The sequence below is a fragment of the Aegilops tauschii genome, chromosome 5, assembly GCF_002575655.3.
Source record: "Aegilops tauschii subsp. strangulata cultivar AL8/78 chromosome 5, Aet v6.0, whole genome shotgun sequence".
Lineage (NCBI taxonomy): Eukaryota > Viridiplantae > Streptophyta > Magnoliopsida > Poales > Poaceae > Aegilops > Aegilops tauschii.
The window spans coordinates 432171941-432243707 of record NC_053039.3 but is presented as its reverse complement, the minus strand read 5'-3'; the positions used below and the strand labels follow the sequence as shown (position 1 = coordinate 432243707).

General features: G+C 46.4%; 3 protein-coding genes and 1 long non-coding RNA gene across 9 annotated transcripts; 2 read left to right on the top strand and 2 right to left on the bottom strand.

Moving 5' to 3' along the window:
• Positions 1–17313: 17313 nt before the first annotated feature.
• LOC109778126 (uncharacterized) lies at positions 17314–24808 on the bottom strand. Of its 6 annotated transcripts, none has more exons than XR_006664468.2 (8): positions 24409–24808; positions 23900–23994; positions 23041–23773; positions 22787–22902; positions 21957–22665; positions 20675–20878; positions 17725–18946; positions 17314–17650 (listed from the first exon to the last, which is right to left on the bottom strand). It is a non-coding gene; the product is annotated as an uncharacterized lncRNA (long non-coding RNA). The 6 variants fall into 6 exon arrangements; XR_006664467.2 differs by having other exon boundaries at positions 20675–22386; positions 22518–22665; XR_005757781.3 differs by having other exon boundaries at positions 20675–22038; positions 22518–22665.
• Positions 24809–27242: 2434 nt separating this feature from the next.
• On the top strand, positions 27243–29730 carry LOC109778125 (PTI1-like tyrosine-protein kinase At3g15890). Its single transcript, XM_045228176.2, has 3 exons — positions 27243–28058; positions 28175–28346; positions 28461–29730. The coding sequence occupies exons 1-3, from the start codon at positions 27982–27984 to the stop codon at positions 29370–29372; spliced, it is 1161 nt and encodes a 386-aa protein (XP_045084111.1). The 5' UTR covers positions 27243–27981; the 3' UTR covers positions 29373–29730.
• Positions 29731–33760: 4030 nt separating this feature from the next.
• LOC109778115 (uncharacterized) lies at positions 33761–34168 on the top strand. Its single transcript, XM_020336668.1, has one exon. The coding sequence runs from the start codon at positions 33761–33763 to the stop codon at positions 34166–34168; it is 408 nt and encodes a 135-aa protein (XP_020192257.1).
• Positions 34169–46584: 12416 nt separating this feature from the next.
• Positions 46585–47980, bottom strand: LOC109739692 (xylanase inhibitor protein 1). Its single transcript, XM_020298759.3, has one exon. The coding sequence runs from the start codon at positions 47677–47679 to the stop codon at positions 46780–46782; it is 900 nt and encodes a 299-aa protein (XP_020154348.1). The 5' UTR covers positions 47680–47980; the 3' UTR covers positions 46585–46779.
• Between the last annotated feature and the right edge of the window lie 23787 nt (positions 47981–71767).

Below are 71767 nucleotides of genomic sequence, written 5' to 3'. Positions count from 1 at the left end.
TACGAGTACTGGTAAGGTACACATCAATTACATGTATATCACATATACCTTTGGTGTTGCCGGCCTTCTTCTTGTCCGCTAAGTATTTGGGGCAGTTCCGCTTCAAGTGACCAATTCCCTTGCAATAAAAGCACTCAGTCTTGGGCTTGGGTCCATTCTTTGACTTCTTCCCAGTAACTAGTTTACCGGGCGCGGCAACTCCCTTGCCGTCCTTCTTGAAGTTCTTCTTACCCTTGCCCTTCTTGAACTTAGTGGTTTTATTCACCATCAACACTTGATGCTCTTTTCTGATTTCCACCTCCGCTGATTTCAGCATCGAATATACCTCAGGAATGGTCTTTTCCATCCCCTGCATATTGTAGTTCATCACAAAGCTCTTGTAGCTTGGTGGCAGCGACTGGAGGATTCTGTCAATGACCGCGTCATCCGGGAGATTAACTCCCAGCTGGGATAAGCGGTTGTGTAACCCAGACATTCTGAGTATGTGCTCACTAACAGAACTATTCTCCTCCATTTTACAGCTGAAGAACTTGTCGGAGACATCATATCTCTTGACCCGGGCATGAGCTTGGAAAACCAATTTCAGCTCCTCGAACATCTCATATGCTCCATGTTTCTCAAAACGCTTTTGGAGACCCGGTTCTAAGCTGTAAAGCATGCCGCACTGAACGAGGGAGTAATCATCAGCACGCTGCTGCCAAGCGTTCATAACGTCTTGGTTCTGTGGGATTGGTGCATCACCTAGCGGTGCTTCTAAGACATAATCTTTCTTGGCTACTATGAGGATGAGCCTCAAGTTCCGGACCCAGTCCGTATAGTTGCTGCCATCATCTTTCAGCTTGGTTTTCTCTAGGAACGCGTTGAAATTGAGGACAACGTTGGCCATTTGATCTACAATACATAGTGTAAAGATTTTATACTAAGTTCATGATAATTAAGTTCATCTAATCAAATTATTTAATGAACTCCCACTCAGATAGACATCCCTCTAGTCATCTAAGTGAAACATGATCCAATTTTAACTAGGCCGTATCCGATCATCACGTGAGACGGACTAGTCAAGATCGGTGAACATCTCCATGTTGATCGTATCTTCTATACGACTCATGCTCGACCTTTCGGTCCTTCGTGTTCCGAGGCCATGTCTGTACATGCTAGGCTCGTCAAGTCAACCTAAGTGTATTGCGTGTGTTCCGAGGCCATGTCTGTACATGCTAGGCTCGTCAACACCCGTTGTATTCGAACGTTAGAATCTATCACACCCGATCATCACGTGGTGCTTCGAAACAACGAACCTTCGCAACGGTGCACAGTTAGGGTGAACACTTTCTTGAAATTATTATAAGGGATCATCTTACTTACTACCGTCGTTCTAAGCAAATAAGATGCAAAAACATGATAAACATCACATGCAATCAAATAGTGACATGATATGGCCAATATCATTATGCTCCTTTGATCTCCATCTTCGGGGCACCATGATCATCTTCGTCACCGGCATGACACCACGATCTCCATCATCATGATCTCCATCATTGTGTCTTCATGAAGTCGTCACGCCAACGATTACTTCTACTTCTATGGCTAACGCGTTTAGCAACAAAGTAAAGTAAATTACATGGCGTTATTCAATGACACGCAGGTCATACAAAATAATAAAGACAACTCCTATGGCTCCTGCCGGTTGTCATACTCATCGACATGCAAGTCGTGATTCCTATTACAAGAATATGATCAATCTCATACATCACATATATCATTCATCACATCTTCTGGCCATATCACATCACATAGCACTTGCTGCAAAAACAAGTTAGACGTCCTCTAATTGTTGTTGCAAGTTTTTACGTGGTTTGTAGGTTTCTAGCAAGAACGTTTTCTTACCTACGTATGACCACAACGTGATTTGCCAATTTCTATTTACCCTTCATAAGGACCCTTTTCATCGAATCCGTTCCGACTAAAGTAGGAGAGACAGACACCCGCTAGCCACCTTATGCAACTAGTGCATGTCAGTCGGTGGAACCTGTCTCACGTAAGCGTATGTGTAAGGTCGGTCCGGGCCGCTTCATCCTACTGGCGGCGGAGGGGATCAGGATGGCTGCAGAGAGGGCGGCTCTCGACGCCCAGACTCAGCTGATTCAGGCACAGTCCTTCCGGCTCACGATGGATCAAAACGCATCCAATGAGGTCATGAGAAGGAGGCATCAAAAGGCCCAATCTCGACTCCCTCCGGTTTACGATCCTCGAAACCTCTTCAACACGCCAGGTGCAGGGTCTAGTAACCCGCCGGAGATCATAGTGCCCGGGGCTGGGACACCAATTCAGCCCCAAGTGATGGGACCGCCTCGGGTGAACCCTGCCCCGCCTCAGTACGTGCCAATACCACCGGGTCATTATGCCAACCCATTGGAAAACATGGTCGCCGCGGCGCCACGACTGGCGGCTCTCCCAATTGATGGCGACTCTCCAACGGCGGTTGAAACCCACCGGGTTAGAGAACTCCTTCAGGCAGCTCTGGCGCAGCAAGAGGTGTACTCTTATAGCCGGGACAGGATCCATTCAACCCCTCGTCCAGGCCGGAGCCCGAGTTATAGCAGACACATGGTCTCAGCGACCGGCTCAAGTAATGTCCGACGCCATGACTTGCCACCTGGCCACGGCCCGGTTCATAACGGGCCTTTCACGCAGCAGACCAAGACAGAGCACGGCAAGAGGCGGAGCAGGTGCCTCAGTTGACGGCTTACCAGACACCCTCGGCTTATCCGACGGCTTCCGTCGACGTGGGTATCCCTACGAGGACTGGAGGTGTCCCCTATTTAGTGCCGGCTCTTCGCAATGAACGTCTACCCAAGGACTTCAAAGGGCCTAGGAAGGTGCCTAATTACACGGCTGACTTACAACGCCTATCATCTATGGAAAGATTGCGCAATCATGAAGGCCTTTAAGAATTCCAACGCCTTTAATGGCAATAATGGCCCGGGCGGCGGCTCAGGCGCCGGCGGCTTTCATGGCCCGGGCGGCGGCTCAAATTCCAATCCTCAGAATGTTCAAGGGGGCTTTAATCAGCAGTCCGGCCAGGGGCATCAACAGCAACAGGGGGATACCAGACCAATCCAAAGCAGCTCAATGGTGGACAGTATCATGTGTTTACCACCAGTCTGTGTAAGCGAGATCATAAGCTTCATAAGAGGGCTGTGAATGCTGTTGAGCCGGCGGTTCCACGCTATTTAAGATGGTCTGAGCAGCCCATTGTGTGGAGTAGGGAGGATCACCCTCCCCGGGTTGACAATCCGGGTGACCTAGCTCTGGTGGTGGCTCCTCAGGTGGGAGGATATAAGTTCACTAAGGTGCTCATGGATGGAGGCAGCAACATCAACATCCTCTATTATGAAACCTTCCGTCGCATGGGGTTGATTGATAAGAACCTCAGCCAGTCCAATACTGTTTTCCATGGTGTGGTGCCTGGTAAGTCGGCTTATCCAGTTGGTAAGATCGAACTGGAAGTGACCTTTGGAGATGAATACAACTACAGGGTGGAAAAATTGACCTTTGAGGTGGTCAAGATAAGAAGTCCGTACCATGCCATATTTGGGCGGCCGGTTTATGCCAAGTTCATGGCACGGCCGTGTTACATATACTTACAGCTCAAGATGCCGGGTCACAATGGGACCATTACGGTTCATGGCAGCCGAAAGATAGCCTTGGAGTATGAGGAAGGCGACGCGGCTTATGCAAAGTCTGTTTGTGCAACAGAGGAGTTGAAGTTTTACAAAGACAATGTTGACCCAACGGATATGACATCTCTGAAAAAGCCGACCACGGAGCATGAGCCGGCAATGAAATTTAAGTCAGCTAATGAGACTAAACTTGTTGATTTCGCTCCAAGTGACTCATCTCAACAGTTTAGCATCAGCGCCAATCTGGATCCAAAATAGGAAAGCGCGCTCATCGAGTTCATCCGTGAGAATAGGGATATTTTTGCATGGAAACCTTCTGACATGCCAGGTGTACCTAGAGAACTCGCTGAGCACACTCTCAATATTGATCCGAAATTTAAGCCGGTCAGGCAATTCCTTCGGCGGTTTAATGAGGAGAGGCGGAAAGCCATTGTTGAGGAGGTGGCCCGGCTCTTGGCGGCCGGGTTTATTGTCGAAGTCTTCCATCCGGAATGGTTAGCTAACCCGGTGCTCGTGCTCAAGAAGAATGGCACCTGGCGGATGTGTGTGGACTACACGGACTTAAACAACGCGTGTCCGGCTGATCCTTTTGCTCTCCCCCGTATTGATCAAATCATTGATGCCACGGCAGGTTGTGAGCGTTTAAGTTTCTTGGATGCATATTCTGGATACCATCAGATTAAAATGGCAGTTAAGGACCAGGAGAACACGACGTTCATCACTCCCTTTGGAGCATTCTATTATGTGTCTATGCCTTTTGGACACAAGAGTGCACAGGCGACTTACCAGCGTTGTGTGCAGAATTGTCTTCATAACCAGATTGGGCGCAATGTTCACGCCTATGTGGATGATATCGTGGTGAAGTCCAGGGAGAAGGAGACCCTGGTAGATGACCTTAGAGAAACCTTTGATAATCTCCGGGTTTACAAGATGATGCTTAACCCGGCCAAGTGTGTTTTTGGTGTTCCTGCAGGCAAGCTCTTCGGTTTCCTGGTTTCTAACAGAGGCATTGAAGCTAACCCGGAAAAAATCAAGGCAATCACCTCTCTGGCTAAGCCGGCGTGTATAAACGACGTCCAGCGCCTAGCAGGCCGCATTGCTGCTTTGAGCCGGTTTATAAGACGCTTGGGTGAAAAGGCCATGCCACTGTACCAGTTGATGAAGAAAACTGATGACTTTATCTGGAATGATGCTGCTGATGCTGCTTTTGAGGATTTAAAGAGGCAGCTGGCTGAGCCCCCAGTCCTTGCTGCTCCGGTTGACAAGGAGCCCTTATTACTGTATGTAGCTGTTAACACACGAGCCGTCAGTGTGGCTGTGGTGGTGGAGCGCAAGGAAGAGGGTAAGGAGTACCCGGTTCAGCGGCCGGTTTACTACGTCAGTGAAGTGCTCATTGAGACCAAACAGCGGTATCCACACTGGCAGAAGCTTGTTTATGGTGTGTTCATGGCAAGCCGGAAGCTTAAGCATTATTTCCAGGGTCACCCTATCACTGTGGTTAGTTCTGCTCCCCTTGGAGATATCATCCAAAACAGAGAAGCCACAGGAAGAGTGGCTAAGTGGGCTATAGAGCTCGGGCCTCATGGTCTGAAATACGTACCGCGCACTGCTGTTAAATCTCAAGCTTTGGTGGATTTCATCAACGATTGGACAGAGCTACAAGTGCCTGAAGAAAAGCCGGATAATACATATTGGACTATTCACTTCGATGGGTCTAGGCAATTGGAGGGCTCGGGGGCTGGAGTCGTGTTGACTTCCCCTAAAGGTGAAAAATTCCGTTATGTGCTACGGTTGATGTTTCCATGCACTAACAATGCGGCTGAGTACGAGGCTTTTCTCCATGGTCTTCGGGTGGCTAAGGAGATGAGCTTGAGCAGAGTAAGATGTTTGGGCGACTCAGATCTAGTGGCTCAACAAGTATCAGGCAAGTGGGATTCCAAGGACCCTCTCATGGCGGCTTATCGCCGTGAAGTTGATGCCGTTGCTGGACACTTTCAGGGTTACCAGGTAGAGCACATCGATCGCAGGAAGAACGAGGCGGCTGATGCATTAAGTCGGCTGGGCTCTCAGCGAAAACCGGTGCCGCCTAATACTTTCTTGGACATCTTGCATAACCCTTCTGTTAAGTTACCTACAGAGGAAGACTTGGCTATCCCAGACCCGGAAGCACAGTTGGTGGCGGCTCTCCACATCACCCCAGACTGGACGGTACCATACTTGGCTTACATGACCCGGGGAGATTTGCCTGAGGATGAAACTTTGGCCAGACAAATAACTCGGCGGTCTAAGTCAATGGTCATCATCAATGGCGAGCTGCATCGTCGCAGTGTTACTGGAACTTTCCAGCGTTGTGTTTCCCCTGAGGAAGGCCAAGATATTCTGCGTGAGATTCACGAGGGGGATTGTGTCCATCATGCCGGCTCAAAATCTCTTGTGGCCAAGGCTTTCCGTCATGGTTTTTATTGGCTGACGGCTCACGCTGATGCGGAGGACTTGGTCAGTAAATGTGACGGTTGTCAGAGGTTCTCGCGACGGGCTCATGTGCCGGCTCAAGAGTTGAGGATGATACCAATCACTTGGCCATTTGCGGTCTGGGAGCTTGACATGGTTGGGCCTTTTAAAAGGTCCAAGGATAAGAAGACCCACCTCTTGGTGGCAGTTGACAAATTCACAAAGTGGGTTGAAGCAGAGCCAGTTAGTAAGTGTGACGCAGCCATGGCAGTTCAGTTCATGAAAAGGGTGATATTTCGCTTTGGCTTTCCACACAGCATTATAACTGACAATGGTACCAATCTATCTAAGGGCGCTATGGAGGAGTTTTGTCAACGAGAGCATATTCGACTTGATGTTTCATCAGTGGCTCATCCTCAATCCAATGGTCAAGCTGAGAGAGCTAATCAGGAGATCTTGAAGGGCATTAAGCCCCGGCTTTTGGTCCCTTTGCAACGGACGCCGGGTTGTTGGGTGGAGGAGTTACCCTCCGTGTTATGGAGCATCAATACTACTCCTAACAGGTCTACGGGTTACACGCCCTTCTTCATGGTTTATGGAGCGGAAGCAGTCCTCCCAGTGACATCCGTCATGACTCGCCTCGAGTGGCGGCTTATGTTGAGGCGGATAATGAACAGGCGCGCCAAGATGCTCTTGACTTGTTGGAAGAAAAGCGTGACGTGGCAGCAGCTCGCTCAGCGATTTACCAACAGACCTGCGCCGTTATCACAGTCGCCGGGTTAAGTCCCGGGTCTTCCAGGAAGGTGATCTGGTGCTCCGGCTCATCCAAGATCAAACAGATTCACACAAGCTATCCCCGCCTTGGGAAGGGCCCTTTGTGGTCAGCAAGAACTTGCACAACGGTTCATACTACCTTATTGACGTTCGGGAGCATAAAGATTCACGCAAGTCGGAGGAAGAAGCCCGTCGGCCGTGGAACATAGCTCAGCTTCGGCCTTATTACACTTGAGCCACCAGCTCTCATAATGTACATATTTCTATAGCCATGTATATATTAGGTTAAATAATAAAGCAGGACCTCTGTCCTTTTCTCCTCCAAAGGTAAACGTGTTATTTCCATTACAACATCACATGGTCACTTGGAGGTGGATCCAGCTTATGATCGTATTCGAATCTAACCGTAAGCAATATAATCACCTGGGGGCTTCCTGTTCAAACATAGGTCCTATTCGAACCAAAGAGAACATAGCTGTCGATACCCACTTGATTGGCAAAGTGCCGAGCTCATTGGGGAGTTTTCTTTGATCATATTTGAATCATAGCTCAACCCCCTTTGGGAACCGACGTGGATCGTATTCGAATCAGCGTCGTTAAACAACTCTTAAGGTCATTTGGGGGCTTCCTGTTCAAACATGGGTCGTATTCGAACCAAAGAGAACATAGCTGTCGGTACCCTCTTGATTGGCATCGCCAAAGCCACTGGGGGCTATATGATCGCATTCGAATCTTAGCTTAACCCCTTTGGGACGGTTCTCTAGTCGTATTCGAACCGGAAGCCCCTACGTTTTTTATCTTCTGACTTATAACAAGTTCTGTTGGTCATATCAACAGTGTGCAAGGGCGGCTTTTACTTTGCCGACTTAATTTTGATTCACAACGTTGATAAATACATAGTAAGTATTCTTGATGCTGGTACACCAGAATTGAGATCTTCATCTCATTATTTCGGGTTACATAAACCGGAAGCATACTTGAAGGCTTGTAAGTATGCAATCATGGTTACATCCAGGACATAATTGAGGGCCAGTCTTTAGTGACTTTGGGTCATATTCCAGGTTATATATATAAGGTCTATGATTCTCAGTGTGGTAAGCCGCCTAGAGACTTGTGACTTGTTTTCTATGCAGGATGGTTAAAGACAGCTATTCGCGCTTAAGGAAAATAACTGATCAGTTATAACCCGGAGGAATAAGAAGAAGCAGCTTCAATGGAGTTAAGCATTCAACACGTGCACGATGGCATGACAAAATTAAGTGTTTATCCTACTCTATTACAAGACTCCCCGAGTCCAAAAGGTGAGCCATTGCTCTAAGGTGCAAACATGAGCCGTCTAAAGATCAAGGTGCTTGTGGAGTCGAAGCTTCCGGCTCATCCCTCTCGGCTCCTCCGGCTGATTCCATGACCTGGAAGGTTGATGATTTCCAGTCAATGCCGCTCAAAGCCTCGAATTGAGCTTCGTCATCAATTAACCCGGCCGGGTCAACTTCTGGGGCAAAGGTGTGCTTATGAGTCGGCGGGATCAAGCTGATGGCTTCATAACGCGGAGTGGGGATCCTCTGATTTTCTGCGTCGTAGCCCGGCTGGTACTTGGTAAGGTCGGTATCATTCCCAATCAGGGTGGCCACCGGGCGCACGATCTTCACACAGGTAGCAAAGTCTTTTTGGTCGAAGGGGGTGCCGTCTTCCTTCAGGCTGGGGTATCCAAGTGCGATGTCAGCCGGGTCTAGCTCCGGAAGAAAAGCCTTGGCCCGGCTCAGAGCAGCTATGGCTCCGGCTCTTGCAGAGGCCCGTCGCAGCTCTTGGAAACGCTGAGGAAGAACGGCAAGCCGTCGAAGTACGTCCGCCAGGTGAGTCGGAACCTCATTGGACAGGGCCACAATGGCCAAGGCGCGTTGTGACCCGGTGTAGAGTTGCTCCACCAGAGTGTACACGGCCTTCAGCTTGGTCAGCACATTTTGATTGAGGTTGGCGCTTCTGGGACCTGTTTTACAACGTCAGGTAAGCCGCTAGCAATGATGGGACTTATGAGACATCAAGAAGGTACACTTGTTGAAAGCTCGCAGAATGACTTACCGAAGATTGCGGCGACCATCTATGACTCATGGCGTTTTAAGCCGGAGAGTTCGGCGGTTCTCTCCGTCAGAGCAGCCTCCGCCTGTTCGGCCCGGCTGACTAAAGCAGTTTTCTCCTCGGTCCAAGTCTTCCTTTCGGTTTCAAACTTCTTCTTCAGCTTCTCTTGTGCAGCAACACTGAACTCGCATTTGGTGTTGGCCTTCCGGGTCTCAGTTTCCTGAGTCTTCAGGCGGTTCTTCAGCTCAGAGATTTCAGCTTCAAATTTTTTGCAAGTAGCCTGTACAAATTCCGGGTTATAGCATGAGTGATTGTTATGCAACATTAAAGTCCCAAGCACTTTCCAAGCAAAGACACTTGGCACTTGGGGGCTAATGCATATTGAAAGATTCTATTTACAAATTGTCGGTTCATGAAAGTAAGCCGGAAGTTAAGTCTACAACATATTCTATCATAAGTAATAGACTTGGGGGCTAGCATAGTAAGACTGACTATGGAGTAAGCAAGAGATTTGTACCTCAGATTTTTGTTGGATCTGCTTCACCATATCAATCTCCAGATCCCGGCTGTTGTGCACTTGACCAGTGTAACCAGAGAAAATGTCTCCAATGCTCAAGTTAGCATAATCAGTAATTTCCAATCTAGCCCGGCGGCGCTCTAGCAGCTCTTCCTTGGCAGAGCATCTGGCCAGCATGGTGGGTCTTCCCGGCTCAACGTATTCAGTCCGGGTAATCACCACATCCAGGTCATCGGCCGGTTGAGCTGAGCTAGGGATCTCCGGGTTAGCAGAAGTCTCTATGATTGGCTCGTCGGTTGGAGCAGTGGCTTTAGGAGCAGAGGCAGCTGGCGGCTCTTGAGCTGAAACCTCCGGTTCAGTCAAGACCGGCTCTTCGACCAGTTTATTCTTCTTCGCTCTCTTGCTGAGCTTTGCTTGAGCACTGAAAGGACAAAAGGTTAGTACAAAAGCATGAGTAAAGATAAGCACAACACAAGATGATCATCGTTACCCGGGTGCGGTCTTGAAAGCCGGCAGGTTAGATTGCATAGAATCACCAGAGGAAGGTGAAGTTTCCTGATAATTTGAATCAGAAGAATTGAGCGGTTGACGAGTAACGCCCGCCAAAGGATGAAAAGGATATAAGTTGGAGATAACCTCGGTTCGGCGCTTCCTTGATGCTTCAGGTAAGCCGGAGGAGAGGTCTGCATCCTTGTTGGTCCGGGTGTGCCGCCGGCTCTCATGAATCTGTTGCTTCAAAAGAAATTGAGGATCTTGATAAGCTAAAGGATGTGAAAATCTTACTTTCCGGGTTACTCTTCGGACTTTCAGCCTTGGCAAGGGCTCCGAGTCGGAGGAATGTGTCGTTACCTCTTCAGTCACCGGGTTACTTGCTCCGGTGTCATCCTGCTGATGATCAGTATCGATAAGGTGGATAGGAATAAACAAGAAACAAAACAAGAGCCTACAGATTCAGGGGTTACCTCTGACTCGGAGCTGTCGCTTAGCTGAAGCAGCTCCGAGGCAGTAGGCCTGCTTCCCTTCTTGCGGGGAGTGGCTCTCCTGGCGGCTTTCTTAGCCTTCCTGGCTTTTTTGGCCGCCTCATGGTCATATTTGACCTTCCAGAACTTGTCATTAGCCTGAAACATACAACAAAGATTTCTTAAGGTTCAGATGAAAGCTATTAAAAGGAAAACCAAGGTGTTCAGGTCAGTGTCTTACCGCCGGAGCCGGGTTAGCTCGGCAGAAGGGGTTCAAGCCGGTTTTCCCACAGTCGGCTAAGCTCTCATTCAGGAGAGACTTGGTCATGTCGTCCACGACGTCCTCAGGGAGATCGTTGGGGCTGTGCCGCAGAGGGTCATCTTTCCGGCCTGTGTAACCGCACATTAAGCCGGGGCGGCGGCTCAAGGGGATCACCCGCCAAGAGATCCAGACCCGGACCAGATCAATGCCGTTGAGGCCGTTTCCCAGGAGAGCCTTGATCTTATTGATGGTGGGGATCAGAGGTTGACGCTCCGCTTGAGATAGTTTGTCTGGCAGAGGGTGATTTGGCTCCAGACACAGGGCACGAAAGTCGGGCAGAGGGCTCTCGTCAGCCGGAGAGGTGTCCTGGCAGTAGAACCACGTCTGGTTCCAGTCCTTTGGATGGCTTGGCGGTTCAGCGTAAGGAAAAAGGCAGTCTCTCCGTCGTTGAATGGAGATTCCACCAAGTTCCAAGCTTGGCCCGTTGGCGCACTCGTTCTGGCGGTTCAGATAAAACAACTCCCTAAAAAACAGTAGGTTGGGCTCTTCTCCAAGATAGACTTCACAGAATACTTGGAAGTTGCAAATATTTGACACGGAATTGGGTCCTATGTCTTGCGGCCGCAGATCAAAGAAGTTCAGAACCTCTCTAAAGAATTTTGAGCCGGGCGGTGCGAAGCCCCGGCTCATGTGATCAGCAAATATCACCACCTCACCATCTCTTGGTTGAGGTCTTTCCTCCGACGGGTTAGGGGCACGATAAGACATGATCTCCTTCTGGGGCAAGTAACCCATCTTTACGAAATCAGCTAAAGTGTCGTCGGTGACATTGGATCTCATCCAGTTGCACGTGATGGGTGCCTTGGGAGCTTTGGGTGGCATTGTGAAAGATGAAGCCTGTGACAAAAGGAAAATGTCCGGTTCAATTATAAGCCGGCAGACGTCTACAGTTTAATACTCAAATGGCGGCTTATGAAGGGGCCTAATGACATATGGTTAAGTGCATCGGGTTATCTAAGCCGCTGAAGGTATCGTGAGTAATTCAAATTGTCTACAGCTTTATCATAAATGAGCCGGAAATTTTACAGCACGTGGCTTCTTTTAAGCCGGAAATGTGAGCCGCCATAGCTAAACAGATGCAATTTTTGACTAAGTGTGGCGAAAACAAGTTCCACAGACCGCAGTAATTATTTTGGATCAAACGGTCGGTTAAAAAGAAAAATTTCTAGACCTAGAACTGACGCAGAAGAAGTTCATGGATTCAGAATGGGATCTTATTTCAAACAAAGGGGATCTACTAGTGTAAAAATGGATGTGCAACAACTACCGCAGGAGCTCTGTACTACTCTTGGATCAAACATGACTATAGTGGAAGAACTACAGGAAACTCGAGAAGAACAGCGAAGAACAGAGGAAGAACAGTGGAACCCTAATGTGGATCTATGGTGGAGAGGTGCAGGGACTTACAGATGCGGAGTTACTGCGGAGGTTCGTCGCGTTTCTCTGGTCACGTCAGGTTGATGCAGCGGCCTGAGTTGGTGAAGACGAGGAAACCCGCGGCGGCGGCGGCGGAGCTCGGGCGGCAGCACAGTGGCGAGAGGAGGAAGAAGATGGAGGCGACGAGTAACTGGAGGCTCATGGGCCGGGCTATTTATAAGGTGAGGCTCATAAGTGGGCGCGAGAAACTAGGAGGCCACAGCGTGATTATCTCGCCACGAAAGCGCCTCGATTTTCGGGATAGCCATTAAAGATAAGATCCGTTGGAGTATAACAGAATAAAAAATAGACTTAATGGAAGATGACGTCATGGCGGGTTACCAGGAATCCGGAAGATGACGTCACGGCGGGTTATAACCTTCGCCCGACCATAAGCCGGAAGATTTTTTCTCTCAAAGGAATTGAAGATTGACATGAACCGGTTCAAATCAATCTGGGGCCTAATGTTGAGGATATAACCATTAGTGTCACCCACCCAGCAGGGGCCGGGTTACGTCGTAATGGTCATCACGCGAAGCCCAGTACCAAGCTTGAAGACGGCGGGTTAGATAATGGGCTTAAGACCCGGAGGAGGCTTAAGGCCCGTAGTGATAAACCGCCGTATGGCAAGACTTGTAGTGTAAGGCAAGAATAGTTGAGAGTCCGAGCCGGACACTCTTATGAGCCGGCCGGGACTCTGAGAACCGCTGGGCGTCAACCTCTCTATATAAAGGGACGACCCGGCGGCGGCTTAGGAACAAGTAAGATCTCGTCGAGAACCAGGCATAGCAATTAAGCTCCCTGGTCATCGAAACCATAATCAATACCACCTCAACTGGACGTAGGCTTTTACCTTCACCGTAAGGGGCCGAACCAGTATAACCCCCGTGTTCCTTGTCCCGTTTAACCCCTTTAAACTTCCTAGCTGCGATGGCTCCACGACTAAGTCCTAACTCGAGGACATCTGTCGTGACAATTCCACGACACAGTTAAAACCCTAAAATTCGTCCTCTCCGCGGCCGGACGTGTCCGCCGCCGCGCCCAGCCACTCCCGTGCTGCCACGTGGCAACCCGGTCGGCGTCCGCGCCTCGCCCCACCGCCTCGCCCTGCCGCCTCGCCGTCGCGCCCCGCCGCCTCCTCTCCTTCCTCCGGCCTCGCCGTCCGCAGCTCCGGCGAGGGCCACGGCGATCCCCGAGCCCGTCCGGTCGATCTAGATCCAGTCAACGCAGGTTGACCCTCCCCTCTCCCGATTTCTTCCAAGTCCCTATATTTTTATGAAATATGCCCGAGTTAATTGCATCGTAACTCTCTGTATGTAGCTCCGTTTCGCGCGTGTAATATATCGAAATGTCCGTCTCGTGATGCTCTACATTTTGTTCAATTGCACCATGTTTATTAGAGGCCATCTTGATGCCCAAATCTCTGGTGCAAGAGTACTACTTGCTGTTATCTGCTGTTACTTAGCAGAACTTGAGGATTTGTTATTTTTGTATCATTTATTCTGTGCATCTTATGAGCATGAGCTCTACATGTGTTTTGTTGTACGCCATGCCATCTTTCCAGTGGTGTATGCCTTGTATTTTTGTGATCTCTGCGGTGACTAGCACAAGCATGCAAACTAGTCTCCGTAATGTTTCTGATTTCAGGGACAGTAATTTCTCCATGTAAACTTGATGCTACAGAGAGATCCATGCATATTTTGGAGATGTTCATTAAGGATGTTTTGTAGATATTGTTGTAATTGATCCATTCCTGCCCTTGTTTGCAATTATGGAGTGCCATAGCATGACTTAATCTTGCTCTACTTTTGCTATAAAATATTTCTGGCAGATTCTTAACATGATATGCAATTTTGCCAAGCTTGTTCTAGTTGTCTCATACATGCTATGTATTTGCTCTTGCCATGGATAGCTTCATAAACATGCCATATTGATGTAGGTATGCTTGTTTTATAATGCATTGCTTTGTGGTGAGTGCATCAAGCTCACCAAGATGCCTTCATATTATTGTTTCTGCCATGCTCTGTTTTCTGCTGTCTGAAACCTGTTAACGAAACTTGCTATGTTTACAAGGTTGCCATCATATCTTCTGGTCCTTTTTGGCTTATGGTCAGTAAGGGACTTTTGTCATATGCATTTAGTAGAATACTGCCATGCCTTGTTTGGCCATGTTAAGTTCATGTAGCATGTTGGTTTCGTGCTCTGAACATTGCTACCTGATGCTGTTTTCTGCCATGTCCAGTAATTTCACCAAGTCTGTGATCCTATTATCTTTTGCACTTTTGCCATGCTTGTTTGAGCTTGTTATGTTGTGATCTAGCTGTAGCTCAGTGTTCATCTTTTGTCAAGCATCTCCTGTAGATTACTGTCATATGCTTTGTCGCTATGTTGGAGTGCTGTAGCATTGTTACTTGTTGCATTTTAAGTGCTATTGTGCTGTTAATCGCAGATTCGTGTCATTCTTGTTTTGCTTGCCATTTGCAAACCGTGCATCCGTTTCCGGCGATCTTTATATCGATTTCAACCGAAATCATCTCATCTTTCTAGTGGCATGCTTGGTTTGCAAATTTACTGCCTTATTCATCTTTTTCCTTCCGGAGCACGCATATGCATCGCATATCATATCTTGCATATCATTCATGTTTTGCATCATGTTGCTTGTGCATTTCTCGTGGTTGATTGTGGTTCCGTTTGTTTGTGTTCTTGTTTGGGTAGAGCTGGGAGACGAGTTCGTGAACGAGGAACCTGTTGAGTACGCTTACGAGGATCAAGCTTTCGACAACTCTGAGAACCTTGCAGGCAAGATGACCACCCCTCGAAATCACTTCTATCTTTGCTTTGCTAGTTGTTCGCTCTATTGCCATGCTGCGCTACCTACCACTTGCTATATCATGTCTCCCATATTGCCATGTCAGCCTCTAACCATCCTTTCCTAGCAAACCGTTGTTTGGCTAAGTTACCGCTTTTGCTCAGCCCTTCTTATAGCGTTGCTAGTTGCAGGTGAAGTTGAAGTTTGTTCCATGTTGGAACGTGGATATGTTGGGATATCACAATATCTCTTAATTAATGCATCTATATATTGGGGTAAAGAGTGGAAGGCTCGGCCTTATGCCTGGTGTTTTGTTCCACTCTTGCCGCCCTAGTTTCTATCATACCGGTATTATGTTCCTTGAATTTGCGTTCCTTACGCGGTTGGGTGATTTATGGGACCCCCTTGACAGTTCGCCTTGAATAAAACTCCTCCAGCAAGGCCCAACTTTGGTTTTACCATTTGCCACCTAGCCTTTTCCCCTGGATTTTCGCGAGCCCGAGGGTCATCTTTATTTAAACCCCCGGGCCAGTGCTCCTCTGAGTATTGGTCCAACCTGTCAGTCGCCGGTGGCCACCAGGGGCAACTCTGGGCTCGCCTATCGGAAGCTTGGACAATCCGGTGTGCCCTGAGAACGAGATATGTGCAGCTCCTATCGGGATTTGTCGGCACATTCGGGCGGCTTTGCTGGTCTTGTTTTACCATTGTCGAAATGTCTTGTAAACCGGGATTCCGAGATTGATCGGGTCTTTCCGGGAGAAGGTTTATCCTTCGTTGACCGTGAGAGCTTATGATGGGCTAAGTTGGGACACCCCTGCAGGGTATTATCTTTCGAAAGCCGTGCCCGCGGTTATGAGGCAGATGGGAATTTGTTAATGCCCGGTTGTAGTGAACTTGTCACTTGACCCAATTAAAATACACCAATTGCGTGTGTAGCCGTGATGGTCTCTTCTCGGCGGAGTCCGGGAAGTGAACACAGTTTGAGTTATGAATGACGTAAGTAGGAGTTCAGGATCACTTCTTGGTCATTGCTAGTTTACGACCGTTCCGTTGCTTCTCTTCTCGCTCTCTTTTGCGTATGTTAGCCACCATATATGCTTAGTGCCTGCTGCAGCTCCACCTCATTACACCATCCTTTCCTATAAGCTTAAATAGTCTTGATCTCGCGGGTGTGAGATTGTTGAGTCCTCGTGACTCACAGATTCTACCAAAACAATTGCAGGTGCCGACGATGCCAGTGCAGATGATGGGATCGACCTCAAGTGGGAGTTCGATGAGGAACGTGGTCGTTACTATGTGTCTTTTCCTGATGATCAGTAGTGGAGCCCAGTTGGGACGATCGGGGATCTAGCATTTGGGGTTATCTTATTTTCATTTGGATCTTGACCGTAGTCGGTCTATGTGTGTATTTTGGATGTTGTATGAATTATATTTATGTATTGTGTGAAGTGGCGATTGTAAGCCAACTCTTTATCCCATTCTTGTTCATTACATGGGATTGTGTGAAGATGACCCTTCTTGCGACAAAACCACAATGCGGTTATGCCTCTAAGTCGTGCCTCGACACGTGGGAGATATAGCCGCATCGTGGGCGTTAGAGCGTCGCACAGAACGGATCTGGGAGGAGGGTAGGGGCGCCACGGCGCGCGCCAGGGCCGAGACTGCCCCGCCGCTACCATCCCCGGGCGGCGCGGCTTCGCCGGCGGCCCTCTGGTGGCGACGATGCGGTGGGAGGCGGCGGAGTGGGGACCTCTGGGCGGCAGCTAGGGTTTCCCCCGAGTCGCCCGTCGCGGGCGACGCGGGGGCGAGGGGCGGCTAGGTTAAGGGAGCAAAGACAAAAAATCTTGCTTCGCGCTTATGCCAATTCCTCAAAACAAGTTTTTGCCCTGCTTTATATAAAAAGCAAATCACCGCATCCATACATCAAGTCCAAGTGTTGGAAAGAAAACATTAAATCCGTTAGGACAACAACAGGAACATGCGCAAAAGAAGATAAAAAGAAGAGGAAGAAAAAGGCGTACTAGGCTAGCCAATGGGTCAACGGCTAAGAGGCGAAGCACACCTATTGTTCCCCTTATTTCTTACTAGCGGTTGGGGCGCGCCCATGGCGCGCCGCTTGAGCGGAAACTGGGCGGTGCAAGGTAGGACGCGCCCCTTCCACTTTCCTGGCTGTACTTCGTGGTGTTATTCAAGTAGCTAACTGTAAGTGTGGAACACTAAGACAGAGCTGCGCCACAGCTACAAATTCAGAGAATGGATCCATTTTTCTATCTGGATAGCACATGCCAATGGATAGCAATATAATAACACACACAATATCATGTTGCCGCTTCTTGAAAAAGGACACATAACACAAAAGCAGCAGTTTTGCAGTCTAGAGGAGTGATTACAAACAATATCGGTGGTTCAAAAGTGACAGAATGAATGATACTTGTTAATATATACCACCAACTGATTCAAAAAATACAATAGAACAAAGGATGTGTCAAGAACAAATCAACAAGAGCAGCGCGTGGAACAACCGCGTCGACTGGTCCACCAAGTGTGCAACATCCTAATACATGAGAGCCGTCTCTCCTCCCATGCGTCCTGATGCTAGATCAGCCCATGAAGAGGCCCCCACTGGGAAATGGAGTTAAACGACATCTGGCGAGAACAGAAAATATGACTATAGAAAGAGGCAGAAGCGAGGAGAGGGACCAAATGACGACGTCGCATACCTTTTATCCGTTGGCCACCGTATCAGTCATCATCTTCGCCTCCTGCCGCCTTGCCGACCACCGTCGATCAGCACCATCTTGCATATCACTATCATATTTCATACCGGTACTCTAAGAAAAATGACTATGAGAGCAGAAGAAGTTATCCTTTAGAAGAACCCAATACTAAAAATAGAAGTATATTGGTGTCACACGCATGCAGAAAATCGCAGCGTGACTGATTATGCTAGAATAAGTGAATTACCACAATTCATTTTCGTATTCCCAGCGTGTAATGAAATCTTGTAGCTATTACTATGACAGATGGTTTCAGTTCAGCTGTCAAAAAGTCCAAAAGTTCTTCCAAAATAACTACTGATATAATACATGTCATTAACAAAGAAAAAAACATGTATTGTTGCAGCTCCTAAGAACTCCAACGTCATCTCAATCAGCCATGGAAAATCTTGGATATATTTACAGGTGAACATACAAAAAATGTATTAATAGATTTGTGAGCTTGTATACCACAGATTGTAAACATTGAATCAATTGCATGTAACATAAACTAATTAACTGATGAAGCGATGTGAATCACAGGGAATTATGTAGTGATCCCACTATGTAGATGGTTGGAGCCACAAGTTGAGGTGATCACACTTCACAACACGATTTGTGAAACAGAGAAAGTAAGAACATACAACAGTCAAACCATATAATTGTGCTCTGCGATCTCCCGCCAAAATTGAGAGCCAATTGAATTGGACAAACCATCAGTGCATTTGTGAAGAACGTGAAAACAATGTTGAAACTCAGCAGCCATTGATCAACAGTAGCACATGCGCAAACCCAAAGCAATCTAGGGAAGACACACATCAATACATTTGTACACAAGCAGGCTTCAAATTTAAATTTAGAGTTCACCCTTCGAATCCCTCAATGAATTTATCTCACCACGGAGTTGTTGTATAAGCAGCTCGGAAGAGTGATTTTGTTCAGTGAGGCTCCCGATTTCCATCTTCAGCTCACGAATAGCGCTCTCTTGGTGCATCTTGCTCTGCATGAGCGCATCCCATTTTTCATTTGCCATGTTGATCTCTACAGTCAACCTTTGAACTTCTTGAAATTTGACGGCTCCTTTCCCATCGAAAAAAAATATTTTGGTACATCTCTGCTCTCCTTCCAAAAGAATCAACATCTTCATTGATAAGTTTGATTATGGCTTTAACCTTCATGTCCATATCTGTTGCACAAAATGAGATTATTTTACTTCATGAAGCATAGTGTATAAATAAAAACATGGGCGCTGCAATAAAATGTTCTCATACAATTAACAATTATTCAAAGGGTATACAGATATAGAGCAACAATGACTTTGCTAAATGACTACCAAATATAACTTTAGGTATGAAACTATAAATTTCAGTTTTACTCACACCCAGAAACAGTAAAATGGGAGTTGGGATAGTTAAGAAGAACAATGACTATGAGAGCACAAATTTTGACCAAAACCATTCCAGATTACTTTAAAACATTTCAACTAGCTAAGATGAGAAGGAGCTTAAACTTCTCCAGAACATGTTTCGCATAGATCACGCAGTAGTCTTTTAGAAGAAAAAGAAGAAAAATTCATATTAAAGGAGCAGAACTTATGGTGTATATGCAACAATAGTTCAAAACCTAGCACCAGTTTAGGAAAATAAGGAGATGACAGTCACACACTCATAGAAGATCATATTAGGTTCATGAATCAAAACTTACGAGAAAATTAGAATGCTGGAAGAGACATCATGTGCCTCATGGAAGCTAGAAATCTAGATTGTATATTTTACAAAATAATAAAATAACTACTTGATGATTTTATTTTAAATACTCAAATCAACTGAAGGACTAAGGTGCCTTGTATACACACTGCACACCACGAGTGTTGAAAATGTAACGTGTAACTGTAAGAACCTAGTAACATCGTGTTGCTAATTTGATCAGCAAATATCCAAAGAATACCGATGATAGCTTCATTTGGTAGTTAAACAAAGCAAAAAAGACTCGCCACTTAGATTTTCTAGAGCCATTTGGAGTTCTTGGGGCATATGGCTAACCCATAGCCATGAATACTGCCTTGAGTCATGACCAGACACGCGTCATTGATGCCGGGAAACAAGATGAACCACTCCAACCAATAAGTAATACCTCACTTTCTCAGTACAATGCAACATATCACTTCAGAAACATGAAAATGCATCGGTTTCCCCAGTATTCTGGATGGAACAACAAAGACATTATCTAATGCATATGGAAAGGATTCAGGAACTTCTGGTCGAATGTGTAGCCGTTTTTACATGGAAAATTGGAGAGGAATGACACATCTAAGATAAACTAAGCATGCTGCATACAGAAAAGAGAACGTTTGTATGCTTTATGCAAATTTTTTTATGTACTGAATATTTTCTCATTTCCATATTTTGACAATGACATTCCTCAAAAATAATTATAAAACAAAAATAAGTTGTGTTAGTTTACACATCCTCATTACAAACAAAGAGGGAGCAAATGAGAAGAAATAACATCTACCGCTTGGCTCAAGTCATCCTAGTAAATGAATGCAGCATCATCGCTGAGAAGAACAGGAGACGAAGTAGTCCGACAGTGAGTTTCTGTCAAGGGGTGGAGATGGGGTGAGGCAGAGCTGTGGCGGCGACGGCAGAGAGCATAGGGAAGAGAGGAGAGGAGAGAAGGTTGTGTGGACTGGAGAAAGAGCAAAAAGGAATCTGTGAGTGCCTTTTTTTCCTTTACACATGGCCCACTCAACACGAGCAGGAAGAGGCCCTCTTGCCCGTCGTGTCGAACCCACGCACTCGTCTCGATTCAACATGGGACCCCTCAGTGTTCTCCCTTTCTTGCGCTCTTATTGGGTTTTACAAAAGCATACTAAATGGGAGCATGGAGATGAATGGATACACATGGTGCTCACCAGAAGGAACAGAGTATCTAAGGCCTCACGTTGGTATGCAGTGTCGGTGGAGTGAAATGTGTCAATGCCATGATAAACATCCACATGTCCACCGGCATGCCTCACTGACTCGTCCTGCCAACCACGCACCTCTGCCATGGTGTGTCCTCACCTTCCCAACTGCACCTTCTGAAGTACTCCCAAGAAAACAACGGCAATAACAGACTGCCAACATTATAAACTTAATATTAGTATTATTCGATAGACGTTTAACTTGCACATGAACTACGTAAAATGCAAAATTACTAATGTCAGCTTAATAAAATGACTCGTACATGGCAAACCAGAGATCATGCTTGGTACTACCTCTTTGCAGGTTAGCAACTAATAAGCTAAAAGAAGAAGGGAGAATTAATAAAGGTGATGAAACACATATAATTCACTTTGGTACTATCTCTATGCAGGTAGACAATGTGTTCTCTATGCTACCCCAGATAATGGATCAATCTACTCTTCCTAAATGAAACGATAGTGAAATTCCAGTGGCCTAAAGGCCTGATTTGCACGTATATGATATAAGATCATATGATCAAGAACAGTAGCCATTTTCAGTATAACAAACCTAGAACCTGTACCATATAGCAAGTTAACCATTGTAGCTTCATCTAGTAATCATAGAACAGTATGAGATCATACATACGATCAAGAACAATAACCATTTTCAGTATAACAAACCTAGAACATGCACTATATAGCAGGTTAACCACTGTAGCTTCATCTAGTAATCATAGAACAGTCAGATCTTATGATCAATAACAGTAGCCCTGTTCGATGGAGGCAATATATTCAGGTGAAGAAGATAGGGAGAAATAGCAATAGGGATGCTAGCCGGTACAAGGCACTACTTTTTGATATAGCAACCTGTGTGCAATCTGATTGTAACGAACATGATTTATTCAACGAACAAAGGAATTTTCCCCTAAAAATTAAAAAATTAGAACCATCCAAATTATTGATTTACAAACTGCCAGTTGCATCCACTCATGTATTTTTAAGAGAATAGGCAAATAGTAAGAAACCAAAGCAGACCCCCGCCTCCTAAAAATGAGCTTCAATAAACTTAAATTGCCATCCTATCAACTAATCTATGCAGATGAGAACCTTCCGAAATGTCTCAGCACCTATGAGCACATATATATCTCAGAAACAAAAGGAAAAGGAAGTAACTTCATGACTTGTGACCTATGAGCAAGTATATATCTCAATAGCAGATGAAAAGAAGTCAATATCTGAAGATTCTTACCATATGTATCCCGGCTAGACGCTTTTGCTTTGAGCAAATCTTTCAGTCCTTTCATCGCCATCACAAATTGTGTAGCTTTTCACTGTAAAACTAAAACCTATGTGGAGCAGGCTAGACAAGAAAGGAAACAAACGAGCAAACTAACAATTTTCTGTTCCTGATTCAATGACGGGAGTTTATGCATATCAAATTCTTCCATTTGCATCCCTTCTTCGGCTAGTTAATACATATGAACACCAAACTAAAATACTTTTGGGAAGGTCTAGAGAGATCTCACGAGAAATTCAATGACATTAGCAAAAAATTATACCTAGAGGAAGCACCTGTTTGTCTTCCTATCTAGTGGATAGTGGACGAGACCAAAATGGAGAGAGAGGAATGGTGGGGGTCGAGGGTGTTGAGAGTCGCAAGCCCGTCATCAATGTTGTATCTTCGCACATTTTACTTTCTATTTTTTGGCAAGAATAAATAAAACTAATAGAGCGTCAGCATGCTGCATCTTACTCATGCGAACAAAAGATGAGAATGCTTCCTGACAAAAAAGAGCAAGAGGATGGTAACCTGAAAACAGCGAGCAGAACTGGTCACTGACCAACTTGACAAACGCTTCCATGCAACCACATCTAAAGCCTCCCATACTCCATCATATGGCTTGTCGGTGTGAATCACCAATGTCACTTTAATTTGTGGTATCCATATTTCAATATCCCTAATAAAGAATAGCATAATTAATAATTAGTAACAGTGCAGAAATGTTTCTTAACCAATGGTGAGGTGCCTAAACTTGTAAATAATCAAGGAGAATCCCATGGTAAATTTAGGTACCTTACCATTAGGCACGACACAAGAACAGTGATGGTAAAGCAACAACCTCTGCAGGCAGATCTCGTCCCCAGCTGCCTTCTTGCATTTCATCAAACACCTTATAGACTATATACAAAAGAATCTGCACAAACCAAGATAACAGAGATTAAATCAAAAGGGAAGGAGACACAGAGCACAGGCAGGGATTGGAGGAGGTGGAGCTCCCGGCCGGAGATGGAGAGCGCACGAGGGCGGGAAGGGCAGCAGCAGCGGCACTAACCCTAGCTGTGGGAGGAGAAAACAAAAGAGGGCATTGGCGAGGGGAAGAGTCGCTGGATTTGTTTCTCCCTTCGTCGCTACAGTAAAACCCGGCATAGTAAAAAATGGAGAGGTGGACACAACGAGCGCTCGCCCTTGTAGCGACCCTTATTGTGTTTAATAGGCTAGTCAACTTAGTGATCATGTCTTTAATTCCTGTGCCGGGTATGTTGCGTCAGGGGATGAACACAGAGTAAATAAAATTGGGCCAAGAATTCTCTTCAATTCCTTAGCTAGAGCCATTATCCAATGAACACTTGCTGCTGCAAGTATCACTCCACTATTTTGGAAAGCTGAATTTCTCATCGTCCCTATAGAAACATCCTGAATATTCTCCAATGTAATACGGGAACAACATAATGTTTGACCTAGTGCCACAACTTCCATTAACAATAGTTTCATGTTGGGTGCTGGATATATATTATTAACAGGAGCTGAATCCCTACCACCATGGATCTCGAGAGCAAACTTCAAGCAAACATTGCAGAATCCTTGACCAATCCATGTTTGCTATCACATACAACAAGAAAATCTCAATTAATCTTAGACCATTCTTCAACTTCAGGGAGTGTTTCACAGAGGCTCCGGAATACTTTGCTATCAACCATAAACAATATGGACAAACCGACTTAAATGCCAACCATGGAAGCTCCTAGTACTCCAGAGGAATTTTCACTAAACAAAGCACCTACAATCTGCAAACACATGGGCAGGTTCAGACATACATAATGTCGAGCATCAGTGAAAATGAGAAGCGGGTTGCACTAAGCAAACATCCTCCAAAGTCCTGTTTTCCTCTAGAAGCAAGTCATAGAACTTACAAAGTACATATGCTGCACATCTCCTAACATATGGCGCTGGATCCCTGACATGTTTCTTGATAGCCACTTACACTATTGGAGCGACCACATGTAATCTGATACCAGCAAATGAGTTTGTGTGAGAAAAATCCTTGTGGAATCTGTTAATAGGAATGAGAGCTTCATTGTATGGCCTAAATCAACAACAATATTTCATTTACAATTACTTCCAACAGCAAATGACAATCGATCGCCGAAACAAATAACATTCATATTCAAAATCAAACAGTTAACCAAGATTCAACTTATGCAGTGGCATGATATTTGACAACCACATCTAAAGAAAATCTTCTTTGCATATCAAATATGCAATGACAGTAAATTATTGGACCAATTCAATCATGCACAAACTTGCAACTCCAGATCGTATTGATTCTGCTGTTGAACAACCTAACCTGAATTCACACCGTATTCTACTTAGGATCTGGCTCGAAGCAGTCACAGGCACGGAGGAATGCAGATTAACTTACTTCTCGGCGTAGTGGAGGGGATCGAGTTACGCGACTGAGCCGCCACGTTCTTTGACCACCTGCCGCCCAACGCACGCACGCAAACCCATGCCGCGCCACTGTGGCGCATCTCCAGACCCACCACGCATAAAACGACCACAGAATCTCCTCTGCAACTCGCCGCCCCGAGGCAGGGCCTCCGTCCGCACCTTGATGCCATCCCCTTTCTCCCCCTCCTCTGCAACCATGATGGATGGTTTGGGGAGAGGTGGATCTGAGGCGGGCGCTTTCTCTGGTGGCGGTCGACGAAGGAGTTTCTCTGGTGGCGGTCGACGAAAGGAGTTTCTCTGGTGGCGGGCGACGGAGGAGCTGCGAGGCACTGATGGGGCGGGGGCGGGGACGGGGGCGGCGGCAACCTAGGGAAGGGAGGAAGAGAGGTAACGCGAGGTTGCTTCGTGAGGAAGGGAAGCTGGGAAGACATCGACGCCCTGCGTTTTTTACACCTCTGTTTTTTTCTCTCGCTAGCACAGTAAAAGTGATGAGGTGGAACGCGCGAGGAGACGCAATTTGCGCGACCCTTATAGTGTTTAATTATTGCCTTGGCTTAAACAGAAGAGGCTTGGTTGTCTTCATTCATTTCAGTAGTTTTTCTTGAATCAACACGAACATTCCCGTTAATATACTGTTATATAGAGATGTTGTTATTGGTCTTGGGACACGGGAATTTTCGAAGCTTCTTGCCGGAACTGAACGTTTTCATGTGAACTTTTGGGTTGTGAACAAATTCTAATTTAGCTATGATAGAACATATATGCAAATATGCAATGACCCGTCTCTTTTTATAATATAAAATCATATCATCTGGCGCGTGGAGCTTGGTTGCGGCTGGTCCTTCTGATGTCGGCGGTCCGGTGCGTCAATGGGTGTACCTATGTTTGCTTTTCGCTGTGACAGAGAAATCGGAGATGCGCGTGGCGGGGCCCCTGCGGCAACGATGACTCCATGAGGGCGGATTTAGTGGACGGTGCTCTCCGGAGGTTGCGATGGACTAGGTCGGTGCGAGGCTTGCAAATTTCTCCCGTGAAGCGCATCAACAAAATCGGAGCTGCCGGTCTTCGACGTCTCGGCCGATTGTTTGGCTTTGGCCGATGAGGTCCTCGGGTGTCGTTCGTTCGGAGGGGTCTTGACAGGTCGTCAGCGGCGAAGTCGGAGTTGCATGCTCGGGGAGAGGTGATGACAATGACATTGCAGGAAACCTCAATGGTGTCCTCTCCTCGACGGTGTGTGTGGTCTTGTGGGTGCTAGGTCGGCCGGTGTGCCCTTTCGATGGGCTTGTTGTGAAGGTTTTCGCCCGGGTTTCCGTTAATTAACCAGACAACTCTCTTCTGCTTAATCAATGAAAATGGCAAATCTTTTACGTCGTTTCAAAAAAAAACCAGCTTACAACTCATGTCCATCTCTCACCCAACGAACCTTGTTTACCTTCCACTTCCTACCCTTGCCGCTGTGGCCTCCAAACGGTGGTGGTGGCGGCGGCGGTTGAGAAGAAAACTGTCGTGAGGCCAATTGTGACTTATGAATTCTAAAGAAGATGGACTCGGGATTTTTTACAAAGGGTGGATTTTACCGACTCAAAATGAAGAATCAAGATGATACAAACACAATGAGCACACATCCGACTTTTGTATAGATAGGATGCACACAACCAACACCAAGGCACACACACAAAATATGCCGACAAATAACAAAGACATATAAGACCAAAGAAAACAAAAGCGGCCACATCTGTGATGGACAAACTACAACAATGACCTTATACACACCAACCATCTCATGACACCACAAGGACGACGATATTCTTCAACAACAACGCCTTTAGAAAGGGAGCGATGCTCAAGTGCCACGGTCGCCGAATCAACCACCAAAAGCCAGATTCTAAGTTTTCATCCTGAAGAGCCAGTCCAAGCAAATTCGGGCAATGCCTTCAATAAGATAACGACGCAAAAACATCGACATTGCTAAGTATGCAGGTTCGGGTCAGACCTAGGCATTCACCCCGGAGCTCGAGCCCGGGTGCTCGAGCACCACCACCATCTGAGTCGGTGTGTTGCCATCACTTTTTCACGATCCAAATAGCTACATGCGATGTGCAATTCGCCACTGCACAACCATCCCTTTGCGTCAAGCCGTCACCCATAGTTTGCATCTCGCTGGCTCCAAGGCGATGCCCCCAAGGAGAAGAGAGGCGCGAGGATGCCTCCATCGCTCTATCCATAGGGTCAAAAGTGTCCTTCTGGAGCCAAGGCCATAGGTATAGGTAGGGGCACAACTCCACGACAAGACTTTCAAGCAAAGTGCATCACGCACGGGCGTCGGCGTCATCGGAACCAACAAAGGCCGAAAAGGGAATTTCTCCCGGAGATGCGCCACCACCACCTGCCCATACCGGCCAACCACCTACCGCAGCCACCATTCACAGCGCAATATAGCCACAAACCGAGCGTGCCCGCCGTCCCACGCAAAGTGGCAGCACACCACGGTGGCCCACCAGCAGGCCAAACCTGCCAGAGAAGGAATGGATTCGCACCAAATCTGGCCCAGATGCTCCACCGCTCGCCGTTGCAGGAACGCCTTCCAGCAATCCCATCACTACCCTCGCAGCCGATGGATGCTGCCAAGAACCCGTAGTTGCGTTGTCCGGTGAGCTGACGCGATCATCCCCGGGGCCGTCGCCCCGGGCTCCCAGCACCGCCGCCGGATTTGGCACACGGGTGCCCCGCTACCTTCTTAGCAGGGGCCCGCCGCGACCGTGGCCAACGTCGGCAGCAGTGGCGGCAAGGCGAGGTTGGCTTGAATCCTCCTCTGACGGCTAGGGTTGGATGCCCCGGTGCCGCGACGGAGCGGTGGCACATGAGCGAGTCTATCGGGATCGTTTTGCTGATGGACTCAGGATGACTATGTGTTTATCATTTTCATGTTACCTTTTGTAAGTCTTTCTATTTTGGGACCAGGCAATATAGATTTTTTTAACATAGCAGAGACATAGACAATCATACATACAACATTGAGCAAGACAATATAGTTATGGTGGTATGCATTCAAGGGTGCGGAGACCGGGAGGCATGTCATTATTTCTCTAAAAAAAATTCAAATGTTAAGGAATATCTTTCAGTATTTTCCATACAAAATTTGGAACTTATTTCAGTTATTTAGCAACTACTATCGATCATGACTTTGTTCCGTTGACCATCTGGAGGCTACACATTTGCTTCACACTGAGAATTTGAAATTTTGGCGCTTACAAAAGGCCCTTCTAGAGGCACATGTAGAGCAGGCAGCTGGCAAGCGGGGAGTGATCCACAATAGACGAGAGTGAAGTCTCCAAGGAGATAGGCAAACACGAGGAGGACAATCTTGTACCCGGAGAAACAAACAAGAAGCAAAGCTGCTGCCCTTGGAACATCCCTATCTCCAGCCTTGGTTTCTCACCACTGCATCCACCCACCCCCCAGCTCGCCTCCATCTTGCAGGGATTCAGCGCTAGCTCTTCGATCGACGCGCGGCTGTTCCTCACGTCGTCCATCGTCTGAGGAAATGATCAACCGGTGCCTCTGCTGCGTCGCCCCCGGCGGCGACTCCGAGCCGGAGGCTGCCCCCAGCCGCCGCCGGAGGTACATATACACACCGATGCACGCGCGTACGGTTGTTTAGTTCTTGATTCATTTGGTGAGGTGGATTTGGCTGAGTTGCATGCGTATTGTTGTGCGGTGTTGATGTTTGGGGGCAGGGATCCATCGAGGAGGGGGTCCAAGAACAAGAACAGGAGCGTGGAGTTCCCGTGGGAGATGTACACCCTCAAGGAGCTCCTCCAGGCGACCAACAACTTCAACGAGAGCAATAAGCTCGGCGAGGGCGGCTTCGGCACCGTCTACTGGGGCCGCACCTCCAAGGGCGTCGAGGTACGCCGGAAAATCAATTATGCCGTCCGTTATTCGTTACCGCCGCCGGCCGCCGGAGATCGAACGGCGCGCGGTTAGGAAGGTCTCATGGATCGACATCGCTGGTTCATTCAGATTGCGGTGAAGCGGCTGAAGGCGATGACGGCCAAGGCGGAGATGGAGTTCGCCATTGAGGTGGAGATCCTGGGCCGTGTCCGGCACAAGAACCTGCTCAGCCTCCGCGGCTTCTACGCCGGCGGCGACGAGCGGCTCATCGTCTACGACTACATGCCCAACCACAGCCTCCTCACTCACCTCCACCCGCACCGCGGCACCCCGGCCTCCCAGCAGCACCCGCCGCTCGACTGGCCACGCCGCCTCGCCATCGCGCTCGGCGCCGCCCAGGGCCTCGCGTACCTGCACCACGAGGCCAGCCCGCACATCATCCACCGCGACATCAAGGCCAGCAACGTGCTCCTGGACGCGGACCTCGTGCCCAAGGTGGCCGACTTCGGCTTCGCCAAGCTCATCCCGGAGGGCGTCTCCCACCTCACCACGCGGGTCAAGGGCACGCTCGGGTACCTGGCGCCGGAGTACGCCATGTGGGGGAAGGTCTCCGAGAGCTGCGACGTCTACAGCTTCGGCGTGCTGCTGCTGGAGCTCGTCAGCGCGCGCCGCCCGCTGGAGAAGCTGCCGGGCGGCGTCAAGCGCGAGATCGTGCAGTGGGCGGGGCCGCTCGTGGAGCGCCGCAAGTGGGACCGCCTCGCCGACCCCAGGCTCACCGGGCGGTTCGACGCCGTGCAGCTCCGGGCAGTGGTCGAGACGGCCATGCTGTGCTCGCAGAGCAGCGCGGAGGGCAGGCCGACCATGGCCGAGGTCGTCGAGATGCTCAGGTTCGGCGGCGAGCGGCGGAACAGGGAGATCGTGCCGGTGGCGGACGCCGCCAGCCAGGACACCACCGTGACCATGGACCGTGAGGACGACGTTACCGGCAGCAGCGAGCCGCTGGACAGGGGCCGCAGCTGGAAGCTGACGACGCTGAGGTGATACGATGATTACCATCTCCCACCATTTCGATCCATGCCTGCATCGCAACATTGCACTGCCTTACGATCCAATGCGATTAAGATGCAAATTCATGATTAGTCGTTTCAATTGGATTGCATTTTGTTGATTAATGTCAATCAATTCAATTGCATAGCGTATGAAATTGGTGGTGGGTGGTGTTTGGTGATGGATGGAGATCGTACCAAGAGTTGTTAATCCTCGTATTGGCCTGCAAAGTTTTGTTTGTTTCCACAATATATTTCCTTGTTCGATGATATGTGATGTTTTTATTTATTTATTTGCCGGCCCGACCTACGTAGCTTGAAAGGTATACATTGGTTGTGTATACTTGTGATAATAAATAAAGATGTTGGTTCTATGCGTCCAGTCAAACTTGGTTTCCATTCTCTTGCTGAATATTTAAACAACAAGCACAAAGAGAATTGCATGATATTATAACTTTGTGAGTTTATAAGTTGGTTACATATTCGAGTGGTTATCATCAGAGTCAATGAAAGCTTCCATTTCCTACAAAAATAATTGTACTATGAATTCTGACGCGGTAATGTCCAAAAAATGGAGCTTATTATCTTAGGTCATATATATTTGGATGGTTTGACTTAAGAAAAATGGAGGGAGCATGGTTTTACAATAGGTTATGCTTTGGTGGTATTAACATGAACCCATGGTTGCCGATCTCTGAAAATATGTGATAAATAGTTATATAACAGTTGACGAACAGATGACATTTAATTCAATAGAGGAAACAATTTTTGCTTGGGCGTTAAGGAAGATTGTCAACAAATTAATAGAGGTAGCCATATATTTCCTTTCTTTCTGTTTTAGAAGAAGTTAACATCATTCTATTGGCATCTCTTACTCATAGTTTAAAAAATCAAACCGGTGAGCCTATCGGTTCTAATTTTTACCCGTCGAACTGCCGGTTCACCGGTTCAATCTCTGTTTTATTAGACAAAAAATGTATGCACAAATAGATAAAACAAGTTGATCTTCCAACATTTCACAAAACCTTCTGTACGGCGAGATGGTTGATGGGCTAATCTTAAATCTGCATCTAGCTTCCTGGGTAACCTGGGTTTGATTCCCACCCATAGCAAATACTGTTTTCTATTTCATACGTACATGGTTCAGTTGTTCCGGTTTTCTCCTCCCGGTTTACGTGAAAACCGGTTAAAAACCAGACAGTTCGATCGGTTCCGACCAGGCTAATTACAGGCCGGTCCAATGAGCTTCACAAACCAGGAGAGGCGCCAGTTCCGGGTTTTCTTTGGTCAGACGGCGGTCTAGTCCGGATTTTTAAATTATGCTCTTACTAAAGTTGTCATCGAACGAAGCCTTAGAAGGAACTTGATTTATTCGTGCAATCATTGTTTTTCTTAACTTGGGTCGAGCATTTTATCTCACACTGTTGCCAAAAACCATTTTGGCCCATTAGCAATAAAGGAGCATAAAAACCTAACGAATATGAATTTAGAACAGATCTTAATACCATGTTGTCAGTCATGGAAGATGGTAGAGGTGAGAGAACGAGAGGATCTCGCCGAGGACTATAAAGGCACATTTGTTACCTATATGCGGGTCTGCAAGATGGATAAAACCATATGTCCTCCTACGAGTGTATATTGATATATGAGGGTTTTGAAAGTACAAAAGCAAGCTAAATTGCATCTAAAAATCTAGTTCTTGTAAAAAAAATGGTTGTGTGAATGACTTGAGACTTTGGTAGGGTCTCCTAGCATTTATATAGAGACGACGCCTTATTTGCCGCCAAGTCTTTAATACTCTTTGTTATTGATATGACACGATATGATGAAATCCTGGTTGAACTAGGTAAAGATCTTCTACTTACGATAGGATCTCGTTACCGCGTCTATCTTTATCTAATCTGAGTACTTACCTTGGCACGATTACATGTGGACCCCAAGGGATCCTAGACACTTGTTGTCAGGACAATATGCTCATGCTCTTACATTACACATCTTCGAAAATTAAAACTCTCTGTCGGTACACGAAATTAGGTTGTAGTTAGCAGGAAAGGAACCAACCAAGAATACCTTTCATACCACTCTTTCTCTGACCTTCCTCGGATAATATTTACTGGCATGGTTCTTGACTCATTGGGACCATTCACACGGGACACTTTTTGAGTTGCTACAAGAGCTTTCATGGGAAACAAACATGCTCCAAGTGAGATATCCCGAGTCTTGAATTTGAATGTGAAAACCGTGTTTTGGCCTTCATTGGCTAGTTCTGACATCATTGTCCTACAGGTGTATCCTTCTTGAAGGCATTGCTTGTTATGCTTCGATTACCATCTAGGGTGTTTAATGTGTGTGGATCAATGTTTGATTGAAAGGATTGTCGTTTTGTCATGCTACAATTGTTGTGAGATTTCCTGATGTTAGCTGTCATGTGACATACTACTAGAGAAGTTGACCTGAGTGTTCTAGTTTTTTCAGATTGGAGAGGTGTAATTGCTCTCGAGTAGTACCAAAAATGTTTATTATATATTTAAAAGTTGCTCATCATGTTTTTTTTAATTCACACTTACTTTCAAAAATGTTCATGTTTCAATTTAAAAAAATTCATGTAATTTGAAGAAAGTATTAATGCATTTTTATTATTTTGTATATACCCAAAAGACTAGAGACTTACCCAATAGAATAGAGAAAATAAGAGAAAACAAAAGTGAGAAACCCTTAAAAAAGAATAGAAGGAAAAAATGTGTGTTTTTTCTCTTGATGAAACTTTAATTTTATTTATACACATAACCCTTATAGTATACTGCTTTGGATCCAAGATCCAAGAAAATACAAAGTAACTCCTGACTAAGAATAACAATAAATAGATGATACGTCATGCAGAAATATGTTTTGATTCGATTTGGTTGTATGTAATATGAATTTTACATCTATAATACAAGGAACAAATTGATTTACTATATTTAACTATGGAGTTGCGTCTTTTTCCATGCATATTTGCATTTTGAGATGGATCTTTCACATGCATGTGTTGCATGGTGAGGTTGCATGTGTGCATGTTGAGAAAAATATGTAAGTGTGGGCTAACACTTTTAGTTAGATGATACCCCGCGCTTTGTTGCGGTAATCTTGTTAAAAGAAATGCATAGTTATGTGCTACATAAACAACTAAAACTAATGAAAATAAATTGTAAGAGTGTTTCTTGATATACACTTTAAATACATTAAAAGCATCAAGCATATAAAAATTCATGTACCAAAGAGAAAAAAATATTATATTGCAGTTAAGAGAGTGACATTCTATACACATGAAAAGTGGAGGGTCGACTACATAGGTATACTCCAAGCACCCAACACAGATATCGTGTCCATGAGAGAACAAAACTTAGTGCAAACAATAATAATTGATAACTTACATGCATGAATAGGTGATGTGGCATGGCAGTGTTGAATGGACATACTAATGCAAAAATGTAATGTACAACTTACATGCATGTCTTGCTGATGTGGCATAATTATATATAGGAAAAATATAGTGTGTTGTGACTATTTAGCAATAGAGAAAAAGAGTGCTATTATATAGGCATGCTCCAAGCGCCCAACACATATACATGTCTATGAGAACACAAAATGTAATGCAAAAAAATAGACGATGATTTACATGCATGAACTTGTGATGGGTAGTGCTGCATGGATATGCTAATGCAAAAAATAATATAATTTTTAACTTACATGCATGAGATGCTGAACGTGGCATGGTTGCATGGGTACGAAAAAAGGTAATGTGTTGTGTCACAGTTAAATCCAATGTCCTTTGAAACCCACTTAGAATCAACTAATATGTTGCAAGGTAAAGGATTCTCACGCGTAGATTGGGCATATATTAAAGCATCTCCAACAGACGCGTCAAAAGACGCGTGCGCGGTAAACTGGCATTTTAGCGTGCGCGGCAAACTGGTATTTTAGCGCGCGCGGCAAGTTTTCGCGCACTCCAGCGGAGGTACCGCGTGCGGGGAGCGATTGCGCGCGCGGGGGAGATAGCGGCAGCTAGCGCGGTAGATTTGGCGCGCCGCTTCGCGCGCGCCTATAAAATGCGGCGCTCGCCACGCGTTCCACCACACTGTCACGCGCCCATCCCCTCGCCACCTCGCCGCTTCCACCTTTTTCTCGCCGCTTCCAGCGCCCCGCCACCACCGCGCCACCATGCCGCCGCGCCGCCGGGGATCCTCGGGCTACCGCGGCGTCCGCGAGCGCCCCAACGGCTGATACTCCGCCGAGATCCGGTCCAGCGACATCCGGCCCGGCCTCGTCACGTTCTGGACTGCCCACGAGGCGGCCCGCGCGTACGACGCGGCGGCGTGGCGCCTAGAGGGGCCTCCATCGCAGATGAACTTCCAGGACGTCCACACGCGCGAACAGGCGCAGGCTGTCGCCCCTTCGCCTCGTCTGATCACGGACCAGGACCGTGCAGACCACATTCGGCTGCAGCGCCGCCTCCTCGTCGCCGAGGAGAACGAGCGAGCCATGGCGGAATGGCGCCGGCGCCACCCGGAGGACGTCGCCAATGAGCGCGCCTACTGGGCGAAGAGGACGGCAAGGCGCCGCGCGGAGCGGGCGGACCGGCGTCGGCGGAAGGCTTTGGCAATATCGCAGTGCGATATCGTTGAAGCAGGTGGGAGGTCGATCTTCACGTCAGACAATGAACGTTGGGACGATATGTGGATCGATACCTCGGGCAACACCTCCGAGGATGAGGATGATGATGAGGACGGAGTAGTTCTAGCTGCACCGTAGTTTTATCTAGTTGCACTGAGTTTAATTTTATGTAGTTGCACCGTAGTTCGGTTTTATCTATCTATGCTATGAACTTGTTTTTATCTATTATGCTATGAACTATGTAAAATATCTTTGTATCTTTTTTATATCTATGTGAAATTTATTTTATGTTCAAAATGCAACAAATATGGACATGCGCGGGCTGCTTGCGCGCGCTGCTGGAGCTACGCGCGCGCTGTATTTTAGCGCGGCTGCTGGAGCCAGTGTTGTGCGCCGCGCCAAACCTGGCGATGGGCGCGCCGCAAACTACTTTTTAGCGCGCCGCGCGTTTGGCGGCTATTGGAGATGCTCTTAGTGGATCCAGATAGTAGTATCATAATATCGACTAACTAGCAATGTGTTGGGTGGGCAACATATTAAGTATTTTATTAGATACATAAATATTCTAACAGTTCAACATCGGTCGAATGAGACATATACCTTGCGGATCCTTACACACATAAGTGGCATTGTCTATTTTTAGAGAATAGTATGTTTTTATCCCTCAAGTTTACAAAAAGTATACAACTAATTTATCAAGAATTTTTTGGTGCTATTTGGTCCCTCAAATCTCAAAAAATCGGGTAAGTTCCATTCAAAACCTCGTTTAAGTGGAAAACCGGTCACGTGGCTCCTGATGATTCAAGTGGTAATCAATATTATGAGCCAAGATTGGTCAAAGGATAACACTATGAATCGAAGAGAAATTTATACAACTACTCTCTCCGTTCCAAAATATAAGTCTTTGTACAGATTTCACTAAATAAACTACATACGGAGCAAAATGAATGGATCTACATTTAAAATGCATTTATATACATCCATATGTGGTTCAATGGTTCATAATGGAATCTCTAGAAAGACTTGCATTTCGGAACAGAGGGAGTATAAGCCACTGATTTGTGTCTTTATGATTTGTTTAATCCTTTAGAGCTTGCCAAAGTAGTGTGCCAAGGGAGCAGGAGACACTGTCGGAGCATAGCAAAACGTCACTGCATAGCCATGTTGGTGTGGGATTCGTCCTACTATGCCCGCATGCGCCTGGTTAAATAGGGCCGGGATGAATAACCCTGGGGTATTGCAGCTGGCGTCCTACCGGCGTGCTGGCCGGTCGACGAGCTCTTGGCTGGCTCTTTGGGCAGCTCCTCCTTCTTGTCTCTCTTCAGCAGCAGCTTCGCCGAGCCTACATCATTGCTCGCCGGCACAACCGGGTGAGCGTACAGGTTACCGCCGCCAGCATAGTCCTCCAGCAGGACGTGCCCCCGTTGCAATGGTTGCGGCAGCGAGGGGCGGCGCAAGGGAGGCAGTTCCACGCTGTCGGGAACCCAATGGCCGACCTGTCCGGCGAACAAGACCGGCCAATATCCGTGCGTCCGCCCCCTCATGGTCATCACACACACCCGTGCGTCCGGTCCCGCCATCTTGTTCAGCTCCGGCGTCCGGTCCGACAGCCGACGGGTCCGGATCGAGTCCCTCCCACGTGACCTCCTCTGTCGCCAGATCCAAGCACGCGAGCTCTTCATGACCCAGTCGTCCCCTCTCACAGACCAGTAAACCACTCCGTCGGCGTAAACGGGGAAGCCTACGAGATCGTGCTCCGCTGCGTCGGCGACATGCACATTCCTCCACTTCTCGCCTCCTCCGACTGTGTACACTTGCAGTTCTTGATTCATGGTCTCATCTCTACGAATGTAGAATCCCCCGTGTACAATCTTATATCGCCTCGAACTATAGTCGAAGCCAAAGCAGTACGTGTGGGAGTCCTCCCTCTGCTGCTTCGTCTCCGGCGGCAGAGGCAGGGCGAGCGACTCACCGGTGATGGGCTCCATGATGTTGATGGACCCCTGGTCGCCGTTGAGGAAGCAGAGCAGGCCGTTGCACGTGCCTAGCTATCATGTCCTCCGACCTACCGGTGGTGAACGTGGCCGTGAGTCGCCACTGCTCGTCGAAGAGGAACCCGCTGCCGTTGAGAGGCTCTTCCGCGTATATGTAAGTAGGAAAGAACACGATGGTGTGGTTCAGGTCCCGCGGCCCGTGGACTGTGTGCTCGTCGATGAAGGCAGGGTCGGGGATGACCTCGCGCCACTCCTTGCAGACGCGGCGAAAGCGGCGGAGGTCGCTCGCCGGGAGGCCGAGCAGGATGCTCGCGAGGACATCTCGAGGGAGGCACGCGTTGGGACAAGCACTGGCGTGGTCGGCCATCGCTTGGTCCTGGTTTGAACCGTGGTTACACATTGCAGTTACATCAACCTGCTGATTAGCCGATTCTCGATTGGTCACGTGGTGATATATAGCTCTAGTCGTATGTTGAAATTTATGTACCAGGTTTGAGTTTGGTCTAGATTTAGAAAGTCACCGTCTACGAGTATCAAACCGCCTGCAAGTTAGTAGTTTCTTTGAAATCACTAATTAAGAAGTACTCGTTGCAAAGAACACTCCACCTTCCCGGTTCACGACACTTGTCGCAACCTGGGAGTTTTTCTTTTTTCGTAGATCCGTTTATTCAAAACGTTTTATCTCTTAAACCGTGCGTCCAAATCTCAAACCGTTTTCACCATTGGATTCCTTGCGTCGAGATCTTCAAAACTAGATCTCATGTTAATAGGTTTGGACGAACTTTTTTTTAGAAAAAACCGGATGAAAAAACCGGACGAAAAAACCAAACCGGGAGCACGGTTTTTTCCCTTCCTGAAAGACGCACGCCCGTGCCTCTCGTGAAATCACAACTGTGCCTCTCGTGGAAGCAAAACCGTGCCTCTCGTGGAAGGAAAAAAAAAACAGAAAACGCGTTTTTTTTTCCTTTCCGAAAGAGGCACGCCCGTGACTCTCGCGAAAGTACAACCGTGCCTCTGGCGAAAGCAAAACCGTGACTCTCGCGAAAAAAAACAGAAAATGCGTATTTTTCCCCTTTCCGAGAGGCACGGCCGTGACTCTCTCGAAAGCACAACCGTGCATCTCGCGGAAGCAAAACCGTGACTCTCGCGAAAGAAAAAAAACAGAAAACGCGTTTTGTTCTTCCCTTTCTGAGAGGCACGGCCGTGACTCTCACGAAAGCACAACCGTGCCTCTCGCGGAAGAAAAAACGTGACTTTTCGCGAAAGAAAAAAAAAAGAAAACGCGTTTTTTTGTTTCCGAAAGGCACGGCCGTGACTTTCGCTAAAGCACAACCGTGCCTCTCGCGGAAGAAAAACCGTGACTTTTCGCAAAAGAAAAATAAACGCATTTTTTCGTGAAAAAAATTATTTTTGAAAAAAAAATTGGTCGAAAAGCTAAGGAAGACCGGAAAAAACCAAAACGTCGAAAAAAGGGAAAAACCGTTTAAAAAGCCGAAAATGCGTGTGAAAAAAAAATCTGGAGGGAGCGTCTAAAGCGCGACACGTGGCGAATAGCTGAGAGCGCGCCAAGTGGCGCTGATCGTTGCGAGGCTCCCGAAGGAGCGCTCGTTAACTAGTTGCTCCCTAGTTTCCTTGGTGAGTACGGTCCGTGTTAGGTTAGATCACGGGATATCTTGAATTCCCTTGCTAGGCCGACTTCAAGTAGAGGGCGTCCTTCATTAAGCATATGCATCACAATTAAACACATCTTCAGAGGCTTGTGAAGAGGTCCGATAGTCACAGCCTTTGAAGATGTGTTGTTGATTGAATCTTAGTTTCGCCGCGAGCATTAATCCAATATGTGGAACGGAGCAAAAGGGCATCAAGTTGCAAACATGCAAAAACTCTACCATGAGCAAAAGCACTATGTGGAGCCGCACTCTATCCAGACCACCCGCAATGAGGGCCTCTCCAACGTAGATGGTCCACCATCTAAAAGAGCGTCAACAAGTTTGTTGGTTACTACACAAAAGTGGTTGGCCGAAATTAAAGTTGCACTGGAGTTCAAAGCCATGCAACTTTAGCGGCGAGTTTGTACCAATAATCCAATAAGAAGCCATCTTTGTCACATTGTTGGTTGAAGTTGAGTGGAAAACCAAAGTGACAACCATCGTTGAGGAGCTTAAAAATGGCCCCAAGAAGATGAAGGAAAACGATGGTCTAGGTCCAATCAATTTGTTGGATTGGATGACAAGGGGGAGCAAAGTGATGGGGCGAACGTACAAGGTATCGTGCCAAATAGGAATCGACTCGTGACAGAAAACAAGTGGGATAAAGAGCGGGTCACGCGTGATCACGCGTCAAGCAAAATGTCCGCCACATGGAGTGCATTTCTTCGCTGAGGAGGTGAAGAAGGAGGATAGGTACAAGATCTTTATAGACGTGCAAAGGAAGAAGATGGAATTCGATCGAGAAAGGGTGAAAGAGAAGTTGAACATAGTGAGGAAGAAAATATAATTGGAGAAATAATAAGAAAAAAACTAAATAGGAGCTTGAAAAGGCGGAGATAATGCAAGGAATTGAACTTCAGAGAGAGAAGTTGAGGCCTACGAACAGAGTAGTTCGGGGTCATGTTGCAGGATACTAGCCTATTAGATGACGAAGGCAACAAGTGATTGATCAACATGCGGAACAGGATCGACGAGCGGAACAATAGAGGCATTTGATTCATTATTGTATCGCCTATGTATGTATGAATTGTTGAATTTATTTGGCATGCCTTGAATTGTGGTTCACTTTTGTGTTCTTGAATTATTATTCGATGAATTTGTGTTATATGATGGACATGCATGTATTTGTCTGAATATGATGATTGACATATGAGCGATGTGATCATCCGAAAGCAGGAGCTGGTAATTCTTGTCTGCGTGCGCGTCCGGTTGTAGATGCTCTTAGTCCACCAATGCGCACGCGAACATTGTACGCATTGCCTGCTCACACACGCATTGCAATGCTGGGTTTTGGAGAAATGTTTTTTGCATGAAAAAATATATCATGCTTCACGTGGAGGCGTAGATAGGCTTCTGCTTCTCGAAAAGGAAAAAAATATGTTTGCTTCTCATGGAAGCACAGTTTTGCTCCCACGAGTGTGCTTCTTGGAAAGGCAAAAAATTATGCTTCCATTAAAAACACGGATTTGCTTCTCATGAAGTTAGAGATTTGTTTTCATGCTTCTCGGGGACAAAAATTGTGCTTTCACAAGAAGCAGAGATTTGCTTCTCGTGAATGCGTAAATTTGCTTCTGCAAGAAGCATAGTTGTGCCAGGGGGTCTGCTTCCACAAGAAGCATAGATTAGCTGGGAGTACAGGTTTGCTTCGGCGAGAAGCACAACCGTGATTCTTTAAAAAGGGAGGATCGCAACCATGCCTCCGACTCCGGTTACTTTCTCCGTTTTTGCCGTCATTTGTCTATTTTTGTTGTCATTTTCTTTGTTTTTGTTTTTACCCTTTTTTATTGTTTTTTGGTTGTTTTTTCTTGAAAGAGAAAGTTCGTCGAAACCTATTAGCATGGAATCAACAGTGATAATGGTTCAGGATTTTGATGTGTGGTTCAAGAGATAAACTTTTTGAATAAATGAATTTAGAAAAAAGGAATACTCTCAGTTTACTACAAGTGACGCACAATTAGTTCACCGTTTGTCAGCGCATGAGAATATGAGAAGGGAAACGTTTGGGGCCGGGGCACCGGCCGAAGCTTCGGCCGGTCCAGTCCACGCGCGCGTGATGCGACCCACTCGCGAGCAACCACCTGGCACGATGGACCCGAGACGACTAGTCCTCCTTCCTTTTCTCTTCTTTCTCTCGCGCATCTCTCTCTTTCTCTCTCCCCGCTGCCATGGTCAACGCATCGCCCCGCGCCGCAGGCCTCCCAGGCGCGCCACCGTTCAGCAGATCTGGCCGCCCTCGACCAGATCCGCGTGCATCGGAGCTCTCCCTACCTCACCGGACCCGGCCACGCCGGAGCTGCAACCAGCCATGGCAGGACTGCACCCCGCGGTGCAAATTTTGCTGGAACCTCGACGTCACGGCGAGATGGCGGATGACCGTTTTTTGCTACAACTGTGTTTTGGTTTTGCTACTACCATAGAGATTTTTTGCTGGAACCGATGGTATTTTTAGCTTCAATCAGAGATGCGCGATAGCTGGGGAGGCTGGTGAGTGCTGGAACCGTTGACAGGAAAGCTTCAACCCAAGATTAAAAATGCTTCAACCGTATATACAGAAAGCTGTAAGCGTTCAGTGCTATCGAGGAAAGCTACAACCGTTTATATAAAATGCTACAACCTTTGATAAAAAAGCTTCAACCGAACGATAGAGAAAAGCTACATCATTCATGAAGAAGATGCAACCCTTTGACAGCCACGACAACGTTTTGCTGCAACCACACAGAATGTTTGCTACTACCATAGACAGTAATTGTTACCACCATTCACGGCGGTGACTGGAAATCAGAAAAGTTGCAACCGGCGACGAAAAAAGCTTCAACCGGCTAGAAAAAAAGCTTCGACCGGCGATATAGAAAGCTTCAACCGGTGACAGGAAACGCAAAAAGCTACAATCGTTAAAACAAAAGCTTCAACCATACATTTCAAAAGCTTCAACCAGAGATCGGCGACGAAAAAGCTGCAGCGGCGAGCCGTTGATGCACATGACTGTTTTCTATGCACCAATGGTGCTGCGACGGATGCTGGAATCGGCGGCCCCGACATTGTTGGACCTGGCGGCCGCCATCACCGCTTGTTTTTTATGCATCTGGTACCTTTTTTGCTGCAGCGGAGACGGCGAGCGGCGGCGAGTGGCGACGGCGAGCGGCAGCATGGCGAGCCACCGATGCGGCGAGCCACGAGGAACGCGGGGTGTGGCAGATGGCGACGGCGGCCAGAGTCAACGATGCGCGGCGGATGAGGAAGACGACGACCGGGTCCACATCGAGCCCGTCCGATACGTGCGTGATCGAGCGGTTCCGCGCGCTCCATGTTAGACAGATCCAGTGGCCCACGCGGGACCGGCCGAAAGTTTCGGCCGGTGCGCCGGCGCCTATTAGCGCCCATATGAGAATGAGTTTTACAAGGGGTAACCCTTAACTAATGATTTCGCTCAGAAAAGCTGCTCAAACCAACATGGGCCTTTCCCGACCAGAGCCAACGTCCTGCCTTGCCTCCGCACGACCTGCCACGCTGCGTTGGCTTGACCTAGGATTGATCACGGGAAAGTATCTGGTGCACAATGCTTGTGGTACTACCAGTGCCCGGACGCTCATAGCGTGTTCAAAAATGTTCCAAATTTTTTGAGAAAAATTTAGCACATTCACACAACATCGGTCTATATTGTCTTAAAATTTCAACTCAAATTCGAAACATTGCTCGAGGTATAAAAATCACAAAATCAACATTAAATAGTACACAACATAAGTTGGGCTTTAAATTTGGCCCGTTATCCCATTGATGCTAAATTTGTCATATTTGTATCTCGTCCAATGTTTTGAATTTTTGATTTGAATTTTTGCGACAACATGGACCAATGTTATGTCAATGTGCTATATATTTTTAGATTTTTTGAAACATTTTCTTAACACGCAACAGCGTTCGGTGCACCGGTGCACCAGATACTTTCCCGCCTGATCGCTCCCCAAAGCTGTTCATAGATTGCACGCCCAAGGAGGTCACGCTCTGTGTGTCCAATAGTGACCTCGACCCACAGGGAAGCCAAATTTGGGCGAGCCCATTTACTGCAGACTGTAGCAACAGCCATTGTAGCGGTTCGGCTCACTTACTATAGCAGCAGGTCTTTTTAAAGTAACATGACATTTCTTCATATTCATTATTAGAACATTTTTTTGGAAAACGGGAACAATTTTTGAGAACATGAATATTTTTTAATTTGCTCAAACATTTTTTAGAAATGCGAACAATTCATGAAAATACGAATATTTTTTGAAATTCTGAATATTATTTGGGAAAACAGGCGTTTTTTAAATTCCAAACATTTTCCGAGAGCGGGGCATTTCTCGTAGTCCGGTAAAGCCAAACAGGAACCTTATGGAAAGTTCGTAAAATCGAATTCGCGCACCATGAGCGCTCGCCTCGCCTTGTCTGTTTGAAAGGGCAGCTATTTGACGCCGAATGCGTGAAGTGAGGTTTTTTGCCTCGTGCCTCCACCGCCTGCGCTTTGCGAGCCCTCTGCACAGCTTGGGCGGCCCTCCTGAGACGCGACACGCAGACGCCGGCACGTCCTCGTAGTAGTAGGTTGTCGCCGCCAAGGACACTATCCGATCGATCTGTCAGACTCGAACACGCTGAAAGGCTGTCGACGAGATCTGTTCCCTTTTCTTTTCTGCGTAATAACAAAACAACGTGACCGCTTCCGAACTTCCGCGGACAGGACCATCTTATCCTGCCGAGAACCTCCACAACTCGCCGATCGATCGCTTCAACCAACGTGCTTTTTGTTTGCGATCGCGACGAATTTATTGGCACCACGGCCAGATCTCACCGTTAAGTGAAGCATGCAACCATAGCCCATGCTTGTTAAAAAAAATCGACCCCAGACCAGAAAATATGTACTAGTAGAATGCACAACTTTTCCCTAAAAAAAAGTGCAGAACATTTTTCTTTTCTTTTAGAAAATATAGTGCCACCAGGAAAAACACGACATACTACAACACTTGTTATAGAACAGAGGGAGTACCGTGCAAAACACGACGTGCTAGACGGCAGGGCAAAGTGCATGTTCACTTCAAGCTAGCTGCTGATAAGGGCATCTCCAACGGCACCTTCAGCAATGTCCGTGGATAGGGGGTCAGTCGCGCGGATGCGAGAGACGGCCATCCGACGCTGGCAACATACATTTGAACAACAATTCAAATTAACCAAATAAAATTTGTTCAAGCACGGCTGGATTTCATATAACAATGGCGGATTTCGTTACATTTGGGGCATACTTCACCTAAAAGCAGTGTTGGTCCGGCTTTGGAGGTGTAATTAATTTACCTAATCTATGATCGCCGGCGCCCGTTTCCCATGTCCGGCCGTGAGCCCCAAGAACTAAAGCTTTGCCTTCTCCAGTTCCGCCTCGACGCTCGCAAGCTCCGCCACCGGAGCCCCGGGAAGTAAAGTTGGCCGCCTCCACGTCGCCGCCAAGCGGCTAATCGGCCGACGATGTTCAGCCCACCATGCTTGGCTTCAACAGGAGGGGAGGAGCGGTGGCCTTTTTGGAACCCGAGCAGCAGCGACCTACCATGCTCTACTCTTCCTCGTTGTCGGCGACGCCCACGGACGTGTCGGCTTTGTGGTCGTGGCGGCATGGCACGTCCTCGACGGAGCCGACGATGTCCTCCACCTCATCGTCGGTCTTGCCCACACCTCGTCCGCCGCCTCATCGAACTCCTTGTAGGCGGCCTCCAGTTCCGCCTGGCGCTCGGTACCGCCAACGTACGAGGCGGATCTCGTGGGCGGAGCGGTACGACTCGAGCAGCGCCGCCTGCTGTGCCAAGTCCATGTCCGCCATGATCTCCCTGTCGGCGTTGAGCCGCTCCTCCGCCTGCTGGTGCTCCTAGAGGAGCAGGTGCTTGTAGGCGGCGGTGGCCTGCGCCTCCCGGAACTGCTCCTCCCACTCTTCCCGCACCATGTTCATATAATGAGCACGAGCCTCGCCGATGGTCAGGGTGCAATGCACCGACGAGTAGGGTGGTGCCGACTTGTCCTCCATTGGGACGTCGTCGGCCTCCGGCTGCCTACCGGACTACCCGCCGGTAGCAATGGCGACCATCTCCTTCTTCTGCTCCGGCGACAGTCTATTCGAGAGAGCTTTGGCGCGCAAGGAGGCCATGGTTCACAAGAGGAGAAAGGGGCCGAAGGAGTATGAATGTGGCTATGGCCGGGGCTGCAGTTTATATAGCGGGTGAGGCGGCAATGGTGGGCAGCAGAGGGACGGACGGGTGACGCCTGAGTAGCCGCTTCGGCAAACGCGTGTCATTAATGCGGGCGGGAGATGGACAACCGGCCGGCTGTCGTGTCGTTTGAATGCAGAGCGATCACGGGAAGCGGCGTGCGTGGCGCTCTCGTTACCGGCGCGTCGCTTCAATGGCGGCGTCAGCGAGAGGTCGCGTCTGCTCTGGCCGGACATGAATGCGGCGCTGACTGTTTCGGGCGGTAAGCGTGCATAGAGAGGGTTTGGGTGGACCAGGCACGGGCGTGGCAGCGGTCTGGACGCCCACAAATCCCTACATTTGTCTTCGGTTTGCGAGAGAAAGTGCATCCGGACCGCCCTGTAGACCGATACAACCCGCGTTGGATGGCACAACACGTCTGGATTCGTGTGCGGGCGTTTTGAGGATGGGCGTTGGAGACGCTCTAACATTCATTTCAGAACGCATATTTGTAAGAGCATCTCCAACAGTCGCGCTATATAAGCGCCGCGCTGAAAAATTTGGGTTTTTTGCTCGCGCGAAATCGCGCGTGCGGGCGGAAACGGCATCGCACGTCGTTTATTTGCTGCGCCCGCTCCGGCGCGCTGCACACTCGAGCGCCCGCTCGCGACTTCCACCTACCCCAATCCAGGCGCTAGCGCCGCCGCCCGCACCACCCCATTTGTTCTGGCGCTTCCCGGCCTATCCCCGCGACGCCGCTGCTTCCTCCGTCTCCCTCTAGTCGCCGCCGCCCTTCGCGCACGCCATTCCTCCGACGAGCAGTGCCCGGCCGCCCACTGCCGCTGGGCGCCCACAAGGTGTTCGACAAAACGCTTGCAAGTTATGCATTGCTTCAATTTCACTTTTTTTACATGAATTTGGTGCATGTTTTTTGTAGTTTTTATAGACTAGTTTAAATTGAACATTGTATATGAGTTCGTCATATGATTCTTCCGAAGAAGAATTTGATATTGAAGGGGAGGAGGATCTTGCAATGATCCTAGCTATGCACATCAATGAAAAACCGAAGCACGGTGGTTCGGTTATGGGTCGGCAGAAAATTTGGAGAGATAAGATCGATGCCGACAACAGATTGATGAGGCACTATTTGTGGATAATCCCGTGTACCCCGAGTCGTACTTCCGGCACCGGTTTAGGATGAGCACCGAGTTGTTCAGGCGCATTGCGGAGAAACTTGCGAGCCATGATCGGTTTTTTCAGCAAAGGAGGAATGCCGCCGGAGAGCTCGGGCATAGCACCTTTCAGAAGGTGACAACCGCTTTGCGTATGTTGGCATACGGTATTTTGGCTGATCTAGTTCATGACCACTTGGCCATGGGTGAGAGTCAAGTCATCATGTGTGTCAAGCGCTTCGCAGTCGGAATTGTGCAAGTATTTGGCCAGGAGTATTTAAGATCTCCCAATGCTGAAGACGCCGCAAGGCTTTTGGAGATGAACAAAGCTCGCGGGTTCCCAGGTATGCTTGGCTCAGTAGATTGCATGCATTGGAGTTGGAAGAGCTGTCCTCAGGCATGGCATAAGCAATTCCACGGCCAAAAAAGGGTTCCACTATAATCCTTGAAGCGGTGGCCAATCAAGAGACTTGGATTTGGCATGCTTTTTTGGAATGCCTGGATCTTTGATTGATGCCAATGTTGTTAATCGGTCACCACTCATGAATAAGATTGTAAATGGTGAACTGCCACCGGTGCAGTTTGTAGCAAATGGCCATACATACAACTATGGCTACTATCTTGCGGATGGTATCTACCCAAAGTGGCAAACATTTATGAAGCCGTTGAAAAAACCGGAAGGTAAGAAAAATCTAGATTTCCACAATGCTCAGGCGACGGCTAGGAAAGATGTGGAGAGAGCTTTCGGGATTTTGCAAGCCCAATTTGCCATTGTGAAAGGGCCGGCTAGATTTTGGGATCAAAAGATGCTTTGGTACATCATGCAAGCTTGTGTGATCATGCACAATATGATCATCGAGAATGGGCGTGGCCAAGATTTAGACTACTCTCAGTATGAGCTCTTGGGACATCCCGTGCGAGTGCGGCGGAGGGTTGCGAGGGTGGCCCGTTTTGTTGCTCCTATCATGACATTCGACGTGCCGGAACGCATGATGATCTTCAGAAGGATCTCATCCAGGAGTGGTGGGCATGGAATGACCATCAAAAAGCATCATGATTTGTATGTTTGATGTTGTGTTGTCGAACTATTTGTTGTATTGCAAGATAAACTATTTGTTTGAGTTGTAATAATAAAATTAAACTATTTATTGTTGATTTATTTTGTTTGTGTTTGATCTTCTTGGTTGTGTTTGGAGTGCATATGTTGTTTGTGCTGAGAGCATGCTCGCTTTTTTTGCAGCGGCTGCTGGAGCGGTTCCCGTGCGCTATAATTTGCAGCGGCTGCTGGAGCAAGCGCTCCTCGCCGCGCAAAAAACTCGTGATTCCGATACTGTAAACGCTTTTTTAACGTACCGCGCGGCTGTTAGAGATGCTCTAAGGGCTGATTATTGATTGCACGCACCCGTGGTTGAGGTATACATTTCAAAACGTAATCAAGCAGTAATCTGATGATAATTGTGACATCCACAGGGAACAACATGATTGAACCAAACCTCTGAAATGAACTGTTTATCCCTGTACTGCACCGTCGTCCCTTTATTCTTGCAAGCACACAAGAGTGACGACTAACAGCAGATTACTTTCGATTTACACATGCGCAAGCAAATTAAGGAGCTAGAGGCGTTTGCCAAGGGAGGAGCACGCAAGGTGATGCGTGGAGGAGGACATGGCCGGAGCTCAGGCCCAGTTCTTGATGTAGCTGCTGTAGTGGTCCTGGACGTTCGCCACGTCGTAGTACCGGTCCCAGAGCATGACGCCGCCGTAGTTGGCCGCCTTCTGCACGATCGGCATCGTGATCTCCCAGAGCGCCTTGGGGTGCAGGTAGCAGCTCGCCTTCTCCGACGCCGTCAGGCCGAGGTGGATCTTGCTGCCCGGGTACGCCGCCGTCCACCTGCCCCACGCGTCCTCGATGAACGCCGTGCAGTCCGGGTAGTCGTAGAACCTCACGTGGATGCGCTCGAAGACCCCCGTCGAGAGCGCCGGCGCCGCAAGCCTGTCCGGGAACGCGTAGCGCGGCGTCGCCGTCAGCCGCGGCGCCTTCCCCCCGCTGGCCCTGCGCCTGGCCAGCCCCCTCGCCAGCCCGTCGTAGTGCTCCGCCGGCCCGCCCCGCTCGATGAAGAGGTCGACGCCGTCCAGCCGCGCGCGGCCGAACGGGCGGCGCACGCCCCTGCGCCTGCCGCCGAGGTAGGAGAACCAGAGGTGGTCGGCGAGGTCGAGCGCGGACCGGTTGGTCGGGAGCGCGTAGTCGCCGCCGAAGCCGCCGATGGAGAGGGAGACGGTGACGCCCATGGACTGGCAGTGCCTGATGTCGCCCCCGATGCCGGCGAGCGGGTGGCCGGAGAGGTCGAGGCGGTACTTGCCGTGGCCGTAGACGTTGAGGAAGGACATGATGACCGCGGTGTAGAGGCCGGCGTCGCAGGCTTCCCTGAGAGAGCCCTCGTCCTTGTTCCGGCCCCAGAAGACGGTGAGCTGGCCGGTCTTCCCCGTGGCGGCGGCCGGAGCGGGGAGGAGGCCGTGAACGGAGAGAACAGCGGCGATGACCAGGAGGGAGGTGGGACTCCGGCGTGTCAGCGCCATTTCTGATTACTACGTACTCAAGGGAGATCGAATTAGCTAGCTGGCTAGAATGTGCTTTATATATAGAAGATGAATTATTGGTTACGGTGCGAGTCGAGATGTGGGAGGTGGCTTTTGATCTCTCGCGATGTGTTGCGCGGCCATAGGTAGCTGGACTCACTTAGCTGGCTTGCCGGCGTTCATGGGGAAATTGTTCCACATATGGGAAGCGCACTCAGCTTGATCGAGCTAGGAGTAGTAGGATAACAATAACATGACTAAGCGGAGCTGAAAAGCACATCGAGGAGGTTACGAGATGAGAAACGGAGCACCGCTCCGGCAATCCGGAATAAATGCATGTCGACGAGTGAGACCGACGAGGACGAGAACAGGCCAACAAGGCAACGTGGTGAAGGTCCACGCATCAATGCCGTTCTTTTCCCACTCACCCAAAGAACACTTGAGCATGTATAGCTTTTCTGCGTTTTGCTTTACTAAATAGTACTGCATGTCTCTTAAAACTAAGGGAGCACCTAAGGATCAACGGAAACGCAGAAAATCTGATGTCAGATTTTTAGACATGACAAATCTGATGTTTTTTATGGCAATTTATATTGACGTAATGATGCCAAATTTAATTCGTAAGCACGGCAATTTTCTATCCTAAAGATGAACCGAACATATTTGCCATGCTCGTCAACTAAACTTGTCATCCTCAATGAATATAATTCACCATGTAAAATGTTCGATTTGCCATGCCTAACAATCAGACATTCGCTGAATATTCAGTCCAAGATCAATTGCCTGATATTTTTATTTGCTTCAGTCAGTTTTTCCCAAAACTGTTGGAAGCAAGGGCAAACCAGTTAAGGTTATTATTTTGCGAGTAACCATTTAATGCCGATTAAGTGCGATTTGCTATCAACTGCTACCTAATTTGATTTTTCATACTTTTAAGAAATTAATGTTGGATGTCAAGGAAACTATAAAACTCTATAGTAGCTTTCTCACCATATACAGTACTAATTTTCTTCGTTATTAAGCACATTTGCAACAATTAATATCCAACTTTGCTACCAATGAAATAAAACTTAAAAAGCTATCTGGTCACCGTTCACCAGGAGGCCAACCCCTCCCTCGCCATTGTACGTATCTTGACGGATGCCCGATGCCACGTAGGTCGGTTGGGGCCGTTCGATGTTTCATGTTTTCCTAGCGAACTTTCCTTTTTTGGCGTAGGTCAGCTGGAGCCGTTCATAGTTTCTTGCTTTCCTTGCAAACATTCTTTTTTTCTCTCCAAAAAATGCAGACCAAGGTGCACGCCGAGGGCACTTAGCACTCGACCACGGAAGGGGAGGGGGGCTGTGGAGATTTGCGTTAAACTCCTATATGTATTATAACCCTAACTTTTGTCATTCGACTTTTTCAACTAGAAAAACCCCGAAAATCCAAAACGGTTTTCCACTTTTTGAAACAAAAAATTGCTATTTTTAGAGAGGTCTTTTTATAAACTTTCCATGTGCATTTTTAATTATAGGTAGCATGGAAATTCTTCTATTTATCTTTAGACCATGACATTTTTGTCTTCCAAAACATGGAAATTTTTAGGTCTATTTTATAATGCCCGGTGGCAAGCTTTTGGAATTTTATCAATTATTCATGGACATTTCGGAATTGTTTTTACTTTCTCACATGGCAATTTTTATTATTAAGAGTATGGCACTTTAATAATTAGCAACATGGCATTTTTTTATTAAGAGGATGGTAGTTTTATTAGGAAGAGCATGTCATTTTTTTATTACTATTACGAAATATGCATCTGGCAACCGTGTGGCAGATTGCAAAACTGCCACACGCATCCAGCGCAGTCAGATCCGACCGCCCTCCCGATTTCCTTCCTTTCTCGCACGTCCTCCCAGATTTTATCGCGCACACCCGCTCGTGCCTTCCTAATTTTCGTGATCGTCAGTTACGGCCCCACGCGCCTTCCCGATTTTCAGGCAAAAATAATGCTTGGATTGGGATTTGACCCGCTCGTGCCTTCCTAATTTTCATGATCGTCAGTTACGGCTTGGATTGGGATTTGACCTCTGGTCTGCAGGTAATCAACGAAGGGAGCTAACCACCTCACCTATGACACTCATTGTTGAACAAAAGCTAAGGAAAATACTATTTTTGACATGTTTTGCCTTTAATTTGTTAGCACTAAAAAACTTTTTGTTTCACCTATCAAACCTGGCACATAAACTTTTCCCGTGGTATATTCTCCATCACCAGCATGATAAATGACGCACCACCAACATGATAATTTTCGTATACCACGCGGTACATTATGTGTAAGTAGCATGGTCATAAGCACTGAAGGCGTGATAACTTTGGTGAAAGCATCGTGGTAACTTTGATCATTGGGAAGAAATTTGTTGAACCCGCCCCCACACCCCACCCCTGGTAATTCTGTAAATAGCACGATAAAATTCATGCCATAGACTTGATAATTTAGATACAAACATCGTGGTAACTTTAACCATTGGGGAAGAAAAATGTGAAAAGATACCCGATAATTTATGTGTAAATAGATGGTAATATACGCAGCTCACATCTGATAACTGAGGTAGAAACACCATGGTAACATTGACCATAGGGAAGATTTTTTTGAAAAGATACTTCGTGTAAATAGCACGGTAGTATACCTCCGTCACCTGGTATTTTTATATGTGTAAAAAGCATGAAAACATATGCACTGCGATAACTAAACACCATGATAAGTTTTTGATGGGGGGGGGGGGGGGGAGGGGGGATTTTGCTGAAACATACCCCTGATAAATTTTGTGTAAATACCATGATATTTTAAGCACTGCGGGCTTGATAGGTTACCTAGAATCACCATGATAACTTTTTGTCCTGGGAAAAAGTTGTTCAAAACATCCCCGATAATTTTTGTGTAAATAACATGATAATATAGCATCGCATAACCGATAACTTACATATAAACATGATGGTAACTTTCTACCAAAGGAAAACATGTTGTTAGAAACATACACTCGCCTCGCTGGGCCTCTTGGATGTACACAACACATGGCGTGTCACGGGAAAGTCACATAATATTTAGTGTCATGAGAGGCACACGTGCTCGTGGGCTGGCCCAAAAAACCCGGCCCACTTTGACCCGCTATAGGCGTGATAAGTTACGCAAAAACATCGTGGTAATTTTTTACCTATGGAGAAAGCTACCGAAACACACCCAGGTTTTTAGGTGTAAGTACCATGATAATATACGAACTGTAGACCCGGTAACTCATGTACAATCCCCCATGGTAACTTTGACCGAGGGGGGGGGGAGGTTGATGTAAACATACCCTGATAACTTATGTGTAAGTACCACGGTATTTTGCGCATCGTTGACCTTATAACTTGTGTATAAAACACAGTGGTAACTTTGAAAGTGGTGTAGTTGTGGAAACATAGTACCTGGTAAGTTCTATGTAAATAGTGTGGTAACTTACGCAACACAGGCCTGATAACTTGCATACGAATACCATGGTAACTTTGACCTGAGGGAAAATCATGGTAATTTTCTGTAACACAATTGTAAAAAAAAAGGTCAAAACGATTAGTTTCTTTAGTTTGAGCAACAAATACCTAAGGGTGAGTTGGTTGTGGTGGCGCGCTTTGACATTTTTATTATGATTAAGAATGGCGGTTTCATTATTAAGAGCATGTCATTTACTATTATTATTACTATTATTAACATGGCACTTTTATTTATTGGAGGATGGTTGCTTTATTATTAACAATATAATAGTATTATTTGATAACATGGCACTTTTATTATATTTCTCATTGCATTTGTATTATTAAGAGGGTGGCAATTTTATTATTAAGAATTTGGCTTTCTTTAATTGGCACAAAAAAATTATTTACAACATGCAATTTTTTCATGACAAAATAAAGAAAAAATGTTCTTCGAAACATGACATTTTTCGCAGAGTGAAACATCACCATGGGAAAATTCATAATTTATTTATTTTAAATCACACAACACGTTCTTTTAATCATACCATTTGTAAATTTATAAATTAGAGAAATGTCAGGTTTTATAAAGTAGGGTGTGAACTTTCATATTTTTTAGGTCATGGCAATTACAAATTAATTGTTTCTCTGCTTTTAGAAGAATATTTATTTATTGTTCATGGTGTTTTCATTAAAAGAAAACAGTTAATTGGGCCTATTGGCCTAGTGGGGGTTCGCCCTGGCCTTCCCTTGGCGAACGATCAAGGGGTTTTTATTAAAAGAAAACTGTTAACCGAGCCTATGGGGCTATCGGGGGTTTGCCATGGCCTTCGCTTGGCGAACGATCAAGGGGGTTCGTTGGTCGACCACCCCTGACGAACAAATCAGTGGATGGGAGCTCCTACCTGCCGACCGGTAGTCTGATATTAGTGTCCATAAAAATGGATCCGAATAACTGGGGAATGTTCCCAAGGAAAGGGGGTCCTGGCAAACCGATCGTTCACCGAGAACCTTGCTCGAACGAAAATGTTTGCTAGGGGAAACCCACCCAGCAAACCATCCCCCCTCCATGCACGTCTGTAAGCCTCCAAGTTGGGTCAAATAAATCCCATTTTGCCGTTACCTATTGCCCAAACTTAAAAACTGGTATGTGCCTCATTTTAAAAAGCTATAACAACAGAAAAAAAATGCCTTGATATGCATAAATCAAAACGCCGTCATGTTCAATATGATCAGATTGTTGTACATCCCCCAAAAAAACACAAATTACAGAACAATCAGAAAAAAGAAATTGACGTGCTCAATATTTTTTTTAAAAAAGAACCTCAACATTGCCATCCCACTGCCCGTTATTGAAAAAATGACAAAAAATTTGAAAAAGATTCCATGTGTCCATCCATAAAAAAAATTGTCATCCTATTAATAAAAAAATTCCATGCACTTAATAATAAAAATGTCATGCTATTAAAAAATACATACTCTCAATAATAATAAAATTGACATTCTCCTAATAAAAAACATGCCATACTCTTAAAAATCATGTTATTAATAAAAATGCCATGCTATTAAAATGTCATCTCATTAATAATAAAAATAAAAAATTATAGATTTGCCCATAAAAGTAATTTTTCAAAAAACGGGGTAAGTCTAGTAAAATTACCATGATATTAAAATTGAGATTTTTTTTGCAATTTATGTATATTTGTGGAGCTATAGTAGATAAGTTTTCCACATGTTCAAATTTTTTGTGTGGTATCTACAAAAATAAAGAATGCCTTGATAAAAGAGAATTTGACATGTTATCTGTTGTAAAATTGCCATGATGCACACCGAAAACATCCATGATACTAGAAAAATGATATTAATGGCAAAATGTCTGTAACTTCGACATGATTGCAAAAAATAGTTTTAAAAAGCAAGTTTTGCTTTTGAGAAGGCATAAAAATGCATGTCGTTAAAAATGTAACAATAGTATATATAAATTTTTTAGCAAGATGTGTTAAAAAATTCCATGCTAAGTTCAATATATTTGTCATGTTCCAAATAATAAAGTTGCGATGGTGTAAATAAAAAAATTCATGCTATGTACAATAAAACTACCATGGTATAGTTAATAAAAATGTCATGGTCTACCAAATTAATTGCCATGGTCTAAAAGGTAAAAATGTCATGCTACCTACAATGAAACTTTACACACGGCAACATTAGAAAAGTTTTGTTAAAGAAGAGCAACAATTTGCCACGTTCAAATATTATATGCCACGACAACTCTATGAATTTTCCATGTTAACAAATTATTTTTACATGTTGGCATTAAGAAAAACTCTAGGGAATTGGCATGTTAAAACATTATTTGCCTTTAGGAAATTGCCATGTTAAAATATTATTTGCCTTTAGGAATTTTCTATGTGGACATTGTTTGCACATGTAACTTGCCATATACCTTGTACAAAGATTAGCCATGGCAAAAAAAAAAAGATTTGCTTCCGGATCTTATGAATTGAGTTGATACTATCTCAAAACAAAATAGAATTGCTCAACAATCATTTGAACAAGAACTTGTTCATGTGTGATACATTTGCCATGCCACTTCACAAAAAAAGTCACATGACCAAATACAATTTGCTCTAAAAAAAGGCCATTTTCACTAAACAAAAATGACCATCTTTTTGAATTTGCCATATGGTTTTCTTTTGCCATGTTTCAATTTTTCCATTTGATATTTTGTAGAAATTTGACATCTCATGTGACCAATGAAATTTTCTCTAAAATAACCATGTTTGACTAAACAAAAACTGCCATGTTTGACTAAACAAAAACTGTCATGTTTGAGTTTTCCATATGATTTTTCAGCCACGTTTTTGACTTACCCATATGATTTTTTTGAGATTTGCCGAGCCACATCGCATAAAAGTTTCATGTTTTTTGAACAAATTCATGTTAATCTTACCGTGGATCATTTCTACCATCTTTGCCATGGTTGTAGCCCTGGAAGCACTAGCTAGACCAACACAAAAACAGCGACATAATAATAAATAGTACAGGGCCCACTAGATGCGCCAACAAATCGGCATGGATAAATTTGAACATAAAAAACTAATCTTCACATGATCAACATCAACTCTACAAATACATTAGATATACCATAATTATGTAGGGTAGATCACATGGCTACTGTATTGAACATCTAAACACATCAAGATGGGTATATTACAACTTTGGCTACTCTCGTGAACCCATAGTCTAGGGATGCACTACTCACAACTCATTTTGGAGTGCAAGGAACGAGGTTGGTGATGATGAAGATGGCTTTCCCCTATGGCTGAGTTCCGTGCCAGGGCTAAAAACAAAGATTGCCTTGGAAATGCGATGTGGCGACGACGGCGAAACAATGCACGATAATTAGGTTTGGGGTTTTGGAGAAGTACATAGGTCATTGGCAACCGGAGGCACCCAGGGGAGTGCCCATAGGCCACAGGCACCCCTGTACGGTGGGCTTCTACATGGGGCAGCTACTCCATGTGGGCCCTATCGGAGGTAGGGTCTGGCCTTGTTGGTCTTCTCCTAGCAGGAAGCTTATAAAACCCCTTTTTCTGATATATTTTCTCTCAGACTTTTTATGTGGTGTTTTCTGGAATGCTAAAGCGCTAAGAATTGGAACTGGCACTGAACACTGGATTAATATTTTAGTCCAACAAAAATCAATAAAAAGTATGCCCGAAGTGTACGTAATTGATAGCGATGTAGCATCAATCATACAAAAATTATAGATACGTCGGAGACAAAACATCTATGTGCAAATGTACTATTGCATAGAATATAGGTAAGTGTCGATCAACTTGGCGTCGGACAATAGGTATGAGTTTTGTTCATCAAAATTGTTGTTATAATTTTATAACTTTCTCAATATCATGTTAGGATTACATGGAATTTTGTAATGTTTTTACACCAATTCTTGTACCAAAAAGCATAAGAATCTACAATTATTTTATCTAATTGGTCATCAATATATAACAGTCAGTCATTGATGACTCCACAAATTTAACACTAATGAACCTTCACCATTACTGGAAAAAGGCTTATAGTTGGGCCCAAATTAGTAGCGGCGAGGACTGGGACCCAGCACTGCTATTTTCGAAACTTAGCAGTGGCGGAAAAAAATTGTCGCCGACCACTATTTTAGAAACTTAGCAGTGGCGGAAAAAAATTGTCGCCGACCACTATTATGTGGACAGCAGTGACGGGCAAGAACGACCATCCACCACTCATAATATTTTTTTATAAATTTAGCCATGGGAAAAAAGCAGCACTGACGGCAACTAACTTGAGTCCATCGATGGTTTGTCAGGTACCAGTCGCGAGTGAAAAGTTTGCCCGTCACAACAATATTTCATAGACCCGTGCTAATTTATTCCAAAAAATCCGAAAGTTAGCTGTGGCCGGCACCCACGCCCGCTACAGATATAGAGGTTGTTTGGTTCCCAACCTTCGGTTGCCACGCCAAAGCTCCCTAGGCCTGCGTTTGGTTTTATACTAAAGTTTGGCTTGCCACAACGCATACGGGTTTCTGCAGCAGAAATTATCATATTTACTCAATGCAGAGTAGTCTCAAATTTAAGCACGGGACTTCAAATGGTGTGTATTAAACATAATAAAAGGTTCGAAGCTGAAATGGTGTAGAAAAATTGAGTTATGTGTGGTAGGCGGCAGTTTCCGTTTGAAACCCTCACACTTCGCCGGAGAGTGTTCAGTTTGTACACGAAGTGCATCAACTTTTTGCCGTGATGCTATCAAAAATTTACCACGCCCTACAGAGGTCATATGAAGACACCATGCCAAGTATCATCCCTTTCCGACATTGTTTGCACGTTATGTTGAACCGAAAAGTTTTTTGCCCTTATTAATGCCCCGAAAACCAGTTAATGCTTTAAGCAGCAAACGAACTTAAAAATGACCAAATTTGAGCATGGGACTTCCAATGGTATGTATTAAGAATATACAAAGTTCGAAGTTAAAATGATGTAGAAAAATTGAGTTACGTATGGTAGGCGGCTGTTTGTACACGAAGTGCATCATGTTTTTGCCCTTACGCTATAAAAAAATTTGCCACACCTGATTTTATTGCTACTATAACACACAAAAAAAGTATTTGAACATTCAAAAAAATGAACAATTTAAATTGGGTCCATCATTAGCACCAAATGCCTTGGTACACCTGATACTTTTCCCCCAACCATGCTATCATCCACCTACCAATTTCAGGGAATTAAGTGATGTCTAGGGTTGCAATGGGGAATTAAGTGATGTCTTATAATGCGTAGGGTTAATAGTAGCTGGTTTTCGATGTAAGAGTGTCAAACTCAGAGGGAGGACTACTCGCCCTTTGTGATGGTATTATGACGTAGTACAAGAGTTATTCCCTGATTCCGCACACAAGAGTTATTCCCTGATTCCACATATAAGAGTCGTTTCAATTGAATTGGTTATGAGCAAGTAATAATAGAAGAGAGAACTTTTAAGGATGTAACAAGGATGAAGGCATTCTTGGAGTTTCCGGATTCCCTAGTGCGATATGTAGATGTCAGCGTCGAGCCAAAGGCAAGATGTACTAATGTCGTCCTGTATCACACACAATGACCATCACCACTTTTTTTACCATTATGACCATCACCACTCCTGACTACCGCTGGAGTAGGATAATGTTTAAGGGTCTCCCAGTGGATTGTGGTATAAAGCGCATGGGTCTCTGATCTCATACTAAAGTTCCGATTAGGAGAGAGATAGCTTCTGTCACTGCAGTACCTCAATCCCCGCTACCAACCAAGGACACATGTTGTCCATGTTGGGAAACGTAGTAGAAAACAAAAAATCTCTCCCTATGATCACCCAGGGACAATATGAAGATGCATTAACGGTTTGGATTTGATCGTTACCGACTCCAAGTTGCGGCGGAAGAAGACGAGTCGATGTAGATCGTACTTGGAGCCCCTCAAAGCGTGGATGAACGATCTCGCAACCCGCCCACGAACAGTCCCTCGAACGGAAGACCGGAAGCACGGCCTCTCTACGAGTTGCAAGCGTACAGTCTTCACAATCCAGCAGCGCTTCGCCGTCCGGAGCTAATCGTCGCCGAAGAATTAGAGGGAGCAGATTAGAACCACACTGGGCTTCTAATTATGAGGATTAGAGGATCTAGGTCTAACTCTAATTGATCAACTAGAACTAGAGAACTAGAGGAGACTCCAAAACTTGTTTTCAAAAGGTGCAAAAGCCTATAGTATATATTAGTTGGAGGGAGAGGAGGGGGCGCCACACAAGGAGGGAAGGACTCCCTCCTTGGTGCACCGGCCTAGGGGGAGGAGGAGTCCCTCCCCCACTCCAATTGGGCCTCCTCAAGTGGAAGGGGGGGGGGGCGCCTCTCCCTATTTGGCCCTTGTGGCCCAATTCTCCTTCCGCCACTTGGCCTTTTTAAGGCCTCTTGATATTAAACTAAATATAAAAGATCCTAACAATTATTATATCCTTTTATTATTAATTTAACATCACTAGTAATTTTTTCCACCTATATATTATTTATCGGAGATACCCGGTATTGCCTGATAACTCCGAAACCCTTCCGGTGACTCCGAAACACTTTTTGTTCCTCTCAAAACTATTTCCAATATTCGTGAAACTATTTCACAAATATATTCTCATTATTCCCTTCCTACCATCACTAAGTAGATCATGATTACCTTAAGCTTGTGACCCTGTAGGTTCGGTAAAACATAGACATGAATAAAACCTCTTTCGTTCAATGACTAATAGCGGAACCGTGGACGTCCATATTGATTCCTATGAATACATTAATGCCATTCGAGTGAACCTTTGGTTATCATGTATTATTCCCTTTGCTTCGTAATACTTTACAAAACCCGAGGTGAGATGTATCGGTATCCTCTTGAGTCATACACATGCTCATTGTATCGGTCTCCTCGTTATCAGTTTTGCTCTTCTTTCTTGTTTACATGTTTAGGCATCCCCGTGACATAGTCACCTGTGTCTGGCCAGACGATGATGGATGCCGTCACACCGAGAGGGCCCTAAGAATACCTCTTCATCGTCAGACGAGCAAATTTCACTCTTGAGTTATCTAGTCCCTTGTCAAACTTTTCGATAAACCTGTAAGTTGTCGTTATGATCACCGTGTTACATATGACGTTTGAGCAACCCCAAAGTTCATCGTACGGTAAGAAGTGACTACGATACTCTCATGGTCTAAGGAATTAAATCACACGTTAACTCTCGGTGTTATAACAAGTGACTTGTGACAATTGCATCTCAAAGTATAACAAACAAGTTTGGGTCGATTCAATATGATCGTTCTTCCAACGTCATATTCTCAATGTTGTTTTAGGACTGGCGTTACACTTAACAATATCCTAAGATCCAGAAAGCATAATCACCAACAACCCTTGAGCTAGTCTTAGATGTGAGACTAGGAATCATATTTTATTGTTTATCATCCCACACGTGCATATGAGTTTTTCACTGAATCGCATATTTCAGGATCATAACAGTTATAGCATGGAATATAAACTCTTCATTCTGAATATGGAAATATAATAATATAATATTATTGCCTCTAGGGCATACTTTCAACAGTCGAGTCAATGTTCCCCCAACATTGCCAAGAATACCATCGCAAATGTATCACATAGATAGGACAAATTACTGCACTTCAAGTATAGGTAAACTATGGTCCTTCATATCCCCAAAAACTAGGGAACTACTCAAAAAGTTAAGGCAGAACACACAAACGAGATATCCATATAAATCGGAAATGAATGATTAAGGTAATCTTCGTACAAATCCACAACGAGTTCTGAATTGAAATGAATGAGTTCGGAGATTACAACAGGATGATCGAGGGAGTGGATAGTGGCGATTAAGATTGTGATGAAGGCAGTGGATACCATTGCCAATGACCACTACGTACACTCGAGTTATTTGTGGCGGTGGTTGCTCTCTTGTGCAGCCCCCTCCTAATCTGATTCGAAGGTCGAGTTTTTGGTATTGCCTCTATCCATGGAGTCTCTTTATTCATCCTACTCCCGAAGCACTTGCGCATCTGAGATATATTTGATCTGATGAAGGCATTGGCAAGTAGTGTGTACGTGCTCATACCAGTTCTTGTCATGTGTTTGGCTTCAACGAAACATGGAGGTTTCTCCTACGGTGGCTTTGGCTCTTCTTTACAAAGCTCCCTTTAATGTTTAGTCTTCTTATTTTCCACCAAAAATAGTTTTAAAATGCTCCATTCAAGCTCAAAATTGTACTCCCGGTGAAATCGAGGTAAAAAGGTAACACAATCATGGTAAAATATAAAAAATACTACGTCTACAGTGTCAAAAGACTTACCTAACACACTATGCAAAATGCATGTAACACCTCCATGAATTTCCCCTCCCAACACTAACCGTCGCTACCCACCAAACCTCGTTGGAGTTTGCAAAGGCCACTACCATTTGCCACCACCTTTCGCCAGTCATTCTCCACCATTATTTTGTTCTTTTGTTTCTTTCATGAGAGAGAGAGAGAGGGATAGAGGCAGTGAGGGGAGGGAGAAAAGTTCTAGGGCTATGGTTGGAGTACCAAGCAAAATATGGTAGCTCTTAAAATAGAGAATCCTCCTAAAATGGAGAGTTTTAGCGGGTGGAAAGAGCTAGCTTCTGAAGTTTAAATACTTTTTACCCTACTTTTAAAATCAAAAAGTCGCTTCTACAAATGACAAATGAAATCCGCGTCTTTATTTCAACTTGATTTCAAAAAAAAAATACTTTGATGACTCTTTTTCTATTTATCTGTGTGCAACTATCTACTGCAATTCAACTCTAGTGTGTAATGCACTTTCAAAAAATTTAGTAATTTACACCATATTTTGGAATGCTGGTTCATTCATTCTTATACAATGGTCTATTATTTTTTACTGGGTGCACCCTTTTCGAGTCGGTTGTAATTTATTTTTAAACAGAGTGTATTTCATATTTAGGAAGAGTCTATTAAATTTCTCCTAATAGTCTTGACCAAGAAAATAGTAGAAGAAACGTAATAAAAGCCAAGAAAAAACTAGTTAATGAGAAGTGTTAGATTTTTTTGAGTAACAGAGAAGGGTTAGCGTTTTTGGATATTCCTTTTGAGACAATTCCACGAAGCTTTATTAATTCATCACGATGTTTACAGGGACGGATGGAAGATTCCCTGGATGCCCCAGCCAAACATGGCGGCCAGCTCCCAGGGTAAGTGCATGCTTCGCTAAATTGTGAGCTTCAAAGTTTAGGCTCCTACATTCATGAACTATATTAAAAAAAGTAAAGGAAAGAGAATGGCTTATAATCTCTTGAACTATAGCCCCATAACTCGACAAGTTTTTCTTCTGAATATCGTCAACCACCACCTTGCAGTCCGATACCACATGAATTCTTTGGGCATAGAGATCGTCGGCTAGTTCCATAGCTTCTTGTGACGCCTCCGATTCAATCGTACACTAATCATACACGCAAACGTGTACGATCAAGATCAGGGACTCACGGGAAGATATCACAACACAACTCTAAAATAAAATAAGTCATACAAGCATCATAATACAAGCCAGGGGCCTCGAGGGCTCGAATACAAGTGCTCGATCATAGACGAGTCAGCGGAAGCAACAATATCTGAGTACAGACATAAGTTAAACAAGTTGCCATAAGATGGCTAGCACAAACTGGGATACAGATCGAAAGAGGCGCAGGCCTCCTGCCTGGGATCCTCCTAAACTACTCCTGGTCGTCGTCATCGACGGTGGCGTCTGGCTCCTGGGCTCCAACATCTGGTTGCGACAACCAGGTAGAATGAAAAGGGGGAAAGAGGGAGAAAAGCAACCGTGAGTACTCATCCAAAGTACTCGCAAGCAAGGATCTACACTACATATGCATGGGTATATGTGTAAGGGGCAATATCAGTGGACTGGACTGCAGAATGCCAGAATAAGAGGGGGATAGCTAGTCCTGTCGTAGACTACGCTTCTGGTAGCCTCCATCTTGCAGCATGTAGAAGAGAGTAGAAGGTAAGTTTACCAAGTAGCATCGCATAGCATAATCCTACCCGGCGATCCTCCCCTCGTCGCCCTGTGTGAGAGCGATCACCGGGCTATATCTGGCACTTGGAAGGGTGTGTTTTATTAAGTATCTGGTTCTAGTTGTCATAAGGCCAAGGTACAACTCCAAGTCGTCCTGTTACCGAATATCACGGCTATTCGAATAGATAAACTTCCCTGCAGGGGTGCACCACATAACCCAACACGCTCGATCCCATTTGGCCGGACACACTTTCCTGGGTCATGCTCGGCCTTGGAAGATCAACACGTCGCAGCGCCACGTAGGCACAACAGAGAGGTCAGCACGCCGGTCTAAATCCTATGGCGCAGGGGTCTGGGCCCATCGCCTATTGCACACCTGCACGTTGCGTGGGCGGCCGGAGAGCAGACCTAGCAACCTCCATTACAAAGGAAGTTGCGTTACGCGGTCCAACCCGGCGCGCACCGCTCAGTCGCTGACGTCAAGAAGGCTTCGGCTGATACCACGACATCGAGTGCCCATAACTGTTCCCGCGTAGTTGGTTAGTGCGTATAGGCCAGTGGCCAGACTCAGATCAAATACCAAGATCTCGTTAAGCGTGTTATTTTGAAGTAATCGCGAACGCCGACCAGGGCCAGGCCCACCTCTCTCCTAGGTGGTCTCAACCTGCCTTGTCGCTCCGCCACCAAAGTAATAGTCGGGGGCCGTCGGGAACCCAGGCCCACCTCGACCGGGATGGAGCCACCTGCCCCTTCAGCCCCCATCTCCGAACAGTATCATAAGTAATGTAACAGTATAAAGTAAATAGCATATGCCCATGATCACCTCCCGAAGTGATCACGGCCTAATAGTATAGCATGGCAGACGGGCAAGAATGTAGGGCCACTGATGGAATACTAGCATCCTATATCAAGCATTTAGGATTGCAGGTAAGGGTAACAACTGTAGCAACAATGACAGGCTATGCAGAAGAATAGGAGTAACCGAAAGCAGTAACATGCTACACTACTCTAATGCAAGCAGTAGAGAGAAGGAATAGGCGATATCTGGTGATCAAGGGGGGGGGGCTTGCCTGGTTGCTCTGGCAAGAAGGAGGGGTCGTCAACACCGTAGTCGTACTGGGTAGCAGCGGCGTCGGTCTCGGTGTCTAATGAGACAAGAGGGGGAAGAAACAATAAATATAATGCAAACATAGGCATATCGATGCATGTCAAGACAAGTAACGGTGCCAGGTGTGCCGCAACGCGGTAGGAGGTGATACCGGCGAAGGGGGAAATCATCCGGGAAAGTATATATCCCCGGTGTTTCGCGTTTTCGGACAGATGAACCGGAGGGGGAAAGTTACGTGTTTGCTATGCTAGGGATGTGTGGCGGACGAACGGGCTGCGTATCCGGATTCGTATCGTCGTTCTGAGCAACTTTCATGTAGAAAGTATTTTCATCTGAGCTACGGTTTGTTTTATATAATTTTCTAAAGTTTTAAATCATTTTTAGAATTTATTTAATTAATTTAATTCAACATTATCCAGAATAGTGCATGCTAATGTCAGCATGACGTCAGCAGTCAACAGAGGTGTTGACTGGTCAAACTGACGTGTGGGTCCCACTTGTCATACTCCGTTTAGGTTAATTAGGATTTATCTAATCTAATTACTGTTTAACTAACTAACTAGTTATTAGATAAATTAATCAGGTTTAATTAAGTTAATTATTATTTTAACTATTATTTATTTATTTAATTAAAGTTTTATTTTTTATTTTTATTTTTTCTTTAAAATCGTTCTGGGGATGGCCCACCCGTCATTGGCACAAGGGGGCATGTCATAGGCCCCTGTGGCCTTAGCGGGTCGGGCGGGCGTAGCGGCAGCAGGGCGGAGCCAGGCGCGGGCGCTGGACGCCCGATTGGGGGAGCCCGGGCGCAGGCCGATGGGGCACCGCGGGGGGCGCCGGAGAGGCGCCAGCTGGGACCGGAGAGGGCGCGGCCAAGTGCTGCGCAGAGCCGTGGGGCGCCAGTCGGAGGTGGTGTCGCGGCGGAAGGGGGCGCGGCAGCCGGAGCGGGGCAGTGCGGCGAGCAGCACCAGGCGCGGGGGCAAGCAAGACCACGACGCGGGGCGGCGACAGTAGCTGCAGCAGGGATGGGGAAGGGCAGCAGTGGCTGCGGACGGCGCGAGCGCGCGCGGCCATGGGCGCGTGACGGGCGCGATCAAGCGCAAGGAGGAGGGGCCGCGGGCGCCGGAGCTTGCGGGGTCAATGTGCGGGCGGCAGAGGAGAAGTCGCAGGTACGCCGGGGCGCGGCGGCGGGTGCGGGCAAGCGCAGCCGAGCGCGGGCGCGTGAGCGGGGCATCGGGGGTGCGCACATCGGAGTGGACGCGGCCGCGGTGAGCGCGGAGGCGTGCGACCGAGGAGGCAGGGAGATCCGGGGCGCGAGCGACGCACGGGTGCGCGCGTGCGGTGGCCGTGGTGACGAGCGCGAGGCGCGCGCGCAGCGCTGGCAGGCGGTGTCGCGCGAGGGAGAGGGGAGGGAGCGAGGCTGACGGCGGGTCGTAGGGTTCGGGGCAGCGGGTGTCGGGGTGGTCGACGGGGACGGTGTGACGGAGAGGAGGCAGGCCGGCGCGGGGCTCCGGCGACGGTGTCGACGAGGAGGACGGTGTCGAGTAGCGCCAGGCAGCGTCCAGATCAAGCGGGGGCGCGTGAGCCCCGATCCGATCTGGATCGGGGGGAAAAGGGAGAGAGCACGTGGGGGGAGTGGTGGCGGCTAGGGTTGGACCAGGGGGGTCAGGGTGACCTAGTAGGGCGTCGGGGTGGGCCGGCCTAGTTGGCCTGATTGGCCCAGAGGCCAGCTGGGCCGTGGCCCAGAGGGGGGGTTCTCCTCTTATTTTATTTTCTGTTTCTGTTTTGTATTTTCTTTTATTTATTTTTCCTTTTCTGTTTTATTTTACTTTTAATTTCTTTAGTTTTGTAAAATATGACAATAGCTCCTAAATTAATGTCTCTGAATAACCCACGGCCTTAAAAAGTTTGGTGACTACATAAACTAGTTTAACATTTGTTTATTAATTTAAAAGCATTCAAATAATTGTTTTGCTACTGTTTTACTTAGTTAAGTGCATTTAAACTTTTTATAAAGACTTGGTTTATCCACCAATATTACTTTTGAATTATTTGGCACAAACCGAACATTTTTGTTTTATCATCTGAAAACTTAAAGGTTTGACTCGATTTTGAATTTAAATTCGATTGGAATTTGAATCACCGTGAGATTAACACCAGTAATTGAGGTGACGTGGCATCATTAGCAGAGTTTTTCTGTAGCCTAATTATCCGTGCGTCACAATTCTCCTCCACTACAAGAAATCTCGTCTCGAGATTTAAGAGGGGAGTAAGGGGGAAAGTTCCGGTTACGAAATTTTAACAGGTGTCCTCGGTCTTGGTTGCTCTTCTCGAAGAGGTCGATCCATTATGTTGCTGTCTTCATTCCTCTGCTTCAGGGCATCATGATGAAGTTGTCATCCTTTCTTCGGGGGTTCCATCATACTTACGAAAAAGGATAATGGGTATCTTCGGAAGAACGGACCTTACAAGGTTGACTATCTGGCAGATAACTCAGGGAATGTGGTAGAAAGTAACTCTCGAATAGATACTTAAGAAAATATCGAGAGTAAAGTAAGAAGGTACCATGAGAACTTTCAAACGGATAGGCAATCGTTCGATGTCTGAAACAACATGTGAAAGGGGTCCAAAGCAACGAGATTGAATATTGCGTCTGTTACCAGAATAGATCACTAGGACGGTGGCCTGTGAATTACATACGAGGCCACACGCGAGGAATAACTTTGGGAATAGGGGGTGTACAGGAGAGTCAGGTTTCGATCCTGTGGAACTGTGGGTTATGGGCCCACCATGTGGTTTTTTTAATAGGAGCAGTGACATCTTGCACGGTCATGATAGCAAGGCATGTCAGAGAGTACCATGTCAGTTATGTCGGCAACAACGTTGGTACCAAGGGTGAGGGACGAAGAGAACCATTTTCCTGCTCGTTGCAACGAGGCGGACCAATAGGCAAAGTTCTCATCCATCGGTGGTTACCGGAATGTCATCAACAAAAGTAACAGGGTCTTACTGACAGAATTGTACACTGAGGGGTTTACATAAGCAGGGAATTAATACTGCTTAGACCATAATGATCACCAGAAAGGTTAAACAAAACAATGGAAAGGAAAAGGTGTTTATTAGATTAACAGAACAATGGAAAGGAAAATGTGTTTAAACACATATTTCAGGGGTATATCCTTTCCAAGGACAAGCGGAGCATGATATCCATGACAGGATAGGAAGTAGAAACCCATTTAGGTAAGGGGGAGGAATTTCATGATATTACCAACGGTGTTTGGATGACTGATAAAGAAAATTTAGCATTTGCTTCAAGTGTTCTCATTGAAGATCGGAGTACCACACACATGCCTCGAGATAGCATTGAAATGGTCTTCAAGCAAAGCTCGGACTTTGGATACACGAAGGATTCATCAGGAACAACTTGTAGAATAAGTCTTACAGTTTCCTCATGGAAGAATGGATAGCATTGCTGAAAAGGAAGACCTATAACAATAGGTCCTCCGGCCAGGTGAGGTAGGCATGACATCACCTTATCGGGTCAAATACTAATGTTATAACTCTTGGAAATATGTCCCAGCCATCATATCTGACCGAGATTCAAATATGACTGGTGTCAGAATACCTCAGACTCAGGATGCCTGAGAAGAAGAGGTGCAACACAAATTGACGAGATGATAATGTAAGATTCTTGGGAAATGAATTATGGAAATGAGTTCCAAAACAAGAGTTCATCATTAAACCAAGGAGAGGACGAGGAGGTGGTTGATGAACTTAATGAAAATTCCGTGAGATTTTCAAAAGATGGATTTCCACAACAAGGAGATAACATTTGTCAGATCAAATGATATAATGAGGTATGCTCAAGGAAAACATACACAATTAAACATTGGTTGAAAAGTGCACCCGAAATATGGGCTTAGGTAGCATGATCGATGTTAGAATGGTGATTCGATAACCAATGGTCTAAGAATGAAATATCGACCATTAACTTCTAAGCAATAGGGTTGCTAGAAGTTTAGAATTTACACATCACGGACCATTTGTCGGTATTCCGGTTAGAAACAACACGAGGACCAAGAAAAGAATGGTGATGTTAATAGGTATCACTTGTATCAAGAATTCTTAAGGGTGGTGAATTTCCCATGACATTCTTGACATAGAAGATAGCAATACTCCAAGGTAGAACATAACATAAGTTGGGTAGCAAGGATCTCAAGGTACAACACAAAATATGAACAAGTTTGTGTTGAAGGGAAAGCAAGAATGTTGTCGATGATAACACAATTCATCGAGGGGCAAGGATGGTATTTCTCATCATGAATTCAATTGATATCCTGGAGGAACTCAGAATGTTGATGATGATCATGACAAATTTTGTCGAGAGGTTTCATGGAGATGTAATCGATCGGCGACGACATCACACCAAGGGAATGGTGAAGCAAAAGGTTACTGGAACCATGGGTACGACACAAACTCGAAGTCAAGTTTGCTGTTCAATGAGAATTGATATGACGAGGAAGATCGACACATGATTTGCTCATCATCAAAAATTGTGCTCCGGGAAAAAGAACCAGGTAGCACAGTTAAAATTTAGCACGATAAGGATGTAGCCAATCAGGCTAGGAATGACTTCAAGGATTATTAAACTCATAAGCAACGAAAATTACTTAGAGTTATCGTATCGGAGCGCGGAATCGATTCACTTATGGATGTTCTCGGTTGACGACAACCCAGAACCCGTGGAGTCACTATGACAGGGAAGGTACTACTTCGTCAGAAATTCATAAGATATATCCTCGAGATACCATGGGGGTAATACAAGAAGGCAGACCAAAACAGAGGTTGGGCAGGCGTATTGATCTGCAGAAGGCAAGTACTCTAACATGTTCGAGAAATGGAATCAAGAAGAAAATATGGTCGGAACCATGGTTGCAAAAGACCAATTCCCATATATAAGATGAACTTATACCAAAGAGGGTTTAAGAGAAGCATCCATGATAAGATCAGCATCGTGTCCATGGGCATGAACACAAGGTTCAAGGTCGACTCCCACTTCTCCAATACACAACTTCTCATTTACTGCTCTCGACTAGAATGTTTAGAGTTTGAAAGTTGAACTCGCGGAATACCAGAAGGTTATGACCCATGAAGACTTTTGGGTTCACACAAATTAAGGAAGGTATATGTTCAACCCATCGGGGCATCTTAGAAACATATACCACAACTCCAGGAGTAATGCATACAAGCTCGAAAGCAGCACATGGTTGAGAAAGTAGAGGATACAATTTACCAAAGGCATTACATATCCGAGGACGACTCAGAAGATTATTGAATATGAAGGACGATGTTAGATAAAATCCAACAAAGTACTTGATGGTTCATAACGGAGCTGATGTGAGCATCGACACACAACCAGAGGAAGAATCAATGCAAAGGCCTTAGATTATAGAAACAACTGACTAACCCAAAGCTCAAAGGCAAAGAATCATAATTTCCAAATCAAGGGCTCAGAGGCAAAAACTCGGATTAAGGATGGATAAGTTGAGTAGGCTTAGGGTACAATCGACGGCAATTGGATTGCTTGAGAACCAGCTCACGTTTAAAATGATGTCTGAGCCGGAAGGAAATTTCCAGGGAATAACTGATGATTGTGTGCATTCACACACATGTTGAATCAACACAATCAGAATGTCAATCACTAGGATTTTAATGGTTATTGTTAGTCAAATGGAATTGTCCAGACTAAAAGCAGACAAGTATTTGCAGAAGGACTACCGGAAGATCGGGTAGTATTTCGAAGACTTTTGCGAAACACCTGAACAACTGGGGATGACCGGATACTCGGTAAGTGCGAGGAATTATCCTTAGGGGTATTTAATGTGGCAAAGAACTGCAATGCAGTAGGCACAAAGTATTCTCGGAACAATAGAGAGGATATCGAGGTATCTTATAATAACAAGATCAACGGGGAATGATTGTATGAATGGCAAGTGTACGTGGTTATCCATAGAGGTTTATGGATGGATGGGAATTGCAAAAGCGATGGCGCAAAGTCTCGAGAGAACATCATAAAGTATCCTCGGAATCTTCTGGTGCAGCAGACGATCATCGGTAATAAGGTGCTCTCCGGGTGAAAGTGATCACGAGATCCTAATGTTTCGATTTAGTAAAAAATTATTTAACCCGAATAGAAGAGAGATCGGAGTCCCAGAGTATAGACGAGGAATAAAAGATCCTAATACCACCCAATGGCGACGTGGGGCCGTAAGCCGCATAGCCATGTTAGTAAAAAATTTGTAAGGTCTAGACTCGACTTCGGCCAAGGAGTGTTGAAGGGGGATTCCTACAGGCAGTCGGCTCTGGTACCAACTTGTGACGCCCCCGATTCAATCGTACACTAATCATACACGCAAACGTGTACGATCAAGATCAGGGACTCATGGGAAGATATCACAACACAACTCTAAAATAAAATAAGTCATACAAGCATCATAATACAAGCCAGGGGCCTCGAGGGCTCGAATACAAGTGCACGATCATAGACGAGTCAGCGGAAGCAACAATATCTGAGTACAGACATAAGTTAAACAAGTTGCCATAAGATGGCTAGCACAAACTGGGATACAGATCGAAAGAGGCGCAGGCCTCCTGCCTGGGATCCTCCTAAACTACTCCTGGTCGTTGTCAGCAGCCTGCACGTAGTTGTAGGCACCTCCGATGTAGTAAGAGTCGTCATCGACGGTGGCGTCTGGCTCCTGGGCTCCAGCATCTGGTTGCGACAACCAGGTAGAATGAAAAGGGGGGAAAAGAGGGAGAAAAGCAACCGTGAATACTCATCCAAAGTACTCGCAAGCAAGGATCTACACTACATATGCATGGGATGTGTAAGGGGCAATATCAGTGGACTGAACTGCAGAATGCCAGAATAAGAGGGGGATAGCTAGTCCTGTCGTAGACTACGCTTCTGGCAGCCTCCATCTTGCAGCATGTAGAAGAGAGTAGAAGGTAAGTTCACCAAGTAGCATCGCATAGCATAATCCTACCCGGCGATCCTCCCCTCGTCACCCTGTGTGAGAGCGATCACCAGGTTATATCTGGCACTTGGAAGAGTATGTTTTATTAAGTATTCGGTTCTAATTGTCTTAAGGTCAAGGTACAACTCCAAGTCGTCCTGTTACCGAAGATCACGGCTATTCGAATAGATAAACTTCCCTGCAGGGGTGCACCACATAACCCAACACGCTCGATCCCATTTGGCTGGACACACTTTCCTGGGTCATGCCCGGCCTCGGAAGATCAACACGTCGCAGCCCCACCTAGGCACAACAGAGAGGTCAGCACGCCGGTCTAAATCCTATGGCGCAGGGGTCTGGGCCCATCGCCCATTGCACACCTGCACGTTGCGTGGGCGGCCGGAGAGCTGACCTAGCAACCTCCATTACAAAGGAAGTTGCGTTACGCGGTCCAACCCGGCGCGCGCCGCTTAGTCGCTGACCTCAAGAAGGCTTCGGCTGATACCACGACGTCGAGTGCCCATAACTGTTCCCGCGTAGTTGATTAGTGCGTATAGGCCAGTGGCCAGACTCAGACCAAATACCAAGATCTCGTTAAGCGTGTTATTTTGAACTAACCGCGAACGCCGACTAGGGCCAGGCCCACCTCTCTCCTAGGTGGTCTCAACCTGCCCTGTCGCTCCACCACAAAGTAACAGTCGTGGGCCGTCGGGAACCCAGGCCCACCTCTACCGGGATGGAGCCACCTGCCCCTTCAGCCCCCATCTCCGAACAGTATCATAAGTAATGTAACAGTATAAAGTAAATAGCATATGCCCATGATCACCTCCCGAAGTGATCATGACCCAGTAGTATAGCATGGCAGGCGGAGAAGAATGTAGGGCCACTGATGGAATACTAGCATCCTATACTAAGAATTTAGGATTGCTGGTAAGGGTAACAACTGTAGCAACAATGACAGGATATGCAGCAAAATAGGAGTAACCGAAAGCAGTAACATGCTACACTACTCTAATGCAAGCAGTAGAGAGAAGGAATAGGCGATATCTGGTGATCAAGGGGGGTGGCTTGCCTGGTTGCTCTGGAAAGGAGGGGTCGTCAACACTGTAGTCGTACTAGGTAGTAGCGGCGTCGGTCTCGGTGTCTAACGAGAGAAGAGGGGGAAGAAACAATAAATATAATGCAAACACAGGCATATCGGTGCATGTCAAGACAAGTAACGGTGCCAGGTGTGCCCTAACGCGGTAGGAGGTGATACCGGCGAAGGGGGAAATCATCCGGGAAAGTATCCCCGGTGTTTCGCGTTTTTGGACACATGAACCGGAGGGGGAAAGTTGCGTGTTTGCTATGCTAGGGATATGTGGCGGACGAACGGGCTGCGTATCCGGAATCGTATCATCGTTCTGAGCAACTTTCATGTAGAAAGTATTTTCATCTGAGCTACGGTTTATTTTATATGATTTTCTAAAGTTTTAAATCATTTTTAGAATTTATTTAATTAATTTAATTCAACATTATCAAGAATAGTGCATGCTGACGTCAGCATGACGTCAGCAGTCAACAGAGGTGTTGACTGGTCAAACTGACGTGTGGGTCCCACTTGTCATACTCTGTTTAGGTTAATTAGGATTTATCTAATCTAATTACTGTTTACTAACTAACTAGTTATTAGATTAATTAATCAGGTTTAATTAAGTTAATTAATTAATTATTATTTTAACTATTATTTATTTAATTAAAGTTTTTTATTTTTTCTTTAAAATTTGTTCTCGGGATGGCCCACCAGTCATTGGCACAAGGGGGTGGGGCCAGATGTCATAGGCCCCTGTGGCCTTAGCGGGTCGGGCGGGCGTAGCGGCAGCGGGGCGGAGCCACGCACTGGGCGCCCGATTGGGGGAGCCCGGGAGCAGGCCGATGGGGCACCGCGGGGGGCGCCGGAGAGGCGCCGGCTGGGACCGGAGAGGGCGCGGCCAAGTGCTGGGCAGAGCCGTGGGGCGGCAGTCAGAGGTGGTGTCGTGGCGGGAGGGGGCGCGGCAGCCGGAGCGGGGCAGTGCGGCGAGCAGCACCGGGCGCGGTGGCGAGCAAGACCACGACGCGGGGCGGCGACAATAGCTGCGGCGGGGATGGGGAAGGGCAGCAGCGGCTGCGGACGGCGCGAGCGCGCGCGGCCATGGGCGCGTGATGGGCGCGATCAAGCGCAAGGAGGAGGGGTCGCGGGCGCGGGAGCTTGCGGGGTCGACGAGCGGGCGGCAGAGGAGCAGTCGCAGGGGCGCCGGGGCGCGGCGGCGGGTGCGGGCAAGCGCAGCCGAGCGCGGGCGCGTGAGAGGGGCATTGGCGGCGCGCACATCGGAGTGGACGCGGCCGCGTTGAGCGCGG

Excerpts from the sequence above, each read along its gene's own strand:
- LOC109778125 (XM_045228176.2), top strand. The coding sequence starts at position 27,982 with ATGATCAACCGGTGCCTCTGCTGCGTCGCCCCCGGCGGCGACTCCGAG. Across the intron at positions 28,059-28,174 it reads GCCCCCAGCCGCCGCCGGAG|GGATCCATCGAGGAGGGGGT; the intron begins GTACATATACAC and ends GTTTGGGGGCAG. Across the intron at positions 28,347-28,460 it reads GCACCTCCAAGGGCGTCGAG|ATTGCGGTGAAGCGGCTGAA; the intron begins GTACGCCGGAAA and ends TGGTTCATTCAG.
- LOC109778115 (XM_020336668.1), top strand. The coding sequence starts at position 33,761 with ATGAACTTCCAGGACGTCCACACGCGCGAACAGGCGCAGGCTGTCGCC.
- LOC109739692 (XM_020298759.3), bottom strand. The coding sequence starts at position 47,679 with ATGGCGCTGACACGCCGGAGTCCCACCTCCCTCCTGGTCATCGCCGCT.